This window comes from Leptopilina heterotoma, unplaced genomic scaffold, assembly GCF_015476425.1.
Source record: "Leptopilina heterotoma isolate Lh14 unplaced genomic scaffold, ASM1547642v1 Lhet_1241, whole genome shotgun sequence".
NCBI classification, from domain to species: domain Eukaryota; kingdom Metazoa; phylum Arthropoda; class Insecta; order Hymenoptera; family Figitidae; genus Leptopilina; species Leptopilina heterotoma.
The window spans coordinates 67,148-139,236 of record NW_025110844.1 but is presented as its reverse complement, the minus strand read 5'-3'; the positions used below and the strand labels follow the sequence as shown (position 1 = coordinate 139,236).

The window sequence follows — 72,089 nt, the reverse complement described above, 5'->3', positions numbered from 1 at the left end:
AAAATAGAAATTATAAATAAATAATATAAATAAAATAATGTATTACTATTTTTATTATAAACAAGTATTCCAATTGAATTTTAGATCAAAACATACAAACCAAATTTGAAAAAAATTATGAAAGAAAACCTTCCAAAATAAACAAGTTAAAGCGTGCAAAGCGGGGCACACGACATTCGTCAGACGCGGGAGCCCACATCACGGAGCTTGCGCGCGCTTACAAAAAAATTCATAATTAATAAAATATTTGCTTGAAACAATTTTTCTTTTTGATATGCAATCCTTAATAAATTCTCTTAAAGTTCTTATTTATAAAATTGAATATGGTTATCCAGAACACGTTTTATTTTTAATTGGTTTATAATAAATAATTATTTTTTATAACAAATTAAGAGCTTCGATGGAGTAAACATTATTTTTATAAAGTTTGTAATTTCATAGTTAATTTGCAAAAAGAATCATCAAGTTTCGTCAATTTTCGTCAAAGTTATGCATTTTTTAAAAATGTTATGCATAAAATTTCAATTGTTTATAAAAAAAACAATTGAATATTTTTTAATAAAATTTACAGGTTATTCGTAACTCTAATAGAACTACCTTTTTGCACATTTACACTGATAAATTTCAACTTTTGAAAATTTAAAATCCACTTGAGAAAATCTAACCCTTTTGTAGTTTGCGTACACGATAGACAAAAATCTAATCAACCGATTAAGGTCTATTTGGGCTTGTTTTGAAGATAAAGAGTGTCTCTTCTGTATGAATTAAATTTGTTTTTGATAGAATTAAATTTAATGCTTTCTTTTAAAGAAAAAATGAGATTTTTTTGGCAAAAATTACATTTTTTTAAAAGTCATGTAAAAATTTCAGTTTTTACTTTCTACTGAAATCTTTTAATTCATACAGAAGGCAATAATGTATATTTAAAGAAAATTTTTTTTTGTTTTAGATAAGAATTGTGGACCCTAGGTTGTACGCAATGGGAAAATTTCAGCAGCGAGGCGTTATATATATGGCGTTTATTTTATTATTAAATTCTATTTTCATTTAATGAAAAAATTATATTTCAAAGGTTTAAATATAAAAGAAAATATACACTAAATCTCGCATCGATTTATTTAAATGTGTTTGAGAAAAAAATTCCTGAAATGTACGCAGTTTTTTACCTTCTAAAGTAGGCGCCCCCTTAAGTATTGACATCTTTTACCCCCATAATTGTCTGCAAACTTTCCCACTTTTTAATAATTTTATAGTATATAAGGCAAAGCTTTTTCATCAAAATCTGTCAAAAGTTCCGGTGCGGTTTTATAGACCAGTAGTCATTGTAGAGCGACCCTTCAGTTTTTCATTATTTATTGTATTCTGTCTTTAATCGGCAACTGCAGTTCGAGTTGTACTCGGTTATTGTGCAAGTCAATTTTGTTATTCACTTAGAAACAAGTTTCTTTCCGTAAAAGGTGCAAGAAAAGCAATTTGACACTTAGAATCAATAATTTTAATGTATTAACTGTCGCATTTTGCGTGTCAAGTTTCATTAATTGTAGTTTTTCACCAATTCTTTCTTTAATTGGCAATTGCAGACCGAATTGTACTTAATTATTGTGCAAGTTGCTTTTCTCACACTTAGAAACAAGTTTCTTTCCATAAATAGGTGCAAGTGACGATAAGTAACACTCAGAAACGGTACCAGCTCTTGAAACAAACGCAAAAACCCTAAAGTTGTGAAAGTAACATAAGTGTAACATAACAAACTTTCTCAGTTTCATTCAATTGAAACAACGTTCTGAAAACCAAACTTATACGACCAGCGCTATTACCTAATTCTACGACTATTCTGTAAATAAAAAGTAGGGTAACATTTGTGTAATTATTGTAACCATACATTTAAATAACAAATAAATTGTTAAAAGGGAATATTTATTGTTGTTGTAACTCAAAACCCGTAGTTTTGACAAGTACAAACGATCCTACTTAAAAATAAAGGTCAAGCTTTACCAACTTGACCATAATCAGCCTACCATTCCTCCAAAATTCTATAACCTAACCTAATAACCTCGCCTTCTGCTCGGGATGTAACAAAGCATTTTGCACACATATTTATTAACACTAAACCAAGATATTACACGAAGGTGAATATATTTTTTTAAATGTGATTTCTTGTGCACGTCAAAAAACTATTTTTTGACAACGAGTTACGTACTCGTTGCGCGTTTTCGCAGAACGATTTCGTAGATGTTTTAAGTGGCACAATGTTCTACCACCCATAACACAGCCACACAACAAAAATAAAGTGTCTTGATCGGGGATCGAGACATATGTATTCCGATGTATTTCGATGCGCTGAATCCGAGTCCGCCATCAGAATTTGGTCAATGGGTCCTGGTTTCGCCCTAACCTCAAAAAATACCCTAAAATCGTTAAAATGGTCACTTTTGATTTATCAAAATTGAATAAAATGGAATCTAACTGCATATTGATAATTTATTCAGATTCCTTAATTTCAATAAACTATTCTTTAAGCTTTTCAATTGAAAATTCATATAAAACATTAAACATATCGAACCTAACCTCAAAAACACATCTAAGATTCCAAACAAACAAATTATACCATACACAGCGTAATACAAATTATGTAAGCTCATGAAAGTTACTACTTAGGTTTTATGATTGCTGATTACGAATCCGGTGTTAGTTTATCAAAATTCAAAATGGCGGATCCAATATGGCGAACAATATAATTAAAATTTGTTTGGATTGGCTTGAAAATCGTTACTCGGGGGTTTGGGGTCCCTGATGACGAATCAGATGTTGGTTTTTAAAAATTCAAAATGGCGGATCTAATATGGCGGTCTTTATTATTTTAAAGATTTTGTTAAATTTATTTCTTGCGGTTTTTCGGGACCTTTGATTACAAATCGTATATTAATTTTTATAATCTTAAAGTCTTACGAATTGTTAGAAAAAATTGTTAGAAAACGTAATCAGCAATCATAAAACACCTAAGTTGTAACTTTCATGAGCTTACATAATTTTTATTACGCTGTGTATGGTATAATTTGTTTGTTTGGAATCTTAGATGTGTTTTTGAGGTTAGGTGCGATATATTTAATGTTTTATATGAATTTTCAATTGAAAAGCTTAAAGAATACTTTATTGAAATTAAGGAATCTGAGAAAATTATCAATATGCGGTTAGATTCAATTTGATTCAATTTTGATAATTCAAAAGTGACCATTTTAACGATTTTAGGGTATTTTTTGAGGTTAGGGCGAAACCAGGACCCATTGGCCAAATTCTGATGGCGGATTCGGATTCAGCGCATCGAAATACATCGGAATACATATGTCTCGACCCCAGATCAAGACACTTTTTTTGTGTCTGTGTAATTCTTTTTCTGAATACCTAAAAATATAAATAATATATAGGCGAATTTTAAATAATGATCGCTCAACAAGTATTATAAGAAAATTAATAATTTCCAAAAAAGGTGAAAATGCAATTACAATTATAAACAGCTCATTATTTCGAATATTATAATTGTCACACTTGTCTAATTTGCCTTTTTCTACCCTTCACAACCTACAGATAAATGACAAAAAATCCCAAACTTAAAAAAAATTGCTCAAAGAGTTATCGTTTAATGAAAATTCAATTTTATGCGAGTTACGTCAAGAATTTCTCAATTTCTACAATTTTAATGAATAAATCAGGTGCTTACTTCTTTAATTTTAACTAACAAGAATTTTTTTAAATCTTATAGTCGCGATATAGTATTAGCAAATGTATAAAAATGTGGGTTAGCGATATGAAAGCTTTTTGTGGCACATATTCTCAGAACCCAATTTGTCCCCATTTCGTGAGATTTCCCCATACAAATATCAGCATTTATTGTTTTATTGTACTAATAGTTAAAGAGAAGGATCAGTGCCGGCCTTAGCCGTTTTAGCGCCCTTGTGCGAAATTTTGAAAGCGCCCCTTGTAAGGCGAGGTTTTGCCTAATTTTTGGATAATTTAGTTTTTTTTACAAATTTTGATATCATTATTAACAAACGAAGAACAATATAATTAATTAAATAATGTAATTTATTATAATTATTTATACACATCTATTTTTAAACGAATACATAGAGGTCAATTAAGTACTTCAGGAAAAATTAAAGATATGACTTATTTTCACGACATAAAAAATAAAAAATAGTTTTTGAAACTCATGTGAGAAAATTCACTTTTCGTGCTTTTGCACGAAAATCATACAACGACTGGCATAGTCAACAATATTCTTAGTGAAACATACACGTTTGGATATAAATCTTCGAGTTTTCTCTTTTTAATAAAATTTAATACAGCCAGTGAACTAGAATCATTCTTAGACTTTAAAAAAAACTAAATGCTCTCAACTTCATCACACAGGGCGGTTCCATCTATATCTACAGTTAAATTATCTGTCAAATTAGCTTCTAAATCTTTGCATTTCTTAAGTAATTCACTTCTATCAATGCTCAAGTTTTGTATGTCATACAAAAAGTCACAAATTTTAGAATGATCATAAAGCAAATAAAATCGTTCCTCAAATAAAGTTAAAACCATGTCAAGCAGTGTATTAAAAAATTTAATTTCAAATTTATTTTGTGGATCTTTTAGAGGATCATCTGTAGATTCATAATCAAACTGACGCTTGACTCTTCGAATTCTCTTATCGTTTTGAAAACTGGCTCAGTTTGCAATTCAGCAGCAAGTTCTTTTGCAGTTATAATACTATTTTCGAAACCTTTTTCTTTATAATTTCTGAGAATCTTTAAGCAATTATTTACTAAATTTTTGACATCATGAATGTTAATTTTCTGATTTTGCATCGATTTGCTGACAATATTAATTTAAAATAAAATGTCGTACCATACCACAAGTGACACTAAAACAATGTAATAGACATTACTGATGTTTGTGCTGAATCACACAGTATGAGACATAAGTTATGGCAACCACAATTCTTTTTTGAACTCCTATATTTTTGCCTTTCATATTTGAACCATTATCATAACCCTGTCCTCTGAAATATTTTAAATCCAGTTCGTTCACTTGCAACATATTTAATATTGATGTAGTTAAACCTGCTCCGGTAGAATCTACTATTGGTCCAACCCTATAAAGCTTTCGCAAATGTTCACTTTATCTTTTAGCAAATGTACATATCTTATTGTCAATGACAGCTGCTCTGTATGACTAATATATGAAGTACTGTCAGCTATAATCGAAAAATATTTAGCTTCTTGAATCCTCGGAATGATTTCAGAATTTACTTCTTTCGCCATTTGTCCAATAAACTCATTTCCTATATTTTTTCCACAGTAGCGATCTTCAATTTCTTCTCTTAAAATACGATCAACGTGCTCTTTCATAACAGGATCAATTTAATATCTGGTTGAAAAATAAAACAGCAAAAACAAAATATTTTATCTGAACTCTGTGAGTACATTAACCAACGACGAGTAACTAACTCATTATTTGCTGATTTTCGAGAATAATGTATTTCTGAAAAATGACTACCTTTATTGTCATGAGGATATTTTTCTATCTCAGCTTTGACTGGCCCTTGCATAATTAATTAGATGAATCAACTTCGATTCTATTAAGTTTTTTATGCCAAGTTTTTGGATCTGATAAATCAATATGTTAGAATCTTAGTCTTTTTAAAATGGGTTATTTGGCAACCATATAGGACAAATATTAATTTTAAATCAGCCCAAGCATAACAACGTCGCAACGTAGCGACGCTATGCTTGAGGATATTTGACACCCCGATAACGTCAAATGTGTCATCATGAGAATGCCTTTAACTAAGAATTGCTTATAAAAATAGTTAGAAGGACAAAAGAAATTATTATTTCTTTTCTCCTTCTACTAAATAAAAAATATAATAAATAGTTATTAACAATTGTACCGGCGAAATCAATGCTGCCTGCATCAAACCTTGCGGCAATATTACCTAAACAAAACAAAATTTATTATTTGTAAATATAAAAACTTGTATTCTGAAAAGCATTAAGAAGGTGCAATGTTGTTGCCAAAATACGTAAATGAATCCAATCTATTAAATTCAAAATTTTATGTTAATAATTGAAAGTGTGAGCATAATTCTAAAATATGAAAACGTCTATAGGCACCAACACACTCGCTGACTTCCCCAGGTACAGTACCAATACTTTTACGGACTCCATGCTACGGCACCAATACAAGCGCGCTATGCTTGCCTTCAACCGCTACCTTGTTGTGCATGGAACCTTTCTTTCCCCTCAGGGCCTATCAGCTGTAGAATACAGCATCAAAACAAAAGCACGTGCGTTAAAGCTGACTCAAAGCTACACCCAATATCATATATGCTTTCCTTCCGGTTTGGACAACTTTTCTAAAAGTGGTGTGCCTTTTATAAGAATGTTTTAAGTCTATAGCGTACTCAATTCTATTACGCTATAAATTTAAAACATTTTTATAGAAGGCACACCACTTTTCAAAAATTTGTCCAAACCGGAAAGAAAGCATTATATGCACTATTATAACTAAGATAAATAATAATTTTATTTATTAAACAATATAATTATTATTTAAAATCTAAGTTATTTAAAAAATAATGTCTCAAAAGTATCATGTTGATAGACCGTTTCCGTTCTCACGGACCTACCATGAGATCCAAAACATCAGCAAAAATGCATAGACCAATGGGCCCATGACTTACTCCTACTCTTTACTCCTACTTCTAAAATCTTTCCCTACTTTTGCACTAAAGGTAAGGGTTGGAGGCTTGTCGCGAAAAATTAATCATTGCAGTACGACTTCTCGCTACTTCTCGAAGATACCTGGACTAGTTTGATTAGAAGTGGATCCGCAGTGAGTTTTTACACTATTGTGTGAGACGGCTGGTTGTATAGATATTGCCTGCGTCCGTTCGCCTACAGGTGCAATCTCACTACTAAAAGAAAACTGCGCGAATTTGACGTCGTGATTTTCTTGTAAAAATAAAAACAAAGATAATTTTCGCCCGACGGAGGTTTTGTGATTCGAAAGAGGAGCAGTTCACCCGGTAGTTTGTAAGTAAAAAAAGTATCGTTTCAATATACACATTTTAACACACACAAATTTTCTAATTGTAAAACACTATAACCATTCTTGTATTCAAAAAGGTATTTTGCTATTAATAAATAAATCACGTATTCATGAAAATCTATTTCTTTACTTATCTAACTTAAACTAAAATTCAAAACATTTTTAACAATAGTGCATTTAACGCATCAGTAGGCAACTTTTAAAAGCAGGATAACGTCCCTACAAAATTAAACAGAATAATCAAACATTCTGGCAGCTTGGTGCCTCCCCAAATCAAGATAAAGGGCCATCTCAGAAGCCTAATTAATAAATTTATTTCTGGTTTGTAACACAATATGCTTTATTTGATTGAAAGCTAAATTCTCTTCATCGATTAGAAAGTTATCATCGGTCGTTGTAATTTCCTCATAATTGTTTTCAGATTCATATTTTTGGAATGGAACTGTTTAGTCCATAGAAGCACTACTAAGAAGACTTGCTGCAATTTCTGGTTTGTTGACAGTTTGACAATCGTTGGAGAAATTTTGCGTATTTAGTTCAATACCTTTCGAAAATTCAATTTCAGACTCTTTTTCTTTAAAATTCAATTGTAATTCTTTCGCAATTCCGGTATCTTGAGTTTTGGTGACATCTACTGAAGTAAAACATAGGTAAATTTACATTTTTTTCAATTTTTAAATATTTTTTAATGCTTATAGATTTTATCTCCTCTTGAAATGCTTGATCTTTCTCAGCTTCTCTTTTGTGATTCTCTGCACCAGACAATTTTTTAGACATCTTTAAATTAATTAGTTTGTTCACAATTTGTATTTAGAATCGTAAAAATAAAATTGTTAATATTGTTTTTATTTGAGGAAATGGAATTTTTTTAAAGACTTAAAGTTATTTTATATTGTATCATAATTTAAAATATTTATCAAAGTATGTATTTTAGTCATTAAAAAAAAGCTCTAAAAATATTATACAAAGTACTTACTTCAGAATCGGTCACTTGCTAACATCTCGATAAAAAAATATATAACGTGATATCGTTTCATATATGAATCAAATCATTTTAAAAATAACTCGTGACATATATAGTAAACATTTAAAGCAATAATAATTAAATGTTAAATTGATATTTAATATTTCAAGTGAATTGAATTCGTCAAGTGATGTATGAATAATAACTGTTATTGAATTTGTAAAGTTACAATACAACAATTTTATTGTTTTTAAAAAAATTGTACTTTTGTGTTTGCCAAAAGTGTAACAAACATTATAGATAGAAGTTTGTAAAAATTGCTTAGTTTTTTATAATTATACAGAAAAGTGTAAAGTTACACTTTTAACTTAACAGTCTTACAGGTTAGGTTGAAAATTCTAATGCTCTCTATAATATAACTAAGCCTACTCCCTCCTCTTTAGATCGGAGTTTAAGGGTGCAATCGCAACGCGACGTGTGTCAAGTAGACTTTCATAAGTGCAAGAGAAATAGATATATGGCTACGCTTTCCACTCTCATGAAATAGTATATTGTGCATCTAGGGAGAAAAAGATTTCCACGAGTGTGGATTTTGCAGTTCGAGGCGTAGAGAGTGCTGCGATTTCTGAGACGAGAACGGTAAAAACACGAGTGAAAATCATTTTCCTCCCGTGGTGCACATACTATTTTTTCTAACACACGTTAACGGAAAGTACAACCACTTCATAAAAAATTTTAACGACAATAGTGTTTTCAACCGAAAGTTTATTATAATAATAGTATAATTTTTTTAAATGATTAATTATTTAACAATTTTCAATGAAAAATATATTTAGTAATAAATAAAGATACATTTTATCTTTACATTGTTATTAAAATATAATTACATGTGATTTTGGACGACAGGGAGGTAAAGTACTTTTCTCTCCCCGCTATGACGTCACGGGGAGGTAAAGTATACTTTTCTCTCCCCGTTATGACGTCACAGGAAGGTAAAGTAACATTCCCTCCCTCTCGTCAGGAAAGAGATACTTTCCACTCTCTACACAGGTAATAAATTATGTACTTTCCGTGCGTGTGTTAGAAAAATCTATTTAACGCTTTACGCAAAGTTTTTCCCTTTGCCACATTATAATTAGTTCTCAGGAAGCATTCACACCTTCTGTAAAAATTGTTCAGAACGGAAAATTTACATTAGAGTAAGAGAGACAGACATGCAGTCTGTCTTTACTGCAATGAAAAAATTTCCGTTTTAAAATTTTTTACCGAAGGTGTAAATGCTCCTTCAGTAAATAAAAAACATAAAAAAAATTTTTTCTTAAAAGCGCCTTCAAAGTAGTGCCGCCCCCCTACAGCGCGGCGCCCCTTTGCGACCGCACAGGCGCGCACTACCCTAAAGCCGGCACTGAGAAGGATTCTAAAAATTAAATTTTATAAAGCTGAATAAATTTTTTTCATAATAATTTTTATATCACCATATTTTTATATTATCGGTTACGTTCCGTTGTTTAGTTTGCCTTCGACATCGTTCGTAAATTCGAAAAGAGATGTAAAGTAAAGCCACGTTTCTCGAAGAGGAAACCCTCCCTCCCCCCTGGCGGTCAAGAGTACCATTTTGCTGACATCCCCCCTTCCCCTAAATGGGCCACGTGGTTTATGGAAGACCCCTGTCTTTTACTTGCCCTTTACACAATTGTCATTTCCCCGCCTGAGGTCACCAAAAGTGACCACAGTAACTCTGTTTACTTTTCCCTGTCCGTAGTTTCTATATGTTTTAGATCACTTGTGCTTTAGAGTGATTTTTAAAGAACTTATTCCCCATATTGAATTCAATATTTGGAATTCTAAAATTTTGACTTTAAAATGATCATCAAGGACCACAAAATCCCTCAAGAAACGGGATTGTGTGCATTTTCAAGAATTTTGAAAAAATTGTATGCCATATTGGATACGCTCTGATTATGATTCACAGTGGTCTGGAAGGCGGAAAGTTCTGAGCAAAAATGACGACAAAATCGATAAACGGGAATGTTTTAAGGAAGGATTTGACATTACACATCCATTTGATTTGAAATCCCAGCTGATCATTTAAGTGAGATATCGGGAAATAAGTCTGAAATGTGTAAATTTAAACCTAAATTTTTAAAAAAATGCAATTTAACAGGAAGAATTGGTACGCATATTAACGTACATATATCCACCTATATTACAAAAAGATATCGCCGCAACCAACGTATAATTTTCAAGATTCTTTAACCTACAAGTACAGGTGAAGGCTTAACCCTTTCAGTCACATTTGTCAATACATCGACCACCTTTCGAGATGGTTGAAAAAAAATAAAAACCCACCAGATTTGCTTGAAACTTGTTACTCGGGGGTTTTTGGGATTGCTGATTACGAATCCGCTATTACTTTTTAAAAATTAAAATGGCGGATTTAATATGGCGGACGAATTTTTGAAAAGTGACATCAGATTCGATATCAGTGAAGCTAAATATCCCTGAGTAACAAGTTTTTAGTGAATCCGTTTAATTTTTAAAAATTCGTCGCCTTATCAAATCCACCATTTTAAATTTTAACAATTTTGCAAATCTGACCCTGGATTCGAATTTAGCGACCCAAGAAACCCTATCTAACATATCCTCTCTGTTAAGGAAGGGGTAAGGTTTAAAAATTTTTTATTGCATTTTAAAAAATTTTTTTTAATTATTACATAATGAAAACTGAAGCCTGGACCTACATAACTAAAGTACTCATAACTTCGTCAATATTGCTTCGATTGACTTGAGATTTAAACACAACATTCAGGTTTCATTATGAAATCATTTAAAAAATTCTAAAAAAATGCAATAAAAATTTTTTGAACCGTACCCCTTCCTTAACAGAGAGGATATGTTCTTATTGTAACAGATTTTATAGATAAAAAATATGACGCCCCAATGGAGGAATTTAAGGAGATATTTATTAGGCCATGAGGACTACTTTTGGCCTATAGGTAAAAATAGGTAAAATTAGTATAAATGTCTATTTACCGTAACGGCAGAGCAGGTCAAAACTCCCCTTAAAATTGACCTAAATTTTGAGAGCAGTAAAACCTATACATACTGGTTATCGCTTGCAGTCACGCAATTAGAATAATCGACAAAACATTATAAACTCTATTGTAGATAGGGTTTCTTGGGTCGCTAAATTTGAATCCAGGGTCAGATTTGCAAAATTGTTAAAATTCAAAATGGTGGATTTAATAAGGCGACGAATTTTTAAAAATTAAGCGGATTCACTAAAAACTTGTTACTCAGGGATTTTTAGCTTCACTGATATCGAATCTGATGTCACTTTTCAAAAATTCGTTCGCCATATTAAATCCGCCATTTTTAACTTTTAAAAAGTAATAGCGGATTTGTAATCAGCAATCCCAAAAACCCCAGAGTAACAAGTTTCAAGCAAATCTGGTGGGTTTTTATTTTTTTTTCAACCATCTCAAAAGGTGGTCGATGTATTGACAAATGTGACTGAAAGGGTTAAGCTTTCACCTGTACTTGTAGGTTAAAAAATCTTAAAAATGATACGTTTGTTGCAGCGATATCTTTTTGAAATATAGGTGGATATACGTTAATATGCGTACCAATCCTTCCTGTTAAATTGCATTTTTTTAAAAATTGAGGTTTAAATTTACACATTTTAGATTGATTTCCCGATATCTCACTTAAATGATCAGCTGGGATTTCAAATCAAACGGATGTGCAATGTCCAATCCTTCCTTAAAACATTCCCGTTTGTCGATTTTGTCGTCATTTTTGCTCGGAACATTCCGCCTTCCAGACCACCGTGGATTCTAAAGTCAGACTTTTAGAATTCCAAAGGGCGGATTCTCTTTGTAAAACAAGTTCTTGAAAATTCTCTCCAATTTAGACCAAACCTGTTATTTGAGGGTTTTTATGGTTCCTGATGACGATTCTGAAGTCAGAATTTTAGAACTCCAAATGGCTAATTCAATATGGGTAATTAGTTTATAAAAAATCACTCGAACACGGAGAGAAATTTCTATAAATATTTACCGTGCTGCCACCTGAAAATGTGATCAAAGTGTATTCCTGCAGTTTTTAAAATGCTGCCTCTACAATCTGTAATGCAAATTTGTAGAGGCAACACTGTAAAAACTGCAGGAATACACTTTGAACACAGTTTCAGGTGGCAGCACGGTAAATATTCATAGAAATTTCTCTCCGTGAAGGCACAAGTAATCTAAAACATATATAGTAATCGCGGACAGGGAAAAGTGAAGAGAGTAAAGACCAATGGTTTAGATCATAACTAATCTGAAAAACTTGGTAAAATCAGACAGGAAAATATATAATTATACATATAGACATATACATGCAACTTACTGTCCTCCGGCATTTTGTTGTAATAATTTTACAACAAAATGTTTTGATATTATCAAATTAGTTTTTGTAAATTTGGAATTGTGCATGAAGCAAAATAAAAGATTATCATAAAACGTTAAATCAGCCGTCAAATGCATGTGCATTTGTTATGATATTCTAGTCCTACAGCTTGTAGGCCCAAAGGGGAGAAGGGAAGGTTTCAGTAGGAGAGACAAGACAACGAGCAGAGGCATGTGTATCATGTCTGTATGTGTGCCCGTAATGCGAAGAACTTACAGCTGTATTGGTTCTCGTAGCCGGCGGAGTCAGTGGATGTGTACGTGTACACCGTTGGTCGTCTCAATACATGTGTGAGAAATGCGTTTCTTTTATTATATATAATTTTAAGTATTAATAAGGTTTATAAATTTAAGCTTATAATTTATAAACAATATTATAAAATATATAGGGATTTATGTTTTATAAATTCTATCTCATCTTTTGTAGCTCTACTAAAAGGAAGATAATAATAAAATATTAACTGTTAAGTACCTTGCTCGTAAAAACTAAATTTTTAATTTTTCTACTATACTTAAGTGTTAAGGTCATAAAAAATTGCACAATTCGCAATCAGCGACCCTAAAACCCACGAGTAACAACTTTCAAGCAAATCTGATATTTTTTTAAAAATTTTGTCGCCATATTGTATCAGCCATTTTTAATTGTAAAAATTTATCCATATAACTTCAGATTCGCAATCAGCGACCCCAAAAACCCCTGAGTAACAAGTTTCAAGCAAATCTGATAATTTTTTTTTAAATTTTGGTCGCGATATTAGATCCGCCATTTTGAATTTTGAAATTTTATCCAATGTAACTTTAGATTCGCAATCAGGGACCCAAAAAACCCCCGAGTAACAACTTTAAAGCAAATTTGATAATTTTTTAAAAATTTTGGTGGACAGATTGGATCCGCCATTTTTAATTTTAAAAATTTTTTAAATCTAACTTTAGATTTGCAATCAGGGATCCCAAAAACGTAAAAGAGACCTTATTGTCCAACGATTGACAATCATTTTCCGAAGCTAATTAATAAATTTATTAGCTGGGTTAGTACAAAAATTTGAAAAAAGTGATGCAGTAAGGACGCCATTTTGAATTTTTTAATTCGCCACTTTTTATTCGAAAGAGTATGAGCTGACGATTACTTAGAGCCGTCATAAGTTGATTTTCGTTGATTAGAATTTTGAAAAGAGTTCTGGGCCGGTTGACGTGAAACGTCCCATAAATAGGTTAAAATTGATTATATTTTTAATATAAATTAAAAGTCTTCATTTTGTATAATTGATATTATGTTTTATCAGGTGGATTAGTAGTAGGATATTTACGTTTGCACTCACGTACACACGTGATTCATAGCTTATTCAAAATTTACGTTCATTCAAAAGATTATTCTCTTCTTTTTTGCTATTAGTAATTATACTTCTTTAATTAACATGAATGAATGCATTTTTTTTATCTCTAATAAGGAATAATTTGAATATATTTAGATTAATTAATTATCTTTATCAATTTATGAAGATTAATTAATTAATAACAATAAATTATGAAAATTTATAAAAATGAAAATATGTCGGGATGTAACAGTCCTCCCTCCTTAAAATGTTCTTCGTCCTCGAGGAACTGAAATTATAAGTATTACGAATTTTTATAATTTTTACAAGTTTGTGGTTTGAATAGTTTTTGTGCAGTTTAAAATAAACTATTATGCTGATAAGGTAAGTTACAATTTTAAGTTTCATTAGAATTTATTGTACGTGATTGGAGATGGATATGTAAAATGAGGTAAGTTGTTATGAAAATATTGTAATGTGTCTCATGGTCTAGATGTTCTTTTCAAGACAAAGGATTTGCTGTGGTCATCAAATTAAGGGATGATGATCTCAGGATCTGCTGGTCCGCACTTGTCGCTTTATTCAGTTCCTTTCCAACCATGAGTGACACTAGTTCGGTTAGTGATTGTACAACGATTAATTATCAAGATTATTGTAAAGATGGTATGTTGCCTGTTCCACTTTTACTTGGTCGTATTTCACCTCATAGTGAGTGTTAGTGATGTGTAGTAAGGATTAATCTATTTCTTTATTTGGATTAAAATATTTACTTGATTCGTGGTCAATTTAGTTGTATTCATTATGAGTGCAGATGACATTCCAAACGCAATTAATACTTTGAATGGATATGTTGACTTGTTTGACATAGATGTTTTTGAAGAAACTGTATAAACGCAAAAGTATTTGGTATATAAGAGTGTGTGTTCTGACAGTTGGCCTAGCTTCAAGTCATTTAAGAAGAAAAAAAACCCAGCTGGTCAATAAAGTAACCATTATTGCCTTAGGGAGATAAAGGGTACTTTATTAACCTGTGGGCGGTCAATAATATACCCTTTATCTCCCTAGGGCTATAATAATTACTTTATTGACTGCTGGGTTATAAGGGGGAACTTAGTACGCGCCTGTACAGGTAGATAAAGTTACCATAATACGCCTGAGTTGTGGGTAAGAATTCCTGAAGTGGGCAACGGATTTTCCAAGGTTTGCAATTTCTACAATAAACTTTAGAAAAATAAAGTACTAACAGAGGGACAAACAGTCACTAAGTTTTATTTAAAAATATTTATTTGTTTCTTTTTGATAAACAATTTAATTTTAATGTAACATTTATTTTTAACATTTATATCTCAGAACTGGATTATCGGATTTTGATAAAAAATTTTGGACATAATTAATAAAAATTTGGGCTTTTTAAGAAAAATTATTTCAATGTTGAAAAAAATTATTTATTGTAAAAAATAATTGTTAAAAATAAACAAATGAATAATTAATTGTGTTCTGGACCTTTTTCATAAAATTTTTTTTAAAACTTTAAGGGGTTACGCCACCCTGAAATTTTCAAAAAAATTTATTTTTTTTTTTGCTTAATTTCAAAGTTTATATTCTAACGAATATTTTGAGATGTCGCCGAAGACAATGTCTCACTAATTACAAAAGTTATGGTCATTAGAAGTCAGCGCGGTGGGGACGCGCCGAGAGCTGCTGGAAGCAGCGACTTTCTATTTTCGAATGGTCTAGGGGGCCCTTTCATGATTTAGGAAGGGTCCTTTTCATTGTATCCCTTCCATTCTTAAATAAAAAAAATTATGGCCCAGGAATTGCTGATTAAATAGTAAATTGAAAAATTTTCAAGTTATAATACACTAAAGTTCATTTTTTTCTTCTTTTGCGTTTTTCTCGAAACCACAATTTTCGAGACGGTGTACACGATAACTCAAAAACTATTCAATCGATTGACTTGAAAATTAATATACATCTTCCTAAATAGATTTTCCACAGAGTGACGTGGGATTTTTTGATTGAATAATTTGAAAATTTTTTATCCAATTTTTTATACGGTAATTTTAGCCAAAAAAAAATTTCAATTTTTGAAGTGCTTCCATTTGCGTAAAAAATTTTTTTTTTTAAAATGGCTTCGTCACTCTGTTCAAAATTTATCACTTTTTAAGAAAAATATTGTTTTACTTGTTTCTGACAAAAATTGAACTGCCAATCATGTACACCATCAAGGAGTGCTCCGGAAAAATTGATCCACGCCAATAGTTATATCTCCGCCATTTTTAATTAAAAACAATTTTTTTTTAAATATTTATAAAGCTCAATATATGTACTAAAGCATCAATAAATGTAAAGAAGTCCTACCTGAAACAGTTTTATCAAAAAAATTCCTAAAAAACCATCCGATTTTCATGCGTTCAGGGTGGCGTAACCCCTTAAACTATATAAATTAAGGATTAAATAACTAAAAGAAAAAGTTGGTAGATCAAAATAGTTTATTAACTGTGAATTTTTTTGTGAGCGCCGTCGCGTTGTTCCGTGCGTTGCGGCTTGACGTGGAGCTCCATAAGTTCATTAGACACTCACCACGAACACCGAGTCTTCTTAAAAACTAAAATACAGAATAAGTATTCAAAATTTAAGATTATTAGTGGAATAATTACCACATTATTGTTTATATTAGTGACAATAATATGTAAAAATAATTTTTTATTCCGGTATTTTTAAGAAATGTAATTTATTTTCAATTAAATAAATTTCACTTTGTTAGTGTTTAACTAGTATTTTTGTTTTAATTTTCGACTAAATTTATATGTAATAAAAAATGTTTGCGTTAAAAGTAAAAAGTTCCCAGTAAAAAATTTTTTTTTAGATTTAAATTTTTGTTATGGAATTTTATTAAAACTGACTGTAAAATTTCGTCTAAAGCAGAGAATTCAAATTTGCTTGTGTTAGATTAATGAAACAAATTATACAATATTTCTTGAACAAAAATTTAAAATTGAAAACTTTCCAAGTGTAAAATATTGTCTTCTCAGTAAGAAACAGTTTTTTTTCTTCAAGTCATCGTTGATGATATTAAAAGAATTAATCTAACATAAGCAAATTTAAAGTCTTTGGTTTAGACGAAATTTTACCAGTTTCAATAAAATTCCATAACAAAAATTTAAATCTAAAGAAAAATTTTTTACTGTGAAGTTTTTACTATTATTAACAAAAACGTTTTTTATTTACTTACAAATTTAGTCGAAAATGAAAACAAAAATACTTTGTTAGTTAAACACCAAAAAAGTAAAATTTATTTAATTAAAAATAAATTACATTTCTTAAAAATACCTAAATAAAAAAATTATATAAAAATATTTACATATTATTGGCACTGATAAAAACAATAATGTGGTAAAATAATTCTTCTAATAATCTTCAATTTTAGATACTTATTCTGTATTTTAGTTTTTAAGAATACTCGGTGTTCGTGGTGAGTGTGCAATGAACTTATGGAGCTCCACGTCAAGCCGGACGCACAGAACAACGTGACCGCGCTCACAAAAAAATTCACAGTTAACCCTTTCACACCCAGGCATAACTGGACGGTTAAAAAACGTGAATGTAACGTTATGCATAGTTTTCGGGGTCGCTGATAACGAATCTGATATCAGAATTATAAAATTTTTTAAATTCAAAATGGCGTATCCAATATGGCAAGCAACTTTTTTACAGATTGATCGGATTAGCTTGGGAATTGTTACTCGGGAGTTTTTGAGGTCGCTGATTGTTACGAACGAGAAAATATTTAAATAATTAATATAGTTGATTTAACTATAATGATTATTTTGGGCTTTTGAGATGGCCCTATTTTCCAGTTTGTTGGAGGAATTCAAACTGCCAGAGCGTGAGCTCTGTTTATCTTACTGGGATTCGTGTTTCCTAGTTGCCGAAAATTCAGAAATTAATTAAGGAGGGGGGGGGGGTAAGGAGAATATAAGAAATTAATAGAAAGAAAATTAAGAATAATAGTTATGATTTATTATTGTAAATTAAAGAAAGAATCCATCTACCTCTCAAACAATGCAAGAAAGGAGGATGGGGTAAAACTAGCCAGAACGATACAGTTACTTACCCGTTCTGGAACCTTAAGTCTACCGCCAGAATTCTGCCGACGGGCGAAGATTTCACAATACGCACTATTTATTGTCCTTGAGAAATTGTTATAAACAGAAAATATTTTGTAATTAAATATATTATAATTATTAATATATTTAAACACCGTGGGCTTTTGAGATGGCCCTATTTTCTTTAATCAATTTCTTAAGTTAATTCCTCAAACCATTAAAACAGGGCGGACGCGGCAACAAACGAAACCGGCCGGTCTTTTGACAAGAAAGGATTTTATTAAATTTATTTCCCCACTATTTTAATTTTTGAGACGACCCCGCGGATTTCGAGGTGTTTAAAATTTTATTTTACGTCCGGCCAAATTGCTTGTATAAGCATACAATTAATCTGGATCCTGTATACCGGACGAGAGACTGCCTGGGACTTTTAATCGTACGCGCTAATTCGCGAGTCGAAACCGTACTGTTCAATTTGGATGTCTAATTAATGTTCTTTTATAGTTTTACTTCCTTAAGAAATATGGATAGGTGGGGACAGGGCGTTGGACCTGTTGCCATGCCGAAATTGCTGAACTTGCAATTTTGCAGGTGTAAGTTCAATGCACTATGTTGAAATGCATTCCTTTTTCTTTATTCTTAGAAAAGAACATTTTTTTTTAAAAATATTCTTTTAATTTTGGAAACAAATATTAATTTATTTATTTATTTTTCAAATTAATCTCTGAAAATAGGATTAATGTAAGTTGGAAATAATGGACATTTCAAAATTAGAAATTCCATTCTATTTTGTAGCTCTTTAAAAGGTTGCTACAATCCAACATTAAATTATTTGTCCCAATAATTATCTTAATATTGCATAGAAACCTTCTGCAAGTGTGCAATTTATGGCGGGCAAGGTTTATAAGCTAGGTCGATGCAAGGAAGCAAAACAATTAAATAATAAAATAATAAGAATGAATAATAGTAATAATAATAACCTAAAAATGTTCCCATCTATATGGATACCATAAAACTGTTAAATACAAATATTTTTAAATAAGACCGGGCCATCATTCACCCTGTATTTAAAGATTTAAAGAATTAAAAGATGCATTTTAATTTTTAAAAGACGATTACAATAGTATTCGCCATTGGTAAGAGGGAGAAAGAGCTACAGGACAGAAAGAGTACGCAATACTCTGTAAGAACAATATGTATGAGAGAGAACGTTTCAACGGTGTACATAATATTCTTTCTCTCTTGCACAATGTCAAGGGGAGCGCGGGGAGCCTTCACTCAACGCGTTGAGTGAAGCCTCTCGTCCATTCTTCATATCCATATATGTGCATATATATACATATATATATTCGTATGCATACATGTATCTTATTATTTTAATTCTAATTCTAATAATTAATAATTCCTTTTTAGTATTTTATTTTAAATAAAATAGGTAATACATATATATATACATACATACACATACATATATACATGTACATATATACACATTTGTTCTTGTTAATATTGTTTATGCAATCATAGTATTTGAAATTGGCATCCTTTTGTTAATTGATCTACATCGTGTTTTCTGGAAGGCATGAAAACAAAATAGTTTAATTGCTGAAATTGTACTTTCAGACGGAAGAAAAGGCTTACGGTCTTTGACCCGAGTTCGTTTTCTGCGCGATTTTGAAACTGCTGATCATGCATCCTTAAGAAATGAATTCTAATAAAATATAAAATTTTGGAAAAATTTTTGTTACGGAAACGGCGTAACACTGATTACGAATATGACATCATTTTCTAAAAATTAAAAATGGCGGATCCAAGATGGCGGACGATTTTTTTTAATCGTTTAGTTTTACCAGAAACTTGTTACTCGGGGGTTTTCAGGGTCGCTGAATACGATTCCGGTGTTATATTTTTAAAATTCAAAATGGCGGATCCAATATGGCGGACGTTATTTTTAAAATCGTTTTGTTTCACCAGAAACTTGTTACTCGGGGGTTTTCGGGGTCGCTGATTACGAATCCAGTTAGAGTAGAAAAAAACAAGTCCATCTACTAACAGAAATAAAAATAACCGATGGTATAGCTAGGTTGGTGGAATCCCGTTGCTTGCGATCACAGAGGTTAAGCCACTTTGAGTGCGGTTAGTACTTGGATGGGTGACCCTCTGTGAATCGCTACAGTTTCAATGTTTTTCACTGATGAGATATATCAAACGGGAGGTTTGATGCCGAGGTTATGTTTGTGCATTTGTGATGGCTATCCAAATGTACATTCATAACTCGACATCAATAAACCGATTGTACTCGGGAAATAGGTTTTCTGCAGTTTTCCTCTCCCCTGGCCGAATGTCCAGGCGAATGCGAGTACTCCTAACCTAAGTCGGCTGCAGCCGCAAAAGTAGGGACATGAAGGAAGAGTTTGCGAGTTAGAAGAGTTTAGTATAGTGATGTTGAGGAGATTGTAAAGGCCCGAAAGGGCATACAATGAAATCATACTTTACTTTTTACTGCCAGAAATAAATAAATACACAATCGCAATTTTAAAATAAACAACAAATTCGTGATCAGAGACCATAAAAACCCTTCAGTGACAAGTTTCCCTCTAATCCAAACAATTTTTACATTTGTCGTCCACCGTATAGGATCCGCCATTTTGAATTTTTAAAAATTAACACTTAGTTCGTAATCAGCGACTCAGAAAACCCCCGAGTAACAAGTTTCAGGTGAAATTAAAATGTTTAAAAAAATTGTCCGCCATCTTGGATCCGCCATTTTAAATTTTTAAAATATAACACTGGATTTGTATTCAGCGACCCCGAAAACCCCCGAGTAACAAGATACTGGTGAAACTAAACGATTTTAAAAATGAAGCCCGCCATATTGGATCTGCCATTTTGAATTTTAAAAATATAACACCGGATTCGTATTCAGCGACCCCGAAAACCCCCGAGTAACAATTTTCAGGTGAAATTAAAATGTTTAAAAATAATCGTCCGCCATCTTGGATCCGCCATTTTCAATTTTAAAAACTGATATTATATTCGTAATCAGCGACCCTAAAAACCCCCGATTAACAAGTTTCATGCCAATCCGTTTAATTTTTACATTTGTCGTCCGCCATATTAGATCCGCCATTTTAAATTTTAAAAAACTAGCACCGAATTCGTAATCAGCGACCCCGAAAACCCCCGAGTAACAATTTTTAGTCGATTTTAAAATATTTAAAAAATTAATGATTTTAAACAATAATTTATGAATTTTTTAAACAATAGGAATTTTTAACATGATCTAGGTTACTTATTTTTAAAGCCCTATTCTTCCTGAAGAGAACGCACTAAATTAGACTCAAAAATATTAAGTTTCTTCAAAGATATTGAGGTTTTTGTAGGTGGGACGTATATGTCCCATGGGCGTGAAAGGGTTAATAAACTAATTCGATCTACCAACTTTTTCTTTCAGTTATTTAATCTTTGATTTATATAGTTTAAGGTTCTGAAAAAAATTTTACGAAAAAGGTCCAGAACACAATTAATTATTCATTTGTTTATTATTTAACAATTATTTTTTACAATAAATAATGTTTTTCAACATTGAAATAATTTTTCTTAAAAAGCTCAAATCTTCATTAATGTGACCAAAAATTTTCATCAAAATCCGATAATCCAGTTCTGAGATATAAATGTTTAAAAAAAATGTTACATTAAAATTAAATTGTTTATGAAAAATAAACAAATGAATATTTTTAAATAAAACTTGGTGACTGTTTATTTCTCTATTAGAACTTTATTTTTATAAAGTTTATTATAGAAATTGCAAACCTTGGAAAATCCGTTGCCCACTTCAGGAATTCTTACCCTTGTATAAAAGTCATTCACTTATTCGACTTGTATGAAAATGGCGGCCGTTTCCTCCGTTGGGCAAAAATAATGCATAGAATCAGCTGTTACTTTTGCACATGGGAGAAAATGGTCGCCATTTTCATACGGTCGAACAAATGAGTGACTTTACTCCCTGTCGTCAGCTATCTACAAGCGCCATTTTTGTGCATGTGGGATGAAAAATTATATATATACACACCTTAATAAACACATTGTTTAAAATTGTAGTCATATTATTAATAATATTGTATGTAATATTATTTATAAAGTATAGAATTAATAATTTAATGTTGTTGTTTCTCATTAACAGTCATTATTTCAGGTAATTAATGATAATATTACCATATTATAATAATTATAACACTACCGGCAGAAATTGTCGGTACGAACGACGGGCGAGCTACGAAAAGTTGCTGCCGAAATTAAATTAACATATTTTATTATTGAAAAATGATAGAAACTTGGTTCTTGGATCGTTTGAAAGCCAATTAAATTCTGCGTCGTTTGATATATAAATGAAAATTATTTGATATTTTTGAGAGTTTTTATCACCTAAAAGATTTTGAAAAAAAATTGATTATTGTTTCTATTTTTGTGCACCATGTTTGTGTGGCTGCACATTCTAGAAAAATTTAGAGAAAAATTTTAAACTCTAGCAACATAATCTTTAAAGTCTCAGCTTTTATTTGAGTCTTGAAAATTGAAAATCCGTTCAGTAGTTTTCGAAATATCAAAAAAAATGTCCAAGCATGTTGTTTTATAATTTAGGCGGTGATACACACTTATTGCACTCTCGCTGCTCACCTGGTTCATTGCGGCAGGGCCGAATAAGCGGCATATAGAGTGGGTCATATTTTGAGCCCTTTTTAAGTTTTTTTAACTTTACATTTAATATTCATTAAAAATTTGATAATTGTCAAAGTTAATTATTATATATATGTATATATAAATAAGTTATCATTTTAAAAACTTTCATGATCAAATAGTAGTTTATTTTGGGAAAAAAAGTTTAGTTTTCAGTTTTTTGAAAAAATTAGTTCAATGTTATAGAATAAAAAAAAATTTTGTTTCAAAGAAATTGTTTTGTTTCTTATTTTTATTGATTCGAAGAAATATTTTCTGGATTTCAAAAATGTTTTATTTAAACGAACAAATGTTATTTTTTAAACTTTGTTTTTTAATGTAAACAATTTTTTTTCAATTCAAGAAGTAAATTAAAAAAAATTATTTTATTGAAAATATTTAAAAATTATGTTCGTTTTGATAAATAATATTTTTAATTTAAAAAGTGATTTTACAAAAACAATTTTTTTTATTTAAGCATATATTTTTCTGGGTGTATAATTAAGATCATCGACTATAAATTAAATAAAAAATTTATTTTAAAATTAAAAAAACGATTTTTTCCAGGAATAAAAGTTAGAGAAGCACTTTAATATATTTTTCAATAATTCATGTTATACATGAAGATAAAATGACACCAAAAAAAAGTATTAGTTTGGACATAAGAAAAATTTTTTAATTTGCGTGAAGAAGGACTTTCATATAGTAAAATTGCTGAAATAGTTCATGTTTCAAAAAGTAGTATAAAAGTCACGATTGATAGATGGAAAAAAATAAATGAGAAAAACTATGAGTCCGGTCGAGAAAGCAAAAATCTTCAAAGGTGTCAAAAACATTTGCCAAAAAAAGAAATTAGTTATGACTTGAGGCTTAAAATATGCACTTTGGGAAATGTAGGAATTTCTTTTGCTGAAATTGCCAAAAAAGTCGGTGTTTCTAAAAATGGTGCAAAATTCACATTTGATAGGTTTAATGAAACTGGTGACTATGCAAATAAGAGCGGTCGAGGAAGAAAACGCATCACTAGTGTCCAAGAGGATAAACAAATTGTGCTTCTGAGCAAAAGAGATCGAAAAAAAACGGCACCAGAAATTCGCTTTACTTAAACTTTAAAATAACTTATTTTATTTAAATAATCGATTAACTGTTAAAAATATTGATGTTTTAAATAATTATTTAATTTACACTAATAAAATAATTGATTATTTGAATTAAATAAATATTTTTAATGTAGAAAAAATTTATCGAAAAACACTGTGCTATTTAATGTTTTATTTATTATAATAATATTAGAAATAAGTTTTAGAGATTATACATTAATTTATTTCATTAATGTCTTCTTTTCATAAAATTAATGTTAATAGAGAAGTGAAAATTTGTATGTACAAAAAAACTGAAAACTAAACTTTTTTTCCCAAAATAAACTACTATTTGATCATGAAAGTTTTTAAAATGATAACTTATTTATATATATATATATATATATATATATATATATATATAATAATTAACTTTGACAATTATCAAATTTTTAATGAATATTAAATGTAAAGTTAAAAAAACTTAAAAAGGGCTCAAAATATGACCCATTCTATATGCCGCTTATTCGGCCCTGCCGCAACGAACCAGGTGAGTAGCGAGAGTGCAATAAGTGTGTATCACCGCCTAAATTATAAAACAACATGCTTGGACATTTTTTTTTATATTTCGAAAACTACTGAACGGATTTTCAATTTTCAAGACTCAAATAAAAGCTGAGACTTTAAAGATTATGTTGCTAGAGTTTAAAATTTTTCTCTAAATTTTTCTAGAATGTGCAGCCACACAAACATGGTGCACAAAAATAGAAAAATTAATCAATTTTTTTTCAAAATCTTTTAGGTGATAAAAACTCTCAAAAATATCAAATAATTTTCATTTATATATCAAACGACGCAGAATTTAATTGGCTTTCAAACGATCCAAGAACCAAGTTTCTATCATTTTTAAATAATAAAATATGTTAATTTAATTTCGGCAGCAACTTTTCGTAGCTCGCCCGTCGTTCGTATATGTATATATATATATGTGTATATATATATTATATATACACGAAGAATAGGCGAGAGGCTTCACTCAACGCGTTGAGTTAAGGCTCCCAGCGCTTCCCTCGATATTGCGCGAGAGAGAAGAAAGATCATGTATGACAACGGAATGTTCTCTCTCGCGCCAACGCACAGTGGGACCAAACTGCAATTTACTGTTCATAATAGTATAGAGCCTTCATTTTTTAACCGATTTTACTAAACTTTGTTTTAAATGAAAGATTATTAAATTTAAAAGAGATTTGTCGAGGCCGAATTTTAAATTTCAATTTTGCTTATATTTATTTTTTTATTGCAAAAGCATCTATTATTAAGAAAAAGTTATCTCGAGCCTCTATAATCGAATGGCACGTGCTAAAAACTTTTTAGAAACACACCTAGAGTACTCTGTAAATTGTAAAAAATTTGTGCAGGTTAATATTCGAATGTTATAAACAATTTAATTATTTAACAAATAATTAAGTTTACAACAAACTGTTAATGTGGACAAACGCTTTGATAGATTTTGATGAAATTGTATACTTAAGGGTTTTTGGGGTCGCTGATTGAGAATCTAATGTTGGTTTTTCAAAATTTAAAATGGCGGATCCAATATGGCGGATGCTTTTTTTAAATTGATTCAATTTTGCTAAGAATCGTTACTCGGGGGTTTTTCAGGTCGCTGATTACGAATCTGTAATTAGTTTCTAAACATTTTTAATAAACGATATAATGTGTAAGGCGCTTTTCTAAAAAATTAATTAGATGTACTTGAAACTTGTTACTCGGAGAGGTTTCATGGGTTTTTTTAAGTATAATTAATATATTTAGTATATCAAAATCTTTTACATTATTAATTCACAAATGTAATAAGCTCTTATAATAAAAAACGAATCGTTCTCACTTATAGGTAAAAAAGCTTTAAGCCATCTCGCGGCAAAGATGAAAAGCTTTTACTTTTACCGCGAAATTGTAATCACTATAAGACTACCAATCTGTGCTAAAAATCCTTACACTATGCAGAATTATTTTAAAAAATTTAAATTATACGATGATGTTACAAAATTGTTTAAAGCAATAATATTTTTTAAATTTGCTAGAAAATTCATTATATATTGATGGATTTAAACATATAATACTTCAAAGTGTACAAACTAATCACAATTTGTAAAAAATTATTACTTTTTTGAATTATTCAGTATCAAAATAAGTATAAATGAATCAAATTGTCAAAACAAGACTATAAAAATCTTCAGTAAATTTATTAACCTATATTAAAAAACGTATATAAAATCAATTTAAAAATTAACGTATAAAAAAATTTAAATTTGATTTTTATCATATTATGAACGCCAATTTGTATTCTTAAAAATCTGACGTCATATTTGTAATTAGCGTCCTGAAAAAACCCCGAAAAACGATTTTTAGACAAATTGAATCGATTTAAAAAAAGCATCCGCCATATTGGATCCGCCATTTAGAATATTGAAAAACCAACATCGGATTCGTAATCAGCGACCCTAAAAGGCCTTAAGTATACAATTTCATCAAAATCTATCAAAGCGTTTGTCCACATTAACAGTTTGTTGTAAACTTAATTATTTGTTAATATAAATTGTTTATAACATTCGAATATTTACCAGCACAATTTTTTTACAATTTACACAGTACCTAGAGGTGTGTTCCTAAAAAGTTTTTAGCACGTGCCATTCGATTATAGACGCTAGAGATAACTTTTTCTTAAAAATAGATGCTTTTGTTAAACTGTGCAATAAAAAAATAAATATAAACAAATTAAAATTTAAAATTTGGCCTTGCCAATCTCTTCCAAATTTAATAATCTTTCATTTAAAACAAAGTTCAGTAAAATAGGTTAAAAAATGAAGGCTCTAGACTGTTATGAACAGTAAATTGCAGTTTGGTCCCACTGTCCAACGGCAACGCATGATATGCTCTTTTAATTTTTTGAACCTTGAAAATGGGGTGAACGATGGTCCGGTTTTTAGTTAAAATATTTGTATATTACAACTCCACATTATTTATATAGACGGAAACATTTTAGGTTATTATTATTACTATTATTTTTTTTAATTATTTTATTATTTATTTGTTTTGCTTCCCTGCACCAGTCTAGCGTTGAACCTTGCCTGCCATAAACTGCATCTTTACGGAAGGTTTCGGTGCAAGATTTAACCAACTAATTAATGTTGGAATTAAAACAACCCTTTTTGGGTTATAAAATAGAATAGAATTTCTATTTTGAAATGGCTATTATTCCGACATACACAAAAAAGGGGATTAATTAAAAATTATTGAAATAATAATTTAATAATATTATTATTAAATTATTGAAATAATAATTTAATAATATTATTATTATATTACCTTTTGTTACAATTAAAAGAATATTTAAATTATTCTTAGAAATTATTGCAACACAGTGCAATGAACTGATTCCTGTGAAAATGCAAGTCCAGCAGTTTTGGTCGGACGTAAAATAAAACACAAACTTACTCCAAAGTCCACGGAGGCCGTCTTAAAAATTAAAATAGTGAAGAAATAAAATTTTATAATTCTTTTTAAAATACTTCTTGTCGAAAAGACCGGCCGGTTTCGTGTTGTTGCCGCGTCCGCTAGGGCTTGAAATCCCACACTAACATCAATCCCGCGGGACTAGAATGCAAGATAACTCTCAATCCTGCGGGATCCCTCAAAATCTCACAAAATTTTATGTTATTAGCTATATTCTAATTTTTTAATAATTATTAGATAAAATTTTATTAAAAAGTTTTATTTATTTAGTTGAATACATTGTTACAATGACTTATAACCAATTTGAAATCTAAATTTTTATTTAAAAAATTTTTTAAACTATTGAAATCCTATTTTCGAAGAAATTTTTATATAAGTTTGGCTATGTCTCTAAATAAATTTTTTATTATTGCACAACCTCACATGTTAAACTAAGTTTGAATGTAAATTAAGTATTTTTAAATTAACGTAAAATTTTCCATTAAATGGAAGTTTCTAATTTTCATTTTGAAAATAAGATCTTAAGAAACAAAGAGTATCGATGGTATTATCTGCTAAACTACTTCTAAGTTTATTACAGAGATATCCTGCGTCAGAAAATGCTCGTTCAGATTCCACACTTGTTGGTGTAATAGTCATTATTCCTTTGAAGCATACATTTTTCTAATCAAGGAATTTAAAAACCAAGTACACTTTAGGGGGGCTTCAGATACACTGATTAAGAATCTAAAGTCGGATTTTTCATATTTTCAAAATATAAAATGGCGAATCCAATATGGCGGACGACTTTTTCAAAAATTGATCAAATTCACTTAAAACTTGTTACTCGGAGGTTTTTGGGGTCGCTGATTATAAATATAAAGTCAGATGTTCAAAATGTCGGATCCAATATGGCGGACATATTTTTTAAAATAATGATGGAATTCGATTTAAACGTGTTATTCAGGGGTTTTTGGGTTTTTCGTTAATGACGAAAATGAAGTCAGACTTTCAAAATCCGAAATTTATTAATATATAAATACATATAATATAAAATACATATTGGGCATTCTCTGTAAAACGGACATTCCCTGAATTTTTCCTGACCGTTAGAAATCCCGCGAGATTCCGCTCCTTTTTTATAAGTATGTTGGATTCAATAAATAGTGTGGGATCCCGGGGGATTGCGGGATCCCGCTCTGAGGGATTGCGAGCTCTAGCGTCCGCTCTGTTTTAATGGTTTAAGAAATTAATAATTAAGGACAATAAAAAAATTCATAATTGTGCGTGTACGTGTAACCGCATTTCGAAAAATTGTGAAATCTTCGCCCGCAGAAAGAATACACTTCTGACGGTAGTTTTAAGGATCCCGGAGCGGTAAGTACTCTGTGTCGTTCTGGGGTAACAAATATCATTTTCCTCCTTCATTTAATTGTGCGAGAGATGGAAAATAACAATATTAAATTTTAATAAATTCACTTCTTCAACTGTAACTATTATTCTTCATTCTATTTAGTTCTTTCCCCTCCTCTTTTTATTTCTGATTTAAGCAACAAGGAAACACGAATCCTATAAGATTAAACAGAGTTTACGCTCTGGCAGTTTGAAAATTCCTTCAACGAGCGGAAAATAAGGCCATCTCAAAAGCCCACAGTAATTAAATAAATTAATTTTAATATACATAATTATAAAATATTTTTGGTTCGTAACAAACTGATGGTGGCAGCGGTAGGATTTTTCCTGACGTTGCTACCCCTTAGAATTTAATGGAGGAATTTTCTTATAAGGAATTTGTGTTTTCTTTCGAAATTTTCACTTTTCAACTTGAACTTTTCTACATTCCCTTGGATTGTCTCTTAATTTAGTCATGATCATTTATACTATCAACTATTCATCGCAAAAGGACATGATAATATTTTATTATTCCCTCGATGAATTAAAACTCCGATGAAGTACCATTAAGAATTGGTATAAATTTACCTTCTTTAACCTTCATACTAAAGTGTTTGAATTAAAACACCGATGAAGTACCATTAAAGATTGGTATTAATTTATCTTCTTTAAACTTCATACTAAAGATTTTCTGTATACCAACTTTTTTTTATCTAACAATGGGCATGTTGAAACAGAATTAAAAATTATTTTAATTCAATTTTGGGACTTTAATTGTAGATAGTCCGTGACGACAAGTCTCCGTGATTCGTTCACTGAAATACGAGTCTTCGAAATTCTATTACAAAATAATCCTAAAAATATTTTATTTGTTGTGAAAGAATAAGAAGAATTTTTGTCACTATGATAAATCACAATGTCGAATAATTTTAGACAAAGAGGAAGGAGAACTCGCAGAAAGAATAGACCAAAGAGAAAATCAAACACAACTTTGATCAAATCACTTCCTACTTCTATTAAAACACAAGAAAGGGTACAAGAAAAATTTTCAGTAGAGGCAAATATTTCAAATTCCGCTATCTCTCAAACAATTGCTTCTGAAACCTTTCCCTCCTTAACTAACACTAATATTAAAAATAATCTTCCAGAGAAATTACACTATTTTATAGTGTTTAACCCAAAGTTCACATTTCATAGGGGCACTGTAATAAATGGTCGGGATTTGGGAAAACTCTCTTTGACCTTGGTACATTCAGCAGACATTCTTACAGATACCCCCACCTTACGGTTGAGAGTAAAACGTATCAAAGCCGTCCTCAGTAAATTAAAGGGTGCAGCTAGGGAAAGCGTAAGGGACAAACGTTTTAATAGATTAGACGAATTAGTGTCCCACTTAAAGAAGAGATTTGCTTCTTCGAAAAAGTATCAATGGTATTTAGATAACATTATGAGTATTAGACTAAAACAATCAGAGACCGTTAGTGATTATAATGACCGCCTACAAGGTCTACTTAGTGAGGCAAAGCATTCTTTAGAAGCAATATATGTGAACGTCCACATGAAAAAGGTTTTAGTTTTCAAGATAATCGCAATTAGGTAATTTTAGAGCAAAATCTTAATTTTTTTTTAATATCAATCTACATGTTTTGACAAGTCGAATCATGCGGTTTTCATTAATTTATCGATAATTTAACTGTTTGATTTCATTGGTTCTTTAGAAAAATGAAAAGGGGCCATTTTGTCGGTCATTTGCAAAAGTAATCCGTATTTTAAAAATAGGTGTGAAAAATTTAAAACCTGTTAATTTTTCATCTTAAAGGTGTTCTGGACTGTAAACAATTATTATCTGAATGACTTCCCAGAAGAACCAGAGATATTGATGTTAGAGTCCTTGTTTTTGTAGTCATGGAAATGAAAAATTCGATATTTCCTGAAATTTTTCGTAATTAAGACTGTTAAAAAAATTTAAATAAGTTTAATATCTATTCTTTTTCTTCAAATGACACAATAAAATTGTACCTAATCATTGATCTTATAAAAAAATGGTTTTTTAATAAAAAAACTTTCATTTTTAGAAAAGGGCCTATATTGTCGGTTTTTCGTATTTTCAAAATTAAGAGAAGGGGGTGTTTTTAAAAATTTAAAACCTGTTGGTTTTTTATCTTCAAGGTGCCCTGAACTGGAAACAATTATTATCTGAATAACTTCCAAAAAGAACCAGAGATACAACAATTAGTTGATATCGCAATCTTTAATTCCGTTTTTCTCAAAATGAGGTTTTTGGCGTCCTAAACTTTGAAATTCCGTAACTCAGCGAATTTTTAACCAAAAAAGTTCTAAGACCACTCAAAATTTTCCAAATTTTGCTAGGAATACGCCTATATAGATAACTCCAATAGTGCCAAAATGGGCCCTTCTCATGTGGACGTCCACATATAATGGACGCTATCGACTAATAGAGGGTTTGGCCATTCGTTGTCAGGATACTTTCGAAAGCAACATTATGATAAAGCCAATCATTTATTGCGCCCTTGAGGCATTCATTCGAGGCTTGCCAGAGGAAATGTCTATTTTTGTGGACATGAGAAATCCGGCAGACCTTAGTGAAGCCTTTAAGCATGCCCTTCGTGCTAAAGAAAGGCACAAGTACTCAGACCGATCTAGAGGTACGTCTTACCATATTGCTCGCGCCGAAGAACATCCACGATCACCTAGTCCTTATACAAGACAGGTCGAGAAAAATAATTCTAATCCGGAAAAGCGTAGGTCGGAAAATGATAGGGGATTTGAGTCATATAGACCACAGAAAACATCGGCGAATGATCTGTTGCAATTCACACCTGAGCAACTTGCAACATTTTATCGTTCGATGATGTCACAATTCGGTAGTTTTTAACCCCCTAGTCAACCAATGAATTTTCAACCCCCTCAATTTTTCACCAACAACCTCAATCTAATCGCAATTATCAAAAACAAAATTCAAGTTTCAAGTTTAATGCGGCCCCTACGCGTGCAGCATCCCCAAGACCTTAAGAAAATTTAAACTTTCAACAGACTCGACGTACCGACGGACCGACGAGTCTAAACCCACAGCGTCAACGGAATGTCCAATTCAAGGACAATACCGTAAGGTCCTACGAGCAGGAGTCACCGCCGAGGACTCCCCAGTAGTGCAGTTCACGGCCCCAGAATTCAGAAAGTCAGATATAAGGTTTCTAGTAGATCCAGGGTCTGACACCAATCTAATCAAATTGTGTACCTTAAAACCCGACCTTAATCTTGACCCGAGCAAGAGTACAGGAATAACGAATATCACAGTGAGAACGATTGGTACAATTCAAATTAATATTGCAAGTGCACCTGTTGAATTTCATGTAGTAAGAAACAATTTTTGTTTCCACACATGGAATTCTAGGGCGGCCCTACCTTCCACAGGAAAGGGCCCAGATATCGTTCTGGCACAATACCCTGGTCACTCTCTCCAGTCCAGTGACCCCTATCCCGTTTGTGGATAAGGAATCATTGACCGAAAAGGAGATTTTGAAACCTCACATCAAACCTTTTAAAAGGGTTTTGCGCATCCGAGCCAGAACTCAAAATCCAATCGTTATAAATGTTTCTAATCCGAATTTATCACAGGGCTATCTTCCTCGAATTAACACTTCTTAGGGTATATACTTGGGTGAGGCTGTAGTAAGCAGCAAAAATGGGATGTGTCTCGCCGTACCTATTAACTCTACAGAACGGAATATTGACATAGAACTGCCTGCCCAAGAATTATTCCCTTTTGATTTTTGCAAACTAGAGGGCAAAGAATTGTCTGATTTAGAATCTGTTACGAACCGAAAAATAATTATATAATAAATTAAGAATCCAAAAATAAATTTAAAAATCAAAATTTAAAACATAGAGAATTTCTAACCGGACAATTTGAGAGAGTGTCTACCGCGCGCCTGCGGAGGTTCGCCGGAGGAACCAAGCTGCCAAAGCCTAATGGCCCTGTTTTTATTGTATGGGTTCGTTCTCCTCTTTTATAAGAATTTGCCAAGCAACATCGTTTTGAATTTTTAAATTGAAAAGTTTAAGGAAATTATAATAAGAAACAGAAGAATTTAAAATAAGAACTCATTATTTATTTAAGTAAAAGTAAGAAGATTATATAAAGGTTACAAAGAAGAAAATTATAAAGTAAACGGAACGATACAATTCTGACTCACCCTTTCTCCTTCTTAATTGTAATTTTCCTTATTTACTACCACCTGAGTTTTGAGATGCTCGGCGGGCGAAGATTTCCTTTAACTTTTGCTAGGCATCTCAAATTTGGGCGGCCTAAGCACCACACACGCACAAATTAACTCACGATTCAAGGGAGGGAAATTTGAATCCGACACGCACGTACGCACTGAATTAAATTTCAATTTTTACTCAAATTTTAGTCTATGAATTCTTAATCTTTACACGTGATTTTAATTATTAACATAAATCAAAATTTCAAATTTTGAGATGACGAAAATAATTAATTTTGGTCGGACTTCACTAAGTAACTATCTCGTAGTGGTCCGTAAAATTAGGGGCCGATTAACAGACGGGCGCGTCCCGGCGTTTCACAATCCGTTGATGCTTTCAAGAGGAGCTTACTAAGAGAGCGAAAGTTGTACTCCAAATTTTGAAAACGTTAATTGCTCCTCTAGTCCCTGCTTCTAAATCTGGGGGAAGATTTGGGATTAGAAGAGGTGGTTGTGGGAGTAGAAGTAGGGTTGGAACTTAAGGCCCATTGGTCAAGAAGATTTTTGCTGACTTGCGAATCTCACGCTTAGCGTGAGAACGGAAAGCTGTCAGGAAAAATCTGATACTTTTCTGGAAGTATTATTTTCAAATAATTCTAAAAAGTAAAAAAATTAAAAAAAAATTGTTTATCATTGTTGTTATTATTAAAAAAAATCAAATTATTTATAATTATAATTATTAAAATTATTCATAATTATAAACAAAATTGCACTAAAATTAGTGCTAGTGTTCTAGTTATAATTGTTCAATAACTAAGAAACACCATATAATTTTGAAGTGTGTGACAAAAATTTTAAAATTTTCCTTTTAATTTAGTTTCGTCTGTCCTGAATTTGGACACTATCTCGTAGTGGTCTTTCAAGTTGGGGGTCGATTAACTGACGGGCGCGTCCCGGCGTTTCACAATCCGTTGATGCCTCCAAGAGGAGCTTACTAAGAGAGCGAAAGTTGTACTGCAAATTTTGAAAACGTTAATTGCTCCTCTAGTCCCTGCTTCTAAATCTGGGGGAAGATTTGGGATTAGAAGAGGTGGTTGTGGGAGTAGAAGTAGGGTTGGAACTTAAGGCCCATTGGTCAAGAAGATTTTTGCTGACTTGCAAATCTCACGCTTAGCGTGAGAACGGAAAGCTGTCAGGAAAAATCTGATACTTTTCTGGAAGTATTATTTTCAAATAATTCTAAAAAGTAAAAAAATTAAAAAAAAATTGTTTATCATTGTTGTTATTATTAAAAAATCAAATTATTTATAATTATAATTATTAAAATTATTCATAATTATAAACAAAATTGCCCTAAAATTAGTGCTAGTGTTCTAGTTATAATTGTTCAATAACTAAGAAAAACCATATAATTTTGAAGTTTGTGACAAAAATTTTAAAATTTTCCTTTTAATTTAGTTGAGCTTGAAAAGAAATAATATTTAATTCAAGTCATAGCACGTGTGTTTGTTTAGCAGGCGAGAAAAGTTAAATTTGATACTTTTCTGGAATTATTATTTTCAAATAATTCCAAAAAGTTAAAAAAAAAATAAAAAAAAATTTAATAATAAAAAAAATTAATAATTAATAAAAATTGGAAGAAAAAAAAATTGTTTATTGCTATTATTAATAAATAATTTAAATTATTTATTAATAAAATTGCACTAATAATTAGTGCTGGTGCTCTGGTTATAATTGATCAATAATCTCAGAAACACCTCATAATTTTGAATAGGGAAAATAATTTTGGATAAACAATTTCCCTCTATTTTGTTGAGTTTAAAAGGAAATAATATTTACTTCGAATCGTTGCACGTGCGTTTGTTTGAAAGCACATGGGGCCTAGGGGAAGAGGGAAAGAATGGAACGAAGAAGAAGAAGCAACGAGTAGAGACCAACCATGTGTGAGTGGCCTGTTCCTTTTTAAAATGTTATAACAATCATGTATACGTGCATACGTATATAAACATCCTAGAATATCCACATGCGATCCTCATGACATCCAAATCAAAGATATACGTGATATCCCATGATATCCACCTGTGATTCTCACCATATTAAAACTAAAACAACCATGATATCCCAGGATATCCACATGTAATTCTTATGACACCCAAAGTAAAAATATACGGGATATCCAATGATATTCCAGGGTAAACCCCAAGATATCCAGACCAAAAATTTACTGGACATTCCAGGATATCCACATGTGATTCCCATGATATCCGAACTAAAAACATACAAGATATCTTAGGATATTCTAGGGCAATTCCTATGATATTTAGATAAAATATTGCTCGTAAGATATATAAAAAAAACTATAATAATATTATTTTAAGGAGTTCCTGAAAATCATAAATTTTACTTAACTAGTCTTTTATTTCTAGTTGTAATAAAGCGCTTAAATAGCCCAACTTCGTTTCCGGTGCGGTGCTGATGTAAGCTTATGCTTTGTGATATCTCAGGATATAACCTTTCAGCTGAACATAGATTTAAAAGAAAAGTGGGAAGGGGACTTTAATATTAATTTGAAAAATTAGTTTAAAAAAAATATTAAGGAATCAAATATTAATTTTTATTTTGAGTTAGTGTTAGGTTATAACGTAACATCCCACCGTGAATATTCCGTTTTCGTCCCCGAAAACTGACCGCGATGGAGACGAAGTTAGGGTGCGTGTTATTTTATGAGTTTCAGGAAAACAGGCCTTTCTTTGTTCTTTCTTTCGAAATTTTTTTTTTAATAGATTCGTTGAGAGGAAAATTTTCTAACGCACTATAAGAAGTTACAATGTATTTCTTATAGTGCGTTCTTAGTCACAGTGATTTTATGTTTTGGTATAGAATTACCGTGATAAGGGCTCGATGTCGCCGAGGTCTAGACACAGGTCCCCGCAAATCAGTTCGGTGACGACCGGGAAGCTAATTACCTCGCGTAGAAAAAAAAAGTTTCTTTCGTTCTCCTTTTTTTTAATGGAAGAAAAAGTTAAAAAAATGATAGACAGGAGTGAAATGATAGAGAACAAGGACAAGAGTGGAAGTGAAGTGAACAATGAGGAGTGTGAAAGTGTGGCGTCAGACAATAAGATTTTAGAGGAGTGAATTAGGGAAATAATAATGATGTTAGAAAGGATAGAGGTGAAAGACATAAGGGAAGAAATGATGAAAATGAACAAAAAGGTGGGAGAGGGGGGTGAAAAATTGAACATTTCGGGGGAGAAGGCCTTTTTAGGGGCCCGTGAAGTGTATGAAGCCTTTCCTGGGGAGAAAAACTATTTTTTTAGGAAAAAGGTTTTCTCCGAGTGCCTCATTAAGGGGGCGAATTTCTTCCTTCAAAAAATCGGTAAATCATCAGGAAAGAGCTCATCGCGAAGATGAGCAGCTATATCGAGCTCCTGGAAGAATTAGGGAAGCGAAAGGAAGCAAAAAGGTAAGGAATCCTTTTACTGATTTATAAGTTTGTTGACATGATTAAATTATTTTCAGGAACCTTTAATAAATTCCCTGTAAAAGTGCCATGATTTCCATAAAATTCAAAGAGGAATTCTATTTAACCATTTTCACAAATTTCCTTTTTTTAATTTTAATTTGAAAAACAATGTAGTTATATAAAAATCTAATACAAAAAAATTTTTTTTTTGAGAAATTTTAATTGCGGATTTTTTTTTATTATTTGAAGTTTTAATTTTCTAATACATATTTAATTGAAGAATACACAAATAATTGAAATCCCGTAAAATTGAATATTGCAAAGAAATGGATTTGAAAATTGTCAAAGAACTTTTTCGAAAATTATTAAAATAATCGATTTTAAGAAGAATTTTAGTTAAAAATTCTTGAAAATAATAATTGAATTAATAATGATTTTATCACTATATCTTTAATTATTATTTTAGTTATGAAAAAAAAAATCTAATTTATAGTTTTAAGTAAAATGTTCTCTTATATATTTTTGTCAGTAATTGGTCCGTAAAGTCCGTATTTCTAAATACTTTCACTAGTTCGAGCCCTGATACATTGGTTGCCAATCGAATTTTCAACCTCACAACCATCACCCATCTGACAGGTATGTGTCCATAATGCTAACACCACTTAAATATAGAGAAAAGATATTTGATGCAACATATTTTTTTGAAATAAAATTATAAGAAATAAAGTTTATATTAAGTTACTATTTTATAAAATATGATTTTAATAATTTAAATTTATGTTGTAGTCCTTAATAATATAATAATTACTTCTAATAATAATTATATCTGTCAAGATTATAAAAGTAAATATTATATTCTTAATAATTACAGTATTTAGAGTTTTGCAAAATAAAAAAATTATTAAAAGTTAAAACTAAATATTCTGTAATCATGAAATTTATGAAAATAAAATTTAGTTGAATGTTACATCAAATAACCCCTTTTTTGGAATAATGCCAATACTAACCTACACACGTTAAATTGTATAAAAAAAGAATATTTGCCCTCGGAATGAATGACAGCTGACAAGCTAAGAATCGAACTAAACATATAATAATACAAAACATAACCATTGCAACACACTAAAACACATTAAAGTTTGACAAAAAAAACATTAAAAAAATTCCAATACTTAACCCACAAAATAAAAAAAAATTTCTTTCTTTTTGACAAACGAATAAATGCAGCTCTCATGTTTTCCAGCATATATTCAATATTCTCAGTATTCACTTATTCACTTATTCTTTAATATTTCCTATATATTCCCATATATTCCTAAGTAATTTCTAATATTTTGACATATTCTATAATATTAGCGAGCAGTAACAACAGTTTCAAGAAAACTGTAACATATTTTCACATTATTTAATTTAAATTTATACGCGTAAAGGCTCAGGAAATTCAAAATTATCTGTTGTTTCGTTACTCGAGTAAAAGAAAAGAACAGAGTCAATTATTGTAAGGGAAGATGCAATACATGAGGACGATTGGTGAGCGTTTTCATCAATAACAAAACCTTTTCTTATTTGTTAACGCAGGGAGACCGCATGTCAGTAAAGTCAGGAAAATGACAAAAAAAATTTTAGTCATGGAATTACTTTCAAAAACTTAAAAACTTTTCTTCCAAATATTGCAACAAAAAAATTCATTTCGATTTTTATAGAGCGAAAAATAACTATAAACAAATCTTTCAAAATTATTTTTGAATCATTTTTCTATTTAAATTTTCGAAATATAAATACAATTAAAAATCTTGAACAACTGAAACCCTTGCAAAATTCAATTGAAATTAACCAATCTTCTCCAACTATTTTAATACAATTTTCGAAAATCAACTTTTGAAGATTGCAAATTCCTGAAAATAATCTTATTATCAAAAGAGTTAATAAAAAAAATTTTTTAATGTAAATTTAAAAACAAATTTAGCTTCTAATTAAAATTTTTTTTTTTAATTCAATATTTTTAGTATATTTTTTTTGTACACATTCCAAAAATTCAAATATATATAAAAATAATAACTTTTTAGAATTACTTTTAACATTTTGGAGAGAAAAAAAATTATGTTAAAATTTTTCTTTTTAATTAAAATTCATCAAAGAGAGATTAATTAGTTTTCTTTAATTTATACAAAAATTCTCTTAAGAAATGTAATTATCTTCAAAAGAATTTACCAAATTTCAATCGCTCAGAAATCCTTCAATTGCGTAAAAGTAAAAAAACTATTCTTTTAAAAATTATTTTAAAATATTAAAATAATTATCTAATTGTAAGTATTTCTTTATTAGCTTTTTTTTGAAAATATTATACCTTCATAAATAAAAAAAACGTGAACAGTTATAAGAAATTGAGTTTTGTATTTAAATAATTGAATTATTCTAGAAGAACTATCGGAAAATTATTTAAAATAATTGATTCAGATATGAAGTTTAGTTGAAAATTAAAGAAAATAATTGAATTCAGGTAGGGTTATAATTGTAATTTTTATAATTCATTAAAATTAATAAATTCTACTCGTTTTCCGAAAACTTTTATATTTTCCTGTAAAGATATTTTATAATGGAAAATAATTTTATGACTGAAAATACGTCAAAGGATTGACAGTATACGAAAACATCAGTTTTAAGACTTATTTTTAATAATTTTTTTAATATCAAACAAAAAAAATAGAGAAAGAAAAAAAAACTATATATCCCTTTTTTTTAATTACAATCTTTACAACAGTTCCTTTATTATTTTAATATATTATTCTGTTGTTGCAAAACATATTTGGAGTGTGGTGCGCACAGCGCCATCTCCCGAGTCCCTTTCGCACATAGAAGCGCAAACCACTAAGCCAATGTGTTTCAGCATCAGAATGCATGGAAGTCAGACTGGGGTGGCCCCGCTTCCAGTGGGCGGGGAGGGTTTCTTGTTAAATTTCCTTGCTAGGGATCGGGCGTGCCGTAAGACACACCCTTATCCAATTGGACAACATTCTCGTTCTCATTGGGTCTCATCGCTAACTACAAGAAACTCCCCATAGTTTCAAAAGAAAATTTAAAACAGAGTGTTTTTGTGATAACAATAAAAACAAAACAAAAAATTTTTTTTCTTTTAATAAAGTTTAAGAAAAAATTTTTTATTTAAAATAGAAAAATTTAATTATTACTTTTAATCAAAATAACATATTTTGATTATTAATTGTATTTAATTTATTTTGTAAAAAAAATTTATTAATTATTTCTTTTTATTAAAAACAAAAATTTTTTTTAATTATTAAAAAAAAAATTTTCTTTTTCAAATCAAAAGAATAAAATACTTTTATTATAAAATTTGTTTAATTATGAATTTTAATTAAGAATTGCTTAATAGAATGTGTCTTAATTATAGACATCTTCAGCCAATTAAAAATTGAAATGTTTTACAATAAGTGAAAATTATAATTATAAAGTAGAAAAGAATTCATCCGTCCCTTAAACAATAAAAAGAGGGGGGGATGGGGTAAAACCAAACCAGAACGATACAGTGACTTACCAGTTCTGGAACTTAGAATCTACCGCCTTGAAGTCTTCTTCAGGCGGGCGAAAATTCACAATTTTTATTCACACACGCACAAAATAGTTTTTTTTAAATTTACTATATTCCTAATTTCTTTCCAAACCTTAGAATACAGGGCGGACGCGGTAACTTTTCGAAACCGGCCGGTCTTTCAACAAGAAAATATTACTTTAAATAAATTTACTTCACTGTCTCGAATTTTGAAAAACGGCCTCCGTGGACTTCGGAGTAAGTTGGTATTTTAGTTTTCGTCCGACCGAATTGTCCGTGTAAGCACACAACCAATTTGGGTCCTCGGTACCGGACGGGAACGTTATAGGTTATGAATATTTCTTTTATTCCAATAACAGAGTTTTAGCCTCTGTGGTTGCGGAAACCGAACTGAACGATTATTATGTTTAATTAATGTGCTTTTATAGTTTTACTTCTTTAAGAAATATGGAAAGGTGAGTACAGGGCGTTGGACCTGTTGCCATGCCAAAACTGCTGGACTTGCTTTTTCGCAGGAATCAGTTCAGTGTACTGTGTGGCAATAATTTCTAAGAAAAATTTAAATATTCTTTTGTAAAAATAAGTAATTTAATAATAATAATATTATTAAATTATTATTTCAATAATTTTTAAATTAATCCCTTTTTTTGTATGCCGGAATAATGGACATTTAAAAAATAGAAATTTCATTCTTTCTTTTATATAACCTAAAAAGGTTGTTTTAATTCCAACATTAATAAGTTGGTTAAATCTTGCACCGAAACCTTCCATAAAGATGCAGTTTATGGCAGGTAGGTTCAACGCTAGACTAGTGCAGGGAAACAAAACAATTAAATAGTAATATAATAAAAAAAATGAATAATAGTAATAATAATAACCTAAAATGCTCCTGTCTGTATAAATAATGTGGGCTTGTAATATATAAATATTTTAATTAAAAACCGAACCCTCGTTGACCCCATTTTCAAGGTTCAGAAAATTAAGAATAAGATATATTTTAATGTATCGCCATTGGTGCGAGAGAGAATCATAATAGGAGAGAGAGAGAGTGCGACATAGTACAATATGTTCGAAAGAGAACACTCCGTTGTTGTAGGTATACTCCATTGCTGAACATAATCTTCTTTCTCTCTCGCACAATGTCGAGAGAAGCACGGGGAGCCTTCACTCAACGCGTTGAGCGGAGCCTCTCGTCTATTCTTCGTGTATATATATGTGTGTGTGCATACAATATGCATTTCATTATTTTATTTCTAATAGTTAATAATTTTCCTCTTAAATGTTATTGTTAATAAAAATGAATAATACACATATATGCACATATATACATATACCATAGCCATTGTTGTTGTTTTAAAAAAATTTAAATTCTATAAAATAATACCCTTTTATAATTCGATATTTATCAATATAGTTTTATTAATAATTGATAGTTTATTACTCGTGTAGGTTCCAAGGGCTTGCTTCATGAGTTGAATGAAATTTAAAAATATAAAATTATTTTAGTGTCATTGTCTCACGAGTTGCACCATTTCGCTGACACCGAAATTCCTTAGTGCAACATGATCTTTGACTTCCTTCAACTTGGTTCGAAGGAAGTTTTAATAAATTTTTAAATAAAATAATTTTTGACATTTTTTTTAATTAAATATGGGCGTAACAAACCACCGTGGAATTTTCGTTTTTGTCCTCAAAAACTAGCAGCCCTTGGATTCGACACGGAGAAATATTTATCTATTATTCTATTCTATTTATTTACTATTGCATATTATTATCAAATTATCATTATAGATGATTAACTATTTCTGTAATTGGTGTTAAGAATTGAGAAGAGAAAAGAGAATCATGCTTATTTTAGTGGTTGTATTTCTCTTCTCTTTTCAATTGCTCTATTATGCATTCTGTCGCGTTACACTCATTATCACCTTCCCGGTGGGGGTGATTCACTCTTGCTGCACTTGACCGTGTTCGTACCTTCTCATTAGTATAGTTTAGACGTGCGACGATTCTACAAAAATTAATATGTACGGTCAAGTGTGTGTAGTTCTCGGTGCTTTACATTTTTGGATTATTCGCGATTACAATGGAGATATACAGCAAAATGGTTCAAATTCCTTACACACATGCCATTTAGATTGAAACAAATTTTGCTTATTGTTCAATTAAAGAAACAATTATTTAAACATAAAATTAATAATAAATTTTCCAATAGTTTTTTTTTCTTGAACAATTTATATTTATAATAAACATAATTATTTGAACAATTATTTCTTAAATTAAAATATTAGACTAATTTTAATTCAACAATTTACATCATAGATTGACAATAATTCAGTACTAACTTGTTTTATAATTAAAAAGAATTTAGTGTCAATATTAAATTTTTATAATATGATATTAATAATAAATTTGAATAATAGTCATTAATAACTATCAATTAATTAATCATTTGTTAATTAACAACAATTACCAATAATTACTCAGTAGTGTATACATACACATTCATTCATAAGTGTATTTTTTTTTATTTTATTGTCGTTATTATCATTATATATATTTATTTATAAAAATTTTATTTTTGTTTTATTTATTTTTGTTATTATTGTTTATTTATTTTTGTTTTATTTATTTATGCATTATTATTTATTTACACTAATAATAATAACAACAATAATTTATTAAATAATAACTGATAATATAATTTGTTCATAATACTTGTAATAAAAAAAATAATTATTGGCAATAACTGTTCATGATTATCGATTACCAATAAATAGTTTCCCTTTAATACGACCGTATGCATATCCATTTTTGAATACATTTTTTTGTTTTTCTTCTTTGTTTTTTTGTGTTTTTATTTAAATGTTGTTTTATAATATTATTTACATATGTCTATTTATCTGTATATATGTTTACTATTTATTGTTTGTATATACCATTTTATGACAGCACACATGTGTGTTCAAAATTTTTTTTTTAACTTTAAAGTTATTTAGAAACAACAACAACAACAATTGGTTTCCACTATAGTAACTTACTTAGATTTATTTATTAACCCCTTCAGTGTGTAGCTAAAATATAACAAAATGGTCCCAAAATGTGTAAGATCTTCTTGTAAATAAATTTTCATGACAATAGGTACTAAGGGGTTTTTGGGGTCGCTGATTACGATTCCGGTGTTAGTTTTCAAAAATTCAAAATGGCGGATCCAAAATGGCGGACACGATTTTGAAAAATTCATTGGATTCGCTTAAAAATCGTTACTCGGGGGTTTTCGTGGTCGCTGATTACGAATCTGACATTAGTTTTTTAAAATTCAAAATGGCGGATTCCAAATAGCGGTCACGATTTTGAAAAATTCATTCGATACGCTTAAAATTCGTTATTCGGTGGTTTTTGGGGTCGCTGATTACGAATCTGTTATTAGCTTTTCAAAGTTTAAATGGTAAGAATTATTAAAAGAATTTATCCACTTTTGAAATTTGTCAAAATTTTTGGCGGCAATTTTGGATGAAAAATTATATGTTCTTAAAATCTTACAATCTTAATCTTTCTTAAAATCTTTTTTATCGTGATCAGCGACCCCAAAAACCCCCGAGTAAAAATTTTTAAAAGAATTTATCCACTTTTGAAATTTTTCAAAATTTTTGGCGGCCATTTTGGATGAAAAATTATGTATTCTGAAAATATGACTTCAGAATCGTGATCAGCGACCCCAAAAATCCCCGAGTAAAAATTTTTGCGAATATACGTTAAGATGTTTTCTTGTTCGGGCCATGACGTGTATACACGTCATCCACTGTTTGGGCCAGTTTTTTTCATGACGTGTATACACGTCATCCACAGTCAAGGGGTTAATTCTCCTTGAAATAATTAGGGTAAAACTCTGAGGCGTTTTGAAAATGGCAAGGTACTGACCCAAAACTCCCATAAGCCATGGCTGCTTTCTTTCATGAATATGAAAGCAAACACAATTTGTTGGTTATATGGTAGGAAGGAAATCTGACCCTTCTGTAGAGTGTGCGCCTCTCCGTCTTACTTTAAGTTGTGATGACATTTTCCTTGGTAGGCTCGTTCTGGTGTTTTCTAACTCCTCGATCTGTCCTCGAAATTGAAGTTGCAACTTTGATGCCATCTCCCATTTATCTTCCCACTGAAATTGATACAGGGTTTGCTCGCACCAATTTTCTCCTGGTCTGCAAAATTCTTTTAGCCTTTCTAGTCTCAACTTCAAATCATTATAATGGCGAATTTGTTTTCCGATGTCTAGAAACACAGCCACCCTCCATCTGCTTGTCGACCGTCGAACCTCTCCAGAATGTTCATAATAGACTCCACTACTGATGTTGAAAGGTGTAATTTGGAAAAATGTGCTGGTCATTGGGTTGTTTGCTAGGGAATCATCAAAATCAGCTCCTGCTGTTGGAACAAGGCACAAGGCAATAGTGATCCATTCCATCGTCATTTTGCCTACAATCAAAATTATGTTAATGATAACTCAGAGGGAAGATAATGGTTAAAATAGGCAACCATTATCTTATCTTTATGCTTGGCGAATCATTCGCCATTTTCATCTTCCAGGATAACGTTATTATTTTGGGTTAACCCTACGACGACGTAAGGGCCATTTGCATATGAATCGAGTTTATTATTCCGGATTTCCTTATATGTGTAAACTTGATCACCGACCTTGACCTTAGAAGGCCGAGCCTTAGAATCATGCCATTCCTTTGATCGTTCTTTTGCTTTGATCAATCGCTGGACGGCCAGGTTCTGTAACTCATGCATTCTAACGATTAAATCTCTTAAGTAAACACCATAAGTTTCCAATTCGGGGGCCTGTGGGAATAAACTGGGAACCCGGGCGGTTCGACCAAAAACCAATTCGTACGGTGTAAAATTTGTAGCTTTATGGACCGATGTATTATGATTAAACATCGCAAAAGGAAGTAGACGATCCCAATCGTCAAAATCATTTGCATAATGTTTAATATAATCTGTCAGCACAATATAACTCCTTTCTAATGCACCATTTGTTTGAGGACGATAACCGGAAGTAGTAAGTTGTTTTACGCCGAAAATTCTTTCGAGTTTTCGCATCAAAGAACTCACAAAACTTCCTCCTCCATCTGCAAGCACACATCTAGGTGCTCCGTACAGGGAGAAAAGGTTTGTTGCCACAGCATGGGCGATAGTAGTGGTTTTGATATCCTGAATAGGTACCGCGATGCAGTATTTACTAAAGTTATCCTGCATGGTAAGAATATGTCGATTCCCATTGGGGGTAGTTCTCAATTTTCCCACTGTATCTAGGATACTTTGTCGAAGGGTATCGCCGGGGTATCCGTTATCAACATAGGTTCACGAGTTCGAGCCCTAACAAGTTTATTCTCAAGGCAGCTTTTACATTTTCGAATAAACTGTGTCACATCATCCCGTAACCTAGGCCAATAATATCGTTCGCGTATTCGCCTGTAGGTCTTTTTAATGCCCACCAATCAAACTACCATGATATTCGGTTATTATTTTCGAGCGTAATTCTGGAGGAGGGACTTCAATCTTTCCGTGGCACAAGGTGATTTTTATATCACCACCGCGGAATATTCCTGCTAATATGCCCGCCATAGTCGTTTGTGGGAGAGTACCTAACAGGTCTCCGGAATTTGCCATCCGGCAGTGGGATTGATTGTCTAAATCTAAAGCGTGTTTCAAGTTTCGTAACCCTGTTGTAACGTCACTCCAATCAAGTTCGTCAAAATGTCTTTTCTTTACTACGATTGCATAAATTTTGTATTTTCCACAAAGGGTAACCTGAACTTGTTCTTTTATTGGATTGTTATCCCGGATATCCTGTAAGTTAATTTTTTTTTTTTTTTATTGTTTATACTCCTGCCCTATTGGCCTTACGCACTTCGACAAGAGTCCCTGAGAAATACTTTTTTGGATTAAGCATAACCATTCTACTTTAGAAATTTTTCTATATATTAACCTAAATGGGCAATATTGTCTTTCTTATAGGTCAATAGTTCCGTCCATTGGTGGAAAACATTTTCCGGATTTTCCTTGAATTTTTCATGTGTAGCAGTAATAGTTTGTTCGTTGTCAGAGGGTTCGGGGGAGGAAGAAGAAAGGGACTCTACATCCGAAATGTTAATATAGATTGGTAACCTTGTGTGAAGGATAGGCATCGTTGGTGGGGGTAATTCTATATTATTTAGATGTAGTCTTCGAGGCACTATGTTTGTTTTTCTTTCCACTTCTTCGTCTTGTTCTTCGTCGTTTTCTGCTTGAAAATCTGCGAATGGGGTAGATTGTGCAACTGGAGCTGGCAAGGTTCTAGGAGTAAAGACCGGAAGACTAGTTGCAGGATTCTCATGGATGCTTCCTTCCTCAATCACTTCGGGCGTATCCTGGAAACGTACTACACTTAGTTTTCTATTAGGGTAAGAATGACTTATTACTGGGGTATCCTGCTGAGCTCCACTGGCATAGGGGTTGAAAGAAGGAGCTTTGTGTTCCGAGGATGGTCTTGATTTTTTTGGAGAAGTGTTGTTGTTGATATGAGTTGTCTTTCGCTTTTTGTTGACATTATCCAGGAATCTTTTCAGTCTTGCTGTAAATTCGCCATCGTTGATTCCTTTGCAAGGATCCAAGGATTCTAGATAGTTAAGATATTCCTCATCGCTCTCTCCGTCGGAAACATGAGTCTTCTTTTTAGGTGTTCGACCTATTCCTTCATAGTCCTATGCTAAGGTTTGGTTAGATTGATTCAAGTTGCTGAAATCACGACGTTTCAGAGATTCATCAAATCGCCTAATTGATCGATCTAGTGAATTTTCTTGATCTTCAGGTTCCGCTGGATTTTGCTGTGGTTCCTGATCAATTTCTGATTCCGGTTCAGAACTTTTTTCACTATCGGGAGGTGGTGGAGGTATTGTGACGATCACATGCTCCGGGGAAATTTCTTCCACATCTTCTTGATCTGTTGATTCACTGGAAGAAGAACTGGAGTCTAAAGGAGGTTCTAGAAGGGCGCCTTCCCTTGCTAGTCGATCTGCATTTTCGTTTCCATTCATTCCATCATGACCAGGCACGTGTTTCCATATATAACATCCAGACCTTTCATTGCTTTAACTAATCGTTCGTAGGCACTTTTATTTTTGACAGGTTTATTTTCGTTGGTTTTCCAGTCATTTTTCTGCCATTTTGGTACCCACTCTTGGATTCCTTGGACAAGTACCTTGGAGTCCGTTTTTATCCTTAGTTGATTTATTCCTGCTCGTTTCGCCTTTTTAATAGCCGTTGTTGCAGCCTCTATTTCGGAAGCGTTGTTGGTTTGTCTACCTGTGGATCGCTGAGAGACGTTGAGTGGGTGTTCAGGACCGAACCATACTCCAATCCCTGCACGTGGTCTTATTCCGCCATTGTCACAACATGCACCATCTACATAAACATCTGTGTAGGAACTAGACATAGTGGGAATACACGGGGTTGATGGTTGGTCAGTTGTTTCTTTTGGTGTAATCGGATTTTTAGGTGGGAGCTGAGGAGGAACACTAGGAAGCACACTATGACTTTCACGGAATACTGGGGCGTCCGAATTTTCTTCTTTGTCGGTTTCTGTTGTTGATTCATCTGAAGAAGAAGATTCGTCTTCCTGGTGACAGGCCTTCTCTCGTATTTCTTGTTTTCTTCTTCTCAATCTCTCACCAATACTACTCACATCTGGATCTACAGGTTTCGAACCTGCAGGGGGAACATAAGGTTCTTCATCATGGGGTTCCTTAGGTTTAGTTGATCCTATGGATTGTCCTCTCTTGGGAATAGTGAGCTTTGCAGATGACGCTGCTGGATTTCTTGTGAGTATTTTCCTAGGCACAACTGGTATTTCCTTTGATGTGGTGGGTATTTTAGAACCTTTCGTGGAACTGGTGGCCTTGGGGGTTAGTGATGAAGTAGAGGGGGTTTGATTATTCGCGTAAGGAGGCTTTTCTAGACTTGAAGAAGGAACTTCTTTCTTTGGCGCCACAGGAAGTTTATAAGTAGGGTTAGGTTGTAGGGTTGTAACCTTTAGAGGGTTCTTGGGTTTAGGTTCAACCTTAGAAGAACGTGGGACTCTCTGTTGAATTTTGCTATTGTCCTGGGATTGACTCACTCGTGCAATAGCACTAATCACTTTTTGTTTCGCACCACTACTTATGGGAAGGGCGCAAAGAGGGGGTGATTTGTTTTCAGAATTTTCGCGTTGGTTATCTAAGTTATCCTGATCTGTTTCTTCCAAAGAATCGGTCCACTCTGACTCGGAAGATGCAAGATTGTCCCTTTGTCATTAGTGTCATTATTTTCAACAGGGTTGTTAGATAGGGCCTCTACTATTCTATTTATTTTTCCGGGTTTGTACTCAAATTTGTAACGGTAGTCTCGTATTGTAAGATGGGTCTTTTACTCAGGGCTTTTCTGAGTCTTTCGAAACTTTTCTGTTGCGCATCACCCCATTTCCATTCCTCTGTTTTCTTTAACAGATCAGATAGAGGTTTGGCGATTTTAGCGTACTCTTTTATAAAGCGCCTGTAATAACCTGAAAGGCCTAGAAAACTCCTGACTTCAGTTGGAGTTTTCGTTACAGGAAAATGCTTGATGGCTTTAATTTTTTCTGGGTTCGGTTTTATTCAATTTGCTCCGACAACGTGACCTAAATAGGCCACTTCCCTTTTTAGGAATTCGCACTTGTCGGGTTGGAGTTTTAGGTTTTCTTCTCGAAGTCTACTGTATAGTCTTCGGGCTCGCCTATCATGTTCCTCGAGGGTATCAGAATAGATAATGATATCGTCGAGGTACACGAATGCTTCCGAATCAAGCATACCACCAAGAACGCTATTAAGAAGTCGCTGAAAAGTGTGGAGGGCGCTTTTTTGATTCCCATAGGCATACGCTTGTATACGAAATGTCCGTTTCGAGATGAGAAAGCTGTTTTGTGTCGGTCGTCCGGGTGAGTTTCTACCTGGTGGAAGCCACTAGCGAGGTCAAAGACCGTAAAGTATGTTGCCGTCCCTAATTTGTCAAATATGGCGGAAATATTGGGGAGGGGATAAGCATCCCCTATCACCTTTTCATTAAGCGCTCGATAGTCAATAACTACCCTCCATTTTCTTTTTCCCGAAGCGTCAAGTTTCTTCGGTACTATAAGAAGAGGGGAGTTATATGGGGAATTCGAGTTTCCGATAATACCACTATTAAATTGTTTAAGTAATTGTTCGTCAATTTGTGGTAGGGCTTCATCTGGGGATCGGTATTGCTTTTTATGAATTACCTTATCATCGGTGGTAATATGATAAGACGTACCTCTAGATCGGTCTGAGTACTTGTGCCTCTCTTCAGCACGAAGGGCATGCTCAAAGGCTTCACTAAGGTCTGCCGGATTTCTCGTGTCCACAAAAATAGACATTTCCTCTGGCAAGCCTCGAATGAATGCCTCAAGGGCGCAATCAATGATTGGCTTCATCATAATGTCGCTTTCAGAAGTATCCTGACAACGAATGGCCAAACCTTCTATTAGTCTATAGCGTCCATTATATTTTGCTTCTAAAGAATGCTTTGCCCCACTCAGAAGACCTTGTAGGTGGTCATTATAATCACTAACCGTCTGTGATTGTTTTAGTCTAATACTCATAATATTATATAAATACCATTGATACTTATTTGAAGAAGCAAATCTTTTCTTTAAATGGGACACTAAATCGTCTAATCTATTGAAACGTTTATCCCTTACGCTTTCCCTAGCCGCACCCTTTAATTTACTGAGGACGGATTTGATGTATCCAGTCTCGGAAGTTCCTGTCAAAAACACAGCTCCGTTAGCTACGTCTTGTAGGAATTCCTTCAAAGGTGGATTGCGTCCATCAAAAATAGGGATGTGATAAGTGCATTGTTGTAGCGTCATACACTCGAGGACTGAAGCCATCGCGGCTGTTTAGGGTGGGACTTCAGCGAGGAGCTTTTGAGCAGTACTCCGCCACGGAAGTACTCCCGAATGATTTGGCGTCAGGAGTACTACTAGCGGAGAAGTACGGAGGAATATTTGGGCAAAGGGTTTTGGGCGACGGTAAGGTCAACTTATAATAATAATAATAAGAAAAAGGAAAATTTCTCTTTTTTTTGCAAAAGGTTTAATTTTCTTTCATTCTTTCCCCTTTTTAAGTTTCTTTCCGAGAGCCAGTTATGGTCAAAGAAGAGGATGGCGATTTGGACGTCATCGTAGGGGGAGAGTCTAGCTGCATAGAGGAGGAACGAATGTACTTATTTTGAGAGGCTAAATTAAAATACTGTAATTATTGCATTTGGAAAAAAAAATTTCTTCTTTTTTTTTATTGTATACAGAAATAATTTTTCCCCTTTTTTAGTCCCCTGAAGAATCTATTGGCCCGTTCGCCGCCGCGTTTCGGGGCTTATGCGTTGAGGGAAGAGTACTTTCTCTCGTACATCCAAGAATTCGTCTCCGTGGAGGGAGAGATGATTTGCTTCCGATCGCGCTGGCAATTGGTAAGGCCCAATTGAGGGATTTAAATGTTAAATATTTTATAAATGTTTTTTTTACATTATGACCAATCAGTTAAGGAATTAATTTAGTAAAAAAATTTGTACAGTAAGAAGGATTCCCTTTTTCTTTTTTTTTAGTGTTACGATGTCCCAGTGGATGAGGCGCTGGAGACAGTGGGCTATCGTTCCCTACCAGAAGGGCGACAAATTCGTCGGGAGCGGAAGAGGGAGGCCCGGTTACGCCGTCGTGAGCACACTCGCGTGATTTGAAACCTTTTCTTTTCCTCTTTTTTTTAAATTAAAAATTTTAAAACATTTTTTTATTACTTAAAATTTTTGTTTTTAACTTTAAGGAAATAGTTATATATTTTTCTCTCATTTCTGTTTTTTATCTAATATTAGTTATCATCCCATTATATAATGTTATTTAATATAATAGAGAATAGTAATATTACCTATTCGCATCCCTATATTAGCTTGTAATTTTAATGTTAATGTTATTTGATGCAGTATAATTTTAATAAAGGAAGTTGATAGTATATTTTGTTTATTAGTTGAATACTTCATAATCACGCATTAATTTAAAACAGAATATTAAAATTTCTTTTTTTTTAAATCTTTATATGATGAAGATTGTAAGAATCAGAATTGTGTTGAATTATTAATGCAATTGTCAGGGCAATCCTATAGGACAAAATAGGTGATGTCGGTGACGATGCGAGTTATTATTTATCACTGAAAGGAAACATTGAATGGTGGCGACAAGAGGATAGAACGAAGAGGGTAGAAAATAGAGCTTGAAGCTGAAAGATAGAAGAAAAGCAATTAATATTAAAATTTTACCGATTCTAGATTTTTCAAAAAGAATATATGCTGCTTTCTCATTTCCACTTTAATTTGCGCAGAAAAAATTCACTGGCATTAAATGAATCAATTTTAAAATTTCCAAGAGAACATATGCTTGGTTTTTTTAAAGGTTTTATTAAATTCATCCATTAGGGAGGCTGATAAAAAAAATAACTACCGTAAGTAAAAAATTTTAATTATATTGTGATCCTTTAATTAAATTATTATTTCCTAAAGAAAAATGATTTTTTTGAAGTTATAAAAGTCAGGTAGCTTTAGAAAAAAATTATACGGTTCGTTGTTTATATTATGCCCTGTTTTCACTTCATTGTTGATGAATGTATGTAATTCCTCTTTTTTTATCCCTTCTCTTCTTCTTTTTTTTACAGAAACAATATCAATTCATTGTCATAGTATAAAAAAATTGGGGAGGGTTGAATTGAGTAGAAAGGAAGAATATTTCGTCAAGATCCAATGAGTCTAACATGCGGACTTTATGTACTTTAATTAAATTTTTTTTAGTAAAGTCAATTTTACCGGAAATTTTCTTCCCTCCTCATGTCTCAAAGTTTTCGCGGGAACAATAAAATTGTTTTCAATAAAGGATGGAGAAAACAGATCCTTTGAGACATTGATTTTCACCAAAAGGCGATCTTTCTCTCCTGTCTCCATTCTATTTTCGTAGAAACAATATCGATTCTAGAGTTAATCCTGAAGTTGTTGGTTCCTGTGCGTCGACTATTTTGTCCTCGGGCAGGCTGATTCTTCTTCTCCTTCTTCTTGAAACTTCAATATGGCCCTTTTTTGACTTTCTGGGCAAGAAACCAACCAATTTGGAGATTATTGTTCTCGTGCGTAATTTACAAAGACAAATATGAGGAGAATGCATAGTAACAACAGTCCTATATAAGACGAATAAACAAGGACTGTTTGATTTTTCCAATGTGCCGTTTAATGGCAAGATCCTCCAGTTGTTGTTCCAGCTCATCCAATGTCTGCGAATTGGCTTCAAAGGTGGAAATTTTCAAACCAACCACTCCCTGGTTTTCATCATTAGTGAGGTTTAGTAGATGTCCGTAATTGGAGACCACTGGGGATAGTTTTTTTAGGTTCAGATGCAAATCGGGTTCGTAGATCACTTCAATTTGTCCAACTTGAGAGGTGGTCGCTGGAATTATTGTGTCCTGAGTTTTCGCTGTGCAACCAGGGGCCGATTTCAGGATTCCAGTTCCGTTAAGGTTGATTTTGGTAGGGATCCTGGAATGGCAGATGATCACTAAGTTCTTCGTCCTAGAGAAGGAGTATAACCAACTGGAGAGAGTAGTTAGCGGCTTCCAGAAGGACTCAGAATTAATGGTGATTTGAATTTTACAGGTTCTTAAATTGCTGATAGTGGGATTAATCAAAAGCGAAGGTTCACAGGCTGGTCTCTCCTACAGATCGTAGATGGGGGCTCCATTCAAATAGGCGTGATATGATGTTGTTGATTTACATGATTTCCAATCTTGCTCTGTAAATAGAAAGTAGGTGTGCTGTTCTTCATCAATAATAAGATAATCATATTTGGTCTTTACAGAAGCTCTTATTGTTTTATTTCCTATTGCCTTCTGGACAGTTGGAAGGGGATGCATTCTCAATGCCTGATAATTATATTTCTCCAGTAAGGGAATGTTAACAAGGATCTTTAGTTGTCGATTGACGCACAGAACGGTGACGGTGGAGATTGGAACTAACTCGTCGATGCTAACTGCAGGTCCAAGTATGGGGAACTGTACTTCAGTGAGATGATCCTGGATGTCGCGTAGGATGGGTTCCAGCTGCTTGGATGAAATCAACCCTGGATGCAGTTTTCCTTGTCTAGCCGTATGAACTGCTTCCAGCATAATTTGTGTAAATCGAATGTTGTGGTCCAGTCTTGTTTTCAGCGCTCCTAGTAGGTTAAATATTGCGTCTCTTTTTTCTAACTCTATTTTAGATGCTGATTGGCTTTCTTGATTTTTAATCAGTAGATCTAATTTCTGATTAATGTTATTGATTAGGGAACTATGTTTTTCGATCTGGGCATGGAGGGTGTCGAGCTGAGATCTCACGACGTGTGTTTGACGTCCAACCAGGTGAGATAGATTAGCTTGTGCAGAGTTCAATTCCTGGATGATGGCATCGTATCTTTCTCCATCTTCGTAATTCAAAACACCAGCAATAAGACCAGCAATAATTCCCAGGAATCCTAGTAGGCGCACACTTCGTCTCATTCGTAGATGGGCTGTCATCTTCTTTGGTATTATTCTTCGTCTGTTTTCTAGTTCGGTGATTTGGGTTTGGAACTGCTTCTGTAGTTCGGAAGCCATTTCCCACTTATCCTGCCAAGGGTGATGGATTACAAATTCATGGCACCAATCCTTTTCAGATGCACAATAATTCTTCAGTCTCTCCAATCGGGCTCTTAGGTCGTCGATGTATCCGTGTTGCCGGCCTATGTCCAGAAAGATGGCCACTCTCCAGTTGGTCACGGATTTCCTTACGGTACCAAGATGCTCGTAATATATCCCACTGCTAACAGACAACGGGGTAATTTGGAACTGCTGATCATCAGAAGTCCTTGGAAAGGAGTCGGATCCACAGATTGCCACTAGAACTAAAATAGAGGTTAGGCCTGTCAGGAGGAAAACGGTTGGTCCTTTCATCTTAATTTTCCTTTTTCCTAAAATGAATTAAATGTTAATATTGATGTTAGCGAAGTATTGGTTACAAATGGGTAACCAATACCTTATCTTTATGTTTGGCGAACCTATCGCCGTTCTCGTTCTCCAGAATAACATTATTATTCTGGGTAATGTCTACAACCGTATACGGACCGCTTGCTCTGTTGTCAAACTTATTTGTTCTTACCTCCTTGTAGGTATATACCTGGTCTCCAACCTTAACATTCGATGGTCGAGCCTTGCTATCATAGAATTCTTTAGATTGACATTTTGCCCTTCTTAGACTTCCAGCCGCCAAATTTTGCAGCTCGGTCATTCGGGTGACAAGATCTCTCAGGTAGGACCCATAGGTTTCAAGTTCTGGCCCTTGTGGGAAAGTACTTGGGATTCTTGCTATATGACCAAAAACCAACTCATACGGAGGGAAATCAGTTGCCTCATGAATCGAAGTGTTGTAATTAAACATCGCAAATGGGAGCAGACGATCCCAATCGTCGAAATCCCTTGCGTAGTGTTTAATGTAATCCGTCAATTCAATGCGGCTTCTTTCTAGAGCTCCATTGGTTTGGGGTCGATAGCCAGAAGTTGTAAGCTGTTTGACACCAAATATACCCTCAAGCTTCCGCATTAGGAAACTCACAAAGCTTCCGCCTCTGTCTGTGAGTACACATCTGGGTGCTCCAAAGGTGGCAAAAAGGTTTGTCGCTACTGCGTGAGCGATGGTGGTGGTTTTTATGTCTGGGATGCAATACTTACTGAAGTTATCTTGCATTGTGAGAATGTGCCGATTCCCATTGGGGGTGGTTCTAAGTTTTCCTACAGTATCTAAGGACACTTTGTCGAAAGGCATAGCCGGTGTGTCCGTTATGATCATAGGCTCTCTTGTACGGGCCCTAGCAAGCTTATTCTCGAAACAACTTTTACATTGTCGAATAAACTCTGTGACTTCGTCTCGCAGTCTCGGCCAGTAGAATCGCTCGCGTATTCTACGGTACGTTTTCGTAATGCCTTTATGACCTCCTATAAGGCTACTGTGGAACTCCGTTAATATTTTAGGTCACAATTCTAAAGGAGGAACTTGGATTCTCCCGTGGCACAAGGTGATTTTTATATCGCCACCGCGGAATATTCCTGCTACAAGTTCCGACATTTTGTTTTGTGGGAGAGAACCTAAAAGGTCGCCCGTATTTGCCATACGGCAGTGATTTTGATTATCCAGCGTGAGGGCGTACTTTAAATTTTTCAAACCTTAGGTAACATCCCTCCAATCTAATTCGTCTAAATACCGCCTTTTAATTACGATCGAATATACCCTATATTTCCCACAAAGAGTAAGATGAACTTGTCATTTTATGGGTTTACTGTCAGGGTCTTCAAAGACTTCAGGAATTTCTTTAAATCGCACAACACTTCTTCTGGATGGTGGTCTATTTGGGCTAGAAGGGAACACTTCGGTGGTTGCTTCAGGACCAGGGGATGTTACATCTGCTTCGGCAACAGGTTGTTCTACTTCTTCCTCTCTTTTCTTTTGTCTACTTTGGTTGTAGTTTTTCAGAAAATCGTTGACTCTTTTTCCAAAAGCATTGTCGTTGTAGTCTTGACAAGGATCTAAATCCTTCAGGAGCTCCAAATATTCTTCATCGCTCTCACCTTCTGAGACATGTGGCTTCCGACGTGTCGTGTCCATTCCTTCATGATTCTAAGCCAAGGTTTGATTGGTGAGGTCCGATGGGTTGACACCTCTTTTGGCCAGAAATTCCTCAAATTTTTGGACTGATTTGTCGAGGTCAATGCAGGGGTGATTCTGTTTCCATTGGTCTTCATCGTTGATAAAGTCCGAACATTCTTTGCTGCTAATAGGACGTGGCAAAACGCTGATCACTATATTTTCTGGAGCTTGTTCTTCTTCCGGTTCTTCTGCAGATGATTCAGAAGAAGAGCTCGATTCTGAAGGTGGTTTGAGGAGTGCACCATCTCTAGCAAAGCGATCTGCGTTTTCATTACCTTCAATACCATCATGTCTTTGTACATGCTCCCAGACAACGTCAGCATGTTTCAAGGCTTTTATCAATCGTTCGTAGGCCTTTTGGTTTTTGACGGGTTTGTTGTCGTTCGTCTTCCAGTCGTTCTTTTGCCATTTTGGAACCCATACCTTTATGCCTTGGACAAGAACTTTGAAATTAGTTTTAATTCTAAGTTTTCTGATCCCAGCTTTCCTTGCCTGACGGATCGCCACTGTAGCCGCTTCGATTTCTGAGGCGTTGTTGGTTTGTCGTCTTCCGTATCTTCGCGACACATTAAGGGGGTGGTCAGGTCCGAACCACACTCTTATGCCTGCTCTGGGCCTCGTTCCACCATTATCTCCACACGCGCCATCTACGTAAACGTCTGTGTAGGGTTCATTCGACAAGGAAAACAGGAGGGCTGAAGTTTCGGAGACATTGGGATTACTTCCGGTGGCACAAGATTGTTTGGGGGTTGGGCTTATCGAAACACTGGCGAAAGCACTATGGTCTTTTAGAAACACTGGAGGGTCCGAATCTTCTTTACTATATAGTCTATTGATGCATTCGTCTGAATTGGGAAAGTAAACGTTACTCCATTCTGGAGTCATGGAAGGGTCCTAGTTGATTGTCAATTTTAAAAGTTGTGACGTCAGTTCGTCTATATTGTTCTGTTGAATGGTAACCTTTTCTTGGAAAGCAATCAAATTCTCTGTATTATTAGCGTGAGAATCAGCAAGTGCAGCTACCCATGATGAGGTAAATCTATTTCGTTACTCTAAGCGCTTAACCCTACACCGCAAGGCAAGATGGTGTACGAATAATTGTTGATAGTAGACCTCCAAATTTTCTAATCGCTCATTTAGTTCGGACCACTGATCCGGGGGAAAACCGGGCGCTACCAAGGCTAAACGAGGAAACATGAGACTGTTTCGTAGTTTCTATGCTACAGATTCTTAATTTATTTTTCGGCACTACTGAAACTATCCAGGCGGATGCAAGGAAAGAAATAGGAATATTGCTTAGTTCACGTTGAGTCAGCAACTCTGGGTCCGATATGGGAAATTTATCACTGTACTTGACAAAATAATATATTTCTGTCATTTGCAGAAAATATCAAACTTTAAGGTCTAAGACGTTTTAAGTTCCAGATTTCTTCTATGGCTCTCCGTATTTTAACTACTTCTATAGGGATAACTCCCGGGGGTGGAGGAATCTCGTCGTCGATTTCTTTCCGTTTTAAATTCCAAATTTTCTCTATAGCTCTCCGTATTTTAACTACTTCTATGGGGATAACTCCCGGGGGTAAAGGAATCTCGTCTTTAAAAACGGGATGTTGGAGCTCAAGCTTAGGGACTACGTCGGGGATTGATTTCTGGTCACACATTAGAGATCTTAGTCCAAAATCATAATGTCACTGTCATAATCTACAGTCGTGTCAGAATCGTATAGCTGTTCTAAGTGTTCGTTACTAGGTCCCAGTCGAATTTGGTTTTCCGGAGCATACGCTGTCTGTCTGAGTGCTAGGGCTTCTTCAATATCAACGTCTATAACCTCATGCACAATTGGAATTACAGCAGGAGCAGGTGGGATAACATCCGGAATTATTCTAGGAGTAGGTTTGACTGAACACACTGATCGAATTTTGATTATCGGGTGTGTGAGCTTATAAAAGATTTCAGAACCTGGTTTGATTCCCGATTTTTGGGAGTGCTTAAATCCGGCTTTCTTGCCTCTTTGGTTTCGATGGACCAGAAGATATTTTTATTTTGACATATTGAAAGAATTCAAAACAAATCAGAATTGTCTGTACAAGGGAAGAAGAAGAAAAAATTGGATTTAAATTATAGGAGAAAAAGAGAGCTCTTGACTCAATTCCGAAGGAGGTAAAACCTCCCTCTTTTTGAAAAAGTAAGGTTTACAACCGCAGCCGAGGGGCTTTACAAAACGAGTGACCAGTACTTTAACCAGCGCTTCTGAGCAGAGAGAAATGTAAAGAAAATTTTTAATTCTCTTCCAATCTCAGTTTTCCTTTCGGAAAATTACTCAGATGCAGCCGAGGAATTTTCTGGTCGTGCGGCTTTGTACTTGCAACCAGCGCGAAAGAGTTACTGTTCTTTTAAAATAAAAATAATTATTTTAAAAGAATTTTGTACCTTAAATTATCAGTAGCATCGAAAGTTTGTCTCGAGTGCGGATGGGATTTAAAGCGCGGAACTAGGAATAAATCCTGCTTCTAATAATCCTTCGAAACCAAAGATTCCTTGGCCTAAACAACTTAGAGTAGCGTCTATCGATTCTACTACCTTAAAACAAATTTCTTCACCGTTTATAGGCAAATAGACTACACCCAAAATCTGGACCAGTGTGTCATTAATACTGTCGTCGTCTAAATCTTCGTGCAGAGTGCAATTATCGTCGAGATTATATTCTGGAATGTAATTGTACTTAGTCAGTAAGTCAATAGGGATGTTCAATTTCCCGTTTAAAACTTTATTTGTCTCTACAGTTACGTAGGGTGGCAAATGTAGGAAGTCGCGTTCGTCTTCAATGGGAACTGTCATTTTTCGTTGATGTTGCCATCATAGGACTTGTTGGAGAAAGGAAAGGAAGCAAAAGAAAAAAAAGACGAGTTTAATTTAATCCCACTTTTTCCTATCTTCTAGGTCTAATTTAACGAGCTTGTCGATTTCCTTCATTTTTCTCTCTCGTTTCGCAGCAGCAATATCGGCTTCAGCTTTGTTTAATAAGGTCTCAAAGAACTCGGAAAATTCTTTCCAAGAATTCAGAGTTTCCCGAATTCTCTGATCGCGTTTCAGTTTTATTAGCGGGTTCGCTAGTCGAAGCTACAATTCTACCTAAATTCTTGTCGCTTAAAATCCTTTCCTCTAACTTAGCGAGATTTTTGACTTTCAAAGATTTCTTTACTTTTGTTCGTCCTCCACGGTGTTTATTTTTATTCGGCATTGCAAAACATTTAAAAAAAAAGAATCCTCTTCTTTTTTTTACAAGCGGTAAACAATAGAAATTAGAGAAATTGGAAGAAAAGAGAAATTAATAAAATGAAAGAAAAGTTCTTATTTAGTTTTCCCTTTCCCTATTTTCCAAAGCCAGTTTTACTCGACGCTCTATTTCTTTTCGTTTGTTTATGAGAGCTAATTTGGCATTAGCTTCGTTCGTGACGTATTCAAGACAATCATGAAATTCTTTCCATGAACTTAGGGAGTTTTCCGAATTTTCTGACGAGGTTTCAACTTGATTTTCGGGTTTGCGTCTTAATGCTATGAGCCTATTTAAATTTTTGTCACTTACAAGTTCTTTTTCTATTTTAGTGTAATTCCTAATTCTTATCAAATTCTTTAGTTTCTTTCCTCCGTGAACATTTCTACATTTATGAGGCATTACAAAACATTTTATTTGTTATAATTTTATTAAAAAAATGCAAAATAAGGTGATAAAAGTAATAAAATAAAAAGCGAACAACTAGTCAGACAATATTCTTTAATTTATCTTATTTTAGGAAATTGACAATAAAATTTTTCCTTCTTTTCCCATCAAGGCTTGGGTCAACCTTAAATGAGGTTCTGGAGCCCCCACTAATTAAAATAGGGTCGTCACATACTACTCACTCTCAGTCAATTTAAAACAAATTAATTAAAGAAAATTCTTTATTTCCTTAAATTTTCATACAAGTCTTGATGAGGAAAATCAAATTAAATCGTCTTAAGATATTAATGGAATTGAAACAAAAAAACTCTTCTTCTATTCTTTTGATAAAACAAAGAAATTTAAATTAGTGACAAAGTTGTTTATCTGCAATTGGCCAAAACCTTGCGTCAACCTTAAATGAGGTTCTAGAGCCCCCCCACTAATTAAAATAGGGTCGTCACATACTACTCACTACCAGTTATTGCAATAAAATTAATTAATAAAATTTCTTTTTTTAATAATTTTTTTACACGGGTTTAAGACAATGTAAAGAAATTAAAAAAAAATAATTGTAAAAAAAAAATTTTAATAGTAAAAATAATAGGAAAAAAAAAGTTTCTTCCGTCAACAAGAAACCAAATTCAACCTTAAATGAGGTTCTGGAGCCCCAAAACAGGCACCTATTGCAAAATCAATTCGAAAACGGAGTACACCATGGTTTGGATTCGTAAGAAAAATAGCAGGCCACACCATAGGAGTATTAAATTTCGAAGACGGTGAACGATATGAACAGTCACTACTAGAACTAGATGATGACCAAAGAAATAACTCGAAATTAGTTGTAGAACAAACTCATTTAGTCAGGGCAGAGGTACACAATTTATATAATGCGGCAGAACAACAACAAAGAATCTCGGAACAATGGCAGGAGAAATTAGATATGTACAATACAAAGTAAAGAAATTCGACGGACGTTTAGACAACATGCGTTAGAACAAACGTTACAAGTAATGTATGGTGCCAAAGAAGGAAAATTACACCCCAGAATGTTAACCAATAGTCAACTTTTAACAATAGCGAAAGAAGCTCAAGACCAATTAGGAGAACTAATTTTTCCAGTAACTCTGAATAGAATTAATGTAGCCACTTTAGAAAAAATATCAGTTGTAAATTCACAAATGAAAGGAGAAAAATTAATAATGACTTTAGGATCAAACCATACCTAACAAATCAAGGTTGTCCCTCAGTTCTCCGATTTTGGTAAAACTTTGAGAAATTGTAGGGAAATACATGCGAATAAAAATTCCAAAAAAGATTTTCGAAAATTTTGAAATTTTGTGGTTGTTCAGGGTTTTCAATTTTTTTTTTGAAATTTTGAAAACGCAATATCTCAGATGGATTTATTTTATAAATAAAGAATAAATATTTATAAATAATAAAAATTTATAAATAAATAATAAGTTATTAATAAATAAACATATAATTTGTCTGCGTAAAATAAAATAAACAAATTAATGTAAATTAAAAAACAATAACAAAATTAAGAAATATCTAAAATAACTTCCTAGTAGACTATTTGACTACTTTTTAACTACTCTGATTTGTTCAACAAGTCCTACATTAAATTAAAAAACTTGTATTAATCATCAAAAAGTAGTGAAGATGAATCAGATAAATAGAAAAATAAAAAAGTCATATATGATGGAAAAGTAACATTTTATTCGTTTACATAAAGCGAAGACCTAGTTCGCGAATCGAGTAATTCTTTATATATGAAGAGCGCGCATGCATAGACTCGACTCGGATAGCTTCGTTCAGTCTCGTAACGTGACTGCGCGTCCGGAAGAGTGGATTTGTCAAAAAGGAAGTTCTAAGAGTCTCATTTTTAAATCACAATTCGTTCGAGCACCCTCAATGTTTGTAACAAGTGATAATTGTAGAACTAGGTCTTTTTAATAGTCTTTTTCATAGTTAAAAAGGAATTATAAACTTAAACCTAAGAAAAAAATTAAAAAGAAACGCAAAGAAACTTATTAACATTTACTTAAACCTAAAAAAAACACAAATCAAACAAACAAACCTTAAACCACAAAAATGACACTGAAAAACATGCAATAAAACCTAAAACTATGAAAAAGACTATTAAAAAGACCAAGTTCTACAATTATCACTTGTCACAAACATGGAGGGTGCTCGAACGAATGCTGATTTAAAAATGAGACTCTTAGAACCCCCTCTCTGACAAAACCACTCTTCCGGACGCGCAGTCACGTTACGAGACTGAACGAAGTTATCCGAGTCGAGTCTACGCATGCACGCTCTTCATATAAAGAGTTGCTCGATTCGCATATACCTGGTCATGGCCAAATATACACAGCGCAATGCCAGTATAAGTGCCAATGTTAAACAACAACACTACTACTACTACTACTACTACTCGATTCGCGAACTAGGTCTTCGCTTTATGTAAACGAATAAAATGTTACTTTTCCATCATATATTACTTTTTTATTTTTCTATTTATCTGATTTATCTTAAATACTTTTTGATGTTTAATGGTAGTCTTTTTTTAATGTAGGACTTGTTGAACAAATCAGAGTAGTTAAAAAGTAGGGTAAGACTCCGTCAGAAAAATGACAATTTGCATGGGGTTTTCGGATTATTCTGTAATTTAGTGAAGTTGTTATATTTGATAACAAAAATAAGTGTACCAAAGGATTTATAAAAATTTTCAAAATTGTAAAAGTTACGCCATTTTAAATTTTTAATAAGATTTTTTTCAAATGTGAATATTTTCGACACAATTTAACGGATTTTAATAAAATTTAAATATGTTAAAGTTCGAATCATGTCCTTTCAGAATTTTTCAAAACAAAAAAAAATTTATTTGTTTTTTTCAAAAAAAAAGTAAAACAAAATTTTTTGAATCGACTTATTAAGCACGGGACCGATTTTTGAGTATTTTTCGATATATAATAAAATATTCCTTATAATTTCACCTTTCATTTACAAAAAAGAAAACGATGGAGACTTTAATAGTTTTCGAGATATTGCAATTTTTGTGAAAGCGCGACCACGTTTCAGTGCCAGCGCAGTATCTTTTACCCGGGACGCCGCACAGTGGGATTTTTTACACTTTACTCTTCAAAATTGTCTAGAGCCTACAAATTTTATTGGATTTTGATGTTCTTGGTCTTAAATGAAAGAGGATAAAATTTCTAAGAGACCTCTTTAAACCGATTTTTGAATTTTTAATTGTTTATTTATTTTTTTGTTACTCAAAGTTAACAAATTAAAATATTTATGTATAAAATACTGTTTATTTGTTATTTTTCCATTGCACAAGATCGAAATCAATTTAAATTAGTCTAGTCTGACCACCTGACAAATAATAATGCATAATACAGTTTATTTAAATTGTTAAAAAAAACAATTTAAATTAACAAATGGGTAAGACTCCGTCAGAAAAAAAGCGATTTGCAAGTGGTCTTCCGATTTCTTCGAAACCTTGGGAAAAAGAAGTCTTATATGAATTAAATTTAACCCTAACAGGATTTTGAAAAATTTTCAAAATGGCGGCCGCTACGCCATACTGAAAATGAGTGTTGCGTTTTTTTCAAAAATTAATAACTCTGAAACTTTTTGATCGATTTTAATAAAATTTACAAGTGATATAGTTAAAAATACGTAGTTTAATTTGATATTATGAACGAAAAAAAATTTTCAAAATTTGTCAAAAAAAAAGTCAATAAAATTTTTTGAATTAATTTTTAGTTCAGTTGGCCTAATTTTTGAATTTTCTAATATGTAAATATCGATTCCTTGTAATTTCACCTTTCATTTCATAGAAAAAAATTTATGGAGACTCTAATAGTTCTAGAGATATTGCGACTTTAGTGGGAGCGCGTACCGCGGAATTAAACTCCGTAGCGAGGCGGAATATGAAGCGAGCGTACAAACGTGCACAATAGGGTTTTCGTAACAATGCGACTTTCGAATTTTGTTTACGCCACCCCCCCAGTTTAGTTCCAATAAAATAAAAAAAAATTTCCTAAAATTTGAAGCCGATTGATTAATATTAACACGTGCCAGAGATCCATCGAAATTTCCCATTAAAAATACATAGGAAAAATGCACTTTTTAAAAATAATTCATAACTTTTTTAATTTTCATGCAAAAAATTCTCCAGGTCACATTTGCGTTCATTTTTAGCTGCACTATAAGATAGCACTTTGCCAAAAATTTAATTTTGAAAAATTTTTAAAATGGCGGATGATTAAAGTGGGTCATAAAAATGCACCACAATATATCCAAGGTTTTAACACATAAGTGTTGTCAAAAATTCAAAAAAATTACTTACTCGGGGCTATTTTCGATCGTTCATCATGAATCTGATATCAGAAATTAATTTTTCCAAATTTTCGATCCAATATGGCGGGTTCAAAATTTTGATTTTCTACATTTTTAAAGTAAAAATTCTAAAACAACGTCAAGGGCGATTTTTGGAAGCGCTATTTACACTCAGAGAAAAAGTTTATTTCACTTAACCAAACTGTTTAATTAACCTATTTTATTTGTCACGATAAAACAATTTTGTTGATTTAAATAAAAATTTGGTTTATTTTAATAAATACGTAAAATTTGTTTGGTTATTGGAAAGAAATTTTTATTTGAAGTTGTTTGTTTCATTTAACCAAATTTGTGTTTTGAATAGAGAATATTGTTTAGTTAAATACAGTTTGTTCGACACAATACACAAATTTGTTTGATTCAACCAAATCATTTTATTTGAGTCAAACAAACATATTTGCTTGTCTCAAAAAGTACATTTGTGAATTTAAAAATGGCGATCTCACTTGTTTACAGTCCGCGTTCGCGTCAAATTTATTTGTTAAATCGGTAAATCAAAGAAAAAAAATTATAAGTGTCGGTTAAATAAATATTAAATACATTGTGGTCATTGACTTACTGCATATTTAATTTGTACCAGTGAGAAGAATATGTACAAAAAGGTTTTGTGAAGTTTTCAGTTTGTTGTTTCGAATAAACTTTTTTCTGAGTGCACGTATAAAAATCATAATTATAATATGTTTAATGTAATATTTCAAATGTTTTTTTATAATTGAGTAATTTTGTTTATATGAAGAAATACATATATAATATTTTACTTAATTGTTACTTATTTTCCTCTAATAATGTTTGAGTTTCCTAATTTAATATTTTCTAGTATACATATTATTGGTTAATTTATAATTTATTATATGTATAATTTTAAAATATCAATAATTATATAATAAATTATAAATTAACCAATAATACGTACTAGAAAATATTAAATTAGGAAATTCAAATATTATTAGAGGAAAATAAATAACAAAATTAAGTAAACAAAAATATTTATTTAAATGAACCAAATACGTTTACTAAAACTATTTATTTGAATCAAACAAATCTTTTCTCTTAAAATAAACAAATTTTTTAGTTATATTAAATAAAATTTTTTGGTTAAGTGTAATAAGCATTTGGTTAATACAAATAAACGTATTGGAAGAAATTTTTTGGTTGAATCAAACAAACGTTTGGTTGACTGTATAGCAATGCATTTATTTGGTTGATTCAACCAAAATTTGGTTGATTCGAACAAATTTTTTTCTAAGTGTACGAATCTAATGTTAAAATTTTATTTTTCAAATTATTCGATCCACTATGACGGATTCAAAATTATGGTTTTCTACATTTTTAAGTAAATAGTCTAAATATTAATTTATAGATTAATATTTACAAAAAATAATTATTGGGATGTTTTAGAAACTCTTTTATAGAAATTTAACTTTTTATACCTCTGCTCTTAAAAATCGATTATTAAAGGAATATTTAAAAAAAAAATTTGAATCCGCCATGCCATATTAGATTCGGTAATTTAAAAAATAAATTTTTAACATTAGATTCGTAAATAGCGCTTCCAAATATCGCCCTTGACGTTGTTTTAGAATATTTACTTCGAAAATGTAGAAAATTAAAATTTTGAACCTGCCATATTGGATCCAAAATTTTGAAAATTAATTGTTACGGACACCCTATTGTGCACGTTTGTACGCTCGCTTCATATTCCGCCTCGCTACGGAGTTTAATTCCGCGGTACGCGCTCCCACTAAAGTCGCAATATCTCGAGAACTATTAGAGTCTCCATAAATTTTTTTTTATGAAATGAAAGGTGAAATTACAAGGAATCGATATTTACTTATTAGAAAATTCAAAAATTAGGCCAACTGAACTAAAAATTAATTCAAAAAATTTTTTTGACTTTTTTTTTGACAAATTTTGGAAATTTTTTTTTGTTCATAATATCAAATTAAACTACGTATTTTTAACTATATCGCCTGTAAATTTTATTAAAATCGATCAAAAAGTTTCAGAGTTATTAATTTTTGAAAAAAACGCAACATTCATATTCAATATGGCGTAGCGGCCGCCATTTTGAAAATTTTTCAAAATCCTTTTAGGGTTAAATTTAATTCATATAAGACTTCTATTTCCCAAGATTTCGAAGAAATCGGAAGACCACTTGCATTTATAAACATTTCCAGCATTTTTTAAACTTTAAATATTTATATCATATGTACATTCTTTCAAAAACTTAAAAAATTTATTAGCTCAAACAATTACATTTGTTATAAAGAAATTATTAACTTTATAAACAAATAAATGGCTTATTTCTGCAAAAAAATAGAACCTTTTTGAACGAGTTTAACATTTTAAAGCTCTACTTAAATATCGATAACTTTTGAGTACAGTAGGATCTTTCAATAGTGCAGTTCTGAACAGTGCAGTCATTAGTGAGTTGAGTAGACAAGGGGTTTCGGGGGGTAAAGGGAAAGGGAATCTGTGACGTCAAATACAGTGCCGTCGCTCATTTGATTATTTAGTATCATTTAGTGGTGCCCGGTATTTAGTAGTGGAGGACCCTTAATTTTCTTGACACGGACCTGAATGTTTTAGTTGTTGCACGCTTCGAACAGTGCACAATATTCCCGACGACTGCACTATTGAAAGATCTTACTGTATTGTTAATATCAATGATAATCATTAACTTTAAAATCATTTTTTTTACAACGTAGACATGAATTACTTAAATAAACATAAATTTGTCTAAAACAACAATTTTTTTAAAAAGACCAATATTATCTATTAGTTAATTAAAATTGTTTTAAAATCAATAAGTAAATTTTTTAAGTTTTTGAAAGAATGTACATATGATATAAATATTTAAAGTTTAAAAAATGCTGGAAATGTTTATAAATGCAAAAGAAAATAGATTATTGATGGTTATATAATTATTAATAACAATGATAATTGTTAACTTTCAAATGATTTTTTTACAAAATTGACATACATTACTTAAATAAACATAAATTTGACTACAAAAAAAACAATTTAAAAAAAAGACCAAAGTTATCTATTTGTTAATTTAAATTGTTTTTTTAACAATTTAAATAAACTGTATTATGCATTATTACTTGTCAGGTGGTCAGACTAGACTAATTTAAATTGATTTTGATCTTGTGCAATGGAAAAATAAAAAATAAACAGTATTTTATACAAAAATATTTTAAATTGTTAACTTTGAGTAACAAAAAAATAAATAAACAATTAAAAATTCAAAAATCGGTTTAAAGAGATCTCTTAGAAATGTTATCCACTTTCATTTAAGACCAAGAACATCAAAATCCAATAAAATTTGTAGGCTCTAGACAATTTTGAAGAGTAAAGTGTAAGAAATCCCACTGTGAGGCGTCCCGGGTAAAAGATACTGCGCTGGCACTGCGCTTGCTGGGTGTAAAATCATGATACCTCGGATTAGCGTTAAAAAACATGATACCTCAGTTTTTATTTGAAAAACATGACATATCGTCGTTTGGTTTAAAGAAAATGACAAGTCGAAAACAAAAAATTTTTATTCAAATTTTGGTTAGTACCACTGACCGCGAAATTTAAAATGTGTCAAATTTTTAAAACTTATATGAAATAAATAATTTCGCTTCATAATATGTCAGGTCAAAGGAGAATTAGGTAAAATAATTTTTTATAACAACAGTTACAATTCATAAAAATATCAATTCGAGAAATGCAAATTAGCGAAACAACAATTACCAAAAGTAACAATTCATAACAAAACAATTTCGCAAAAATTAACAATTAGCAGAAGCATCTATCAATTCTTTAGACTGTTAATGCGAAGAAAGCAAGTTTGTAAAAATAACAGTTAAAAAATTAATATTTTGTAAAAATGGAAATTTGCAAAAATGACAATTTACAAAATAACAATTAGCGAAAATAACAATTCTGTGACTTCCAATTCGCTATAAATCAAACTCTTTAAATTTGAACTTGAAATTCCAAATAGAACTGAATGTATCCCCGATTCAAATTAAACTTAGCTTGATGATTTTTAATTTGACATGTCAAGTAGAATGTAGTATTCGAGAATCCAAATTGAACCAAGTAGATACTTAAACTTAATTTTTGTATTTGGAATTGCAAGCTGATACTTTTAGTATGTGCGAACTTGGAAATGCAAGTAGAAATTATAAGATTAGAAATCCATGTTAAAACAAGTCGAAACAAAAATTGAAGAGGACAATCCAGAATAAATCCATTTCAATTTTATATTGGATATTCGTTTTAGTTACATTAATCGGATTTCGAAGTTAAAACCAGTAGACACCAGTAGATCCATGTTCAATTTCTACTAGTCTTAACTGGTTTTTTAATATAGGGAATTAAAATAAATTTCATGTCGTGAAATATTTAAAATTATATGAGTAAAGTGCAATATTTTACTTTTATTTTAATCTCTTATCATATATTTTTTAAAAATGTAATATAACAAATCATTTTAAATTTTCGCGGTCAGTGGTACCAAACAAAATTTCAATAAAAAATTTTTGTTTCGACGTGTCATGTTCTTCAAACCAAACGACGATATGTCATGTTTTTCAAATCAAAACCGAGGTATCATGTTTTTTAACGCTAATCCGAGGTATCATGATTTTACACCCAGCAAGCGACTGAAACGTGGTCGCGCTTCCACAAAAATTGCAATATCTCGAAAACTATTAAAGTCTCCATCGTTTTCTTTTTTGTAAATGAAAGGTGAAATTATAAGGAATATTTTATTATATATCGAAAAATACTCAAAAATCGGTCCCGTGTTTAATAAATCGATTCAAAAATTTTTTTTTCCTTTTTTTTGAAAAAAACAAAAAAAATTTTTTTTCTTTTGAAAAATTCTGAAAGGACATGATTCTAACTTTAACATATTTAAATTTTCTTAAAACCTGTTAAATTGTTTCGAAAATATTCACATTTGAATAAAATCTTATAAAAAAATTAAAAATGGCGTAACTTTTACAATTTTGAAATTTGAAATTTTTAACAACCACAAATTTTCAAAATTTTCGAAAATCTTTTTTAGAATTTTTGTTCGCATGTATTCCCCTACAATTTCTTAAAGTTTTACCAAAATTGGAGAACTGAGGGACAACTTTGATTTGTTAGGTATGATTTGACCCTTTAGACATACTTCTTCTAGAAAGAGAAAAATACCTTTTATATAAAATGCACGAGTTACCAACTCCACAAAAACCAACAGCACACGGAAATAGAGCTTATATTTCACCACATCCCAAATATATGGCCACTAGTGCAGCAATTAGAATATATTTCTATTTAGAAGAAGAGGATCTCAATCTATGTTACAATATATAGAACAAATACATTTGCCACCCTAATCAAGTGATATACGACTCAGTTTTAGTCCCAAGTTGCGAATCAGAATTTCAGAAAAAATAAGGCCTCCGTGGAAAAAAATGGAGGGGGACACTAAATTAGAAAAATTAGAGAACGAATTAAAATCCCAAAGTGAGCATCATTTAATGCAAAAACGGCAAAATCATTACACTTATTCAACTCTAGGTACAACTAGCCTTATCGTTATAATAACTGTAAGATACATAACTTACAGATGAAAAAATATAAAAATACTAAAACCCTAACTCCAAAGGAAAAGTAATTAAAAAACGACAACGAGGAAACCATTTACGCCAACCCTAATAATACTGTAATAAATGAGGAACAGAATCTAACAATAGAGAATGAAAGTAATAAACAGCAACAAACTGAAGTACAAATAGAATTAATACCTACACAAAGATACAGAAAACCAACCTACATCCTTTTTCAAACAGTAGAAATAGCATAACTAAAGTAATTAATTGTTGAATGTCTTATTAAAATTAATATTTTGCTTACAAATTTTTTTTAACTGACTTTTTTTTCTCTTAATATATTGTCAACTATTAGGTAATATCGATTTAATTATTTCAATTTTTCTTTTCTCCGTGATATAAACTATAATTAATTCCCAGAATTAACAAAATTTAAAATTCTCCAAATTCCTAAAATTAACCAAAAATAAAGAAAACAATACTAAAAATTACTAACGAAATTCTCTAATTAATTATTTGCAAAATTTTATTTTAAACTAAGCAACATTCATATTAATTAAAAGAAATTAAATTTGAAAATTTTTTTTATATATTCAATCCTCTTAAAAGATAATCTTGAAGAATATTAACCCTCCTTCGTACCTATTTTCACCCATAAAATTGTTTCCAAATGAACAAATTTTTCACACTGTTGGATTTTTTTACAATTTGGTACCTAGGTGTTTTTGGGGTCGCTGATTACGAATCTGAGGTCAGATTTAAAAAATTTAGAATGGCGGATTCAATATGGCGGATGAGTTTTTCAAAAATTCATCTAAATTTCTTGAAAATTTATAATTGGGGGTTTTTGAGGTTGCTGATTACGAATCTAAGGTCAAATTAGAAAAATTCAATATGGCGGACGAATTTTTAAAAAATTGTTTGATTTTATTAAAAAATTTCAATGAAACTTGGTGTCTAGTGTTTTTTGACGTCACTAATTACGAAGCTCAGATCAGATTTTAAAAATACAGAAGATCAGAGCCAATATGGCAGCCAGATTTAGAATTTTTTTTAGATTTTTTATACATATATTGGTACTTTACGAGTCCTTCATAAGTTACGTCTCTGTTATATGTACCAATGTGCATTTTTTAGACTTCCTAAGCTGAGTAGTACTACATAATGATGTTTTATAAACACAACAATTTAACACGTATTTAAACAAATAATTATAAATGTTGATAAACTCCTTGCACAGAAGACTTATTAGAAACATGCTTTTTCCAAATCTTAAAATTTAACAAGATAAGTAAAATTATTGTAAGATTCATGTTTGTTAATTGCAAAATTCGAGGTATATTATTCAGCTTAGTTAATTGCAAAATTAGAAAAAATTGCATGCTTCTAGATGTTTTTTGTAAAAAGTTAGTAAATAACAACATTATTTGTTTAAACAATTAAAGAATCGTTCAATTTATAAAGAATCTTCATGTAATATTACTCAGCTTAATTTTAATCAATAATAAATTAAAAATTAAACTAAAATCCAAAAATTTCAATATAAAGATAACATTTTTTTTAATGATAGAAAAGGAATAAGGAGAACAAGAACACAATAAATTATTTTTTTCCAAATTAAATAAATTTATTAATTTTTTTTTGACATTAATTTGTTAACCCAGTTAATTTCAATTTGGTTAATAAAAATGTTTCCCTGTCATAGTATTTCAAAAAAAATGCAAATAATACACACTATTAGACATAATTCAAAAGCTGCTCCCCTTGGGGAACCCAAACAGAAAACACATTCAATTTCCAACGCTGAAACAAATTAATAATAATAAAATAATGAATTAATAATAGATTTCATTTTTATATATATATATATTTAAAAAAAAAGATAACATACTAATACGAATCGAATATAATTTTTTTTAATTACTTAACCTTTAAACCGCACACTTTCGAATCCATCGTTAAACCGCACACTAGGTGTGCGACACCCAGGGACTTTAAAGTGTGTTTTCCAAGCTGGAAAGGATATTATGATTCAGAAAAATTATCTTATGTAGCTCAGTACATCTATTTTAAAGAAAAATAAGTTTCATAATGATTTATTTAATCTTAATAATTTAAAAAATGTTTTTTAAAACTACTGAAATCACCTTAAACCGAAAACTGGGTATCAGCTACCTAAAAAATTTTCGCTGTTAACTTCATAAAGTTATCAAATACACAAAGACACTTGGGAGACTAATGTCCCTCATGGAACATAAGTAGACAATGTGTCGTCCAATAGCGACATATGTTCAATTTTTACGACTTTAAACGAGATATTAGGGTAAAAAGCTAGAATATGGGTGTCGCACACCCAGGGTGCGGTTTAAGGGTTAAGTAAACCAAATATATACATATAAGAAAGAAGAAACTTACAAGTTCCCATCCGGAATAAGTCAAGGTAAACTCTTCCCAATCTCTCCTGTACGGCTGCACGTAGATCAATTCAAAAATCGAATTTCTAGGTCTGAATCCACGCACAGTGGGCAAAACTCGAAAACTGGAATACAACCTAAAAAAATATACACAAATTTTATTCTCAATTTATACATTTTTTATTATTGTTTTTCTTTAATCACTCACCGTGTACGAAGGTTAACACCTAAACATCCAACTATCTCCTCTATGAGAGACGCATGAATATTTCCCAAAT

The 72,089-nt window shown here is 31.9% G+C and overlaps 2 protein-coding genes and 1 long non-coding RNA gene across 3 annotated transcripts; 1 reads left to right on the top strand and 2 right to left on the bottom strand.

Moving 5' to 3' along the window:
- Window positions 1-46,946: 46,946 nt before the first annotated feature.
- LOC122512721 (proteoglycan 4-like) lies at window positions 46,947-48,370 on the bottom strand. Its single transcript, XM_043628735.1, has 2 exons — window positions 48,366-48,370; window positions 46,947-48,195 (listed from the first exon to the last, which is right to left on the bottom strand). Exons 1-2 carry the CDS (start codon window positions 48,368-48,370, stop codon window positions 46,947-46,949), a joined length of 1,254 nt encoding a protein of 417 aa, XP_043484670.1.
- A 1,336-nt stretch (window positions 48,371-49,706) lies between these two features.
- Window positions 49,707-50,813, top strand: LOC122512722. Its single transcript, XR_006302660.1, has 4 exons — window positions 49,707-49,976; window positions 50,073-50,198; window positions 50,275-50,413; window positions 50,549-50,813. It is a non-coding gene; the product is annotated as an uncharacterized LOC122512722 (long non-coding RNA).
- A 4,844-nt stretch (window positions 50,814-55,657) lies between these two features.
- Window positions 55,658-56,572, bottom strand: LOC122512720 (ribonuclease H-like). The gene has a single exon (XM_043628734.1). It carries the CDS (start codon window positions 56,570-56,572, stop codon window positions 55,658-55,660), a length of 915 nt encoding a protein of 304 aa, XP_043484669.1.
- Between the last annotated feature and the right edge of the window lie 15,517 nt (window positions 56,573-72,089).

Coding starts and splice junctions, on each gene's coding strand:
- LOC122512720 (XM_043628734.1), bottom strand. CDS start 56,572: ATGACTCCAGAATGGAGTAACGTTTACTTTCCCAATTCAGACGAATGC.